The sequence below is a fragment of the Triticum aestivum genome, chromosome 2B (assembly GCF_018294505.1).
Source record: "Triticum aestivum cultivar Chinese Spring chromosome 2B, IWGSC CS RefSeq v2.1, whole genome shotgun sequence".
Lineage (NCBI taxonomy): Eukaryota > Viridiplantae > Streptophyta > Magnoliopsida > Poales > Poaceae > Triticum > Triticum aestivum.
The window spans coordinates 618,960,334-619,032,422 of NC_057798.1; the positions used below are offsets into that span (position 1 = coordinate 618,960,334).

Below are 72,089 nucleotides of genomic sequence, written 5' to 3' on the forward strand. Positions count from 1 at the left end.
CGATCATCACTCGGACTAACATGGCTGTATGACCGGTCACACCAATGCATCGGGTCAGGCGAACCACTTGATTTTGGTCGCGAGTGGCCATCTGAAAGCACAATCATAATGCAAAGGCATTAGAATTTCTAGCAAAATTTCGACAGCATAATGGCTGTAAATGCTCAAGAAAGGTATGAGACATTTATCAAAAAATTGCATAGACACTCAACCATATCATATCAAGGTTCTGAGTTCAACTTATCAGCATAACAAGGTAGTAGAACTGAACTAGGCTTGTAGTCATCAAACCTATAAGGTACTACTGATTCGTAACACATGAACCTGATAGAGAGAGAAGATCCTAATCCTTAATCCCCGGTAGAAGAATGGACTAACTCAGATCAGAATGCCATGAGGTAAAGAAGTAAAAAGAGCCTTACGTACCATCCCACAATCAATTCCCCTACATATAACTAAAGCATTTCTAGACTCAACATCGACCAGTTTGGCTTGGAGAACCTACAGGCAGTCCGGCTCTGATGCCAACGCTGTCAGGACCCCGACTCAATGTCACATCGATCTAGCCTGTAACACCTCATATCACTTTGCGGCCTCACGCACGGTATTCCCACGGGTGTCGCCTTACCTTTGCCCGGGACCGTTTGCGCCTTTTGGCTCACGTACATGATGATGTCGCTAGCATCCATATGATAAGGAGCTCGGGCTGACATGACTAGTCGTAAACCCAAAGTGGCACAGACTTACAGGGACAGGCATCCATGACCCAGCATTGAACGTGTCGGTCATCAGCAAGTGGGTCCGGGCTGTAGCACTGGGCTAGCAGGACTCCGGTAAACCGGGCTGTAGCGGGCTAACAGGGCTCCGGTACTCAATGTGTGACATTTCCCCGAAGGGACAGACACAGGAACGAAGAAGGACACATGCCGGCCAGCCTAAGTGTTCCGGAGCAGTAGCAAGCTACCATGCCTCAATGGAAACACTAGGAGACATTTCCCGGTAAGAGAGGCTACTAAAGATAAACAACTAGATAGTCAGATCCCACACATACCAAGCATACCAACGCTGTCAGGACCCCGACTCAATGTCACATCGATCTAGCCTGTAACACCTCATATCACTTTGCGGCCTCACGCACGGTATTCCCACGGGTGTCGCCTTACCTTTGCCTGGGACCATTTGCGCCTTTTGGCTCACGTACATGATGATGTCGCTAGCATCCATATGATAAGGAGCCCGGGCTGACATGACTAGTCGTAAACCCAAAGTGGCACAGACTTACAGGGACAGGCATCCATGACCCAACATCGAACGTGTCGGTCATCAGCAAGTGGGTCCGGGCTGTAGCACTGGGCTAGCAGGACTCCGGTAAACCGGGCTGTAGCGGGCTAACAGGGCTCCGGTACTCAATGCGTGACATTTCCCCGAAGGGACAGACACAGGAACGAAGAAGGACACATGCCGGCCAGCCTAAGTGTTCCGAAGCAGTAGCAAGCTACCATGGCTCAATGGAAACACTAGGAGACATTTCCCGGTAAGAGAGGCTACTAAAGATAAACAACTAGATAGTCAGATCCCACACATACCAAGCATTTCAATCATACACACAATATGCTCGATATGTGAAAATACAACAAGGCATCACAACATGACTCTACGACACAAGTACTTTATTTAAAGGCTCAGAGAGCCATACATAACATACATACAAGTACGGGTATCACGACCCACATTCAAGTCATACAGTCATACAAACCAGCAGCGAAAGTAACTTGTCCGAGTACAGACAACTAGTAAAATAAAAGAGGCTTGGAAAGCCTAGCTATACTACGTGGACCATCACAAGCTCAGAATTACCACCTGGGCCTTAGCCTACCCATCGATGTCAACGTCTACGAAGAACCCATCAGAAGGGGTTGCAGCGTCTTCTGTAAAATGTAAATTATAGCAACATGAGTACAAAGGTACCCAGCAAGACTTACGTCAGATCCTACATACATGCACATTATCAAGAAGGGTTGGTGGAGTTATTGCAGCAAGCCAGCTTTGACCTTTGGCTAAGCTATCCTACGATACACCAACTTGAAATGGTTTTTGCGCACACGAGTCCACTACTCACCACTTCAATACACTACCGAGAATCCACCTCCGTCTTCCTACGGAGGGGCCATCCTCGGCACTCACGCTTATCTTGAAGCTTTTAGTAGTTTCCAGTTTACTTGTCTATGAACTGTATAAGCAACCAAGTAGTCCTTCACCATGGACGCGGCTATTCGAATAGATTAGGTTAACCCTGCAGGGGTGTACTTCTTCATACACGCTCTCACCACTTACCGCCGTTTACACGACATGTACTCGGCAACCTTCAAGCGGAAGCCCAACGTGGGTGTCGGCCACGACCTACCTAATCACCTAAGTCTCCAATCCAGGTTTATCGCCTATCCAGGTTCCATCCGCAGGGAGTCCGGCCGAGGTTTCCCATACGGCCCCGAACGATGTGTACAGGGTTCCCGAGATACCTAACGGGTATTCGGTACACCGTGCCACGTACATACCGCATCACAGCCCACCCCTACGGTCAGTGCTGTCCATGGCCTCCAGTAGGCTACAAACACCAGAAACTACTTGCAACTCCTGGACAGAGAACTAGGGTGAATAAGAAGCCGAGAGGGTCCATTGGTTTTGGGCCCAATGCATGGTAGTAGCTGATTCTTAAATCACACATACAGATCTCAGTGCTTAAGGTCGGCTTCAATGAAACAACCCACCATGTACTCCTACATGGCCTCTCATCGATACCTTTACCAAATCGTGTTCACCACATCACTCTCAATACCGGCATGATCATTTCACTCTAGCCCATCACCCAGATGAACCAGACCTGACACAACTCTAAGCATAGCAGGCATAGCAAGGTAGGAACAACACATACATATGGCTCAATCAACTCCTACACATGCTAGTGGGTTTCATCTAGTTACTGTGGCAATGACAGGTCATGCAGAGGAAATGGGTTCAACTACCGTAGCACACAGCAGTTTGAAATGCGTTGTCTTAATGCAGTAAAAGAGAGCAGAAGCGAGAACATGGGATTGTATCGATATGATCAACTAGTTGGTTGCTTGCCTGATGGGTCGGTGCACTGATATTGCTCTTCATTAGGGTAATCACGATACTCCTCGGGGGCAGAACCTGCCGCAAAGAACACCGATACACAACGTCACCAAACAATATGCAACAATATGATGCATGCATGAGACATGGCAGTATGAGTGTGTTGGGCTAATGCAACTAAGACCAGATGGGTTTGAGCCAATTTGAACCAAAGATTCAAATTCCAAACACATTTGTGATCTTAAATAGTGCTTTATCATGTTTTGCACTAAACAGCAAGTTAACTTGTTTAAACATGCATGAAAACAGTACAGATGGATAGATTGGATTTTTCTGATCATTTTTCATATATAACTTGTTTGATTTGGAGCTACGATTGAATTTATATGAATTTTTGAAGTTTGCAACAATTTCTGGAATTTATAAATCATTTTAGATTTATTTTAATTTCAGAAAAGGTTTACTGCGTCAGCATGAGGTCATGCTGACCTCAGCAAGTCAACAGACCCGGTCCAGGTCAAACCTGACGCGTGGGTCCAGGGTGTCAGTGGCTAATTAACTAATTTAATTTAGTTTAAACTAATCTGGATAATTAGCAGAAGGGGGCCCCACCTGTCATTGACTCAACAGAGTCAACCAGGGCCCACCCGTGGTCAAAGTTAACACGGCTGCACCGGCATTTAGCCGCCGGCGAGCCCGACGCGGTGGCGGAAGTGGTTTTGGCCATTCCGGCCACCAAATGGGGCGCGGAAGGCATCTACGTGGAGCTGAGGACGAGCCGCGGCTCTTGGTGGAGTCAGTTGGGGTCGGGGTGGCCGGAGTTGGTGCCAGCGACGACCTAGGCGGCCACCGGAGTTCGGTTGGGGACGAACTCGAGGCTAGGGTATGCGGTGAGGTGCGGGGAGTGCACGGTTGGACCCAACGCAGCATGGTGAGTGCGATGGACACCGAGAGGTGGCCGGAGGATGGCCGGGAGCACGTCGGCGACGAGATCCACGGCGGTGCATGCGGGTGATCTTCGTGCGGTGGCTACATGGCTCGGGGGCGAGAGAGGAAGAGTAGGAGAGGTAGCTAGGCTCACAGAGCACCCGTAGAGGCCACCGGCGGGGTCGGGGACGAGCTGATGCGGTGACGGTGTTGAAAGGGATCTCCGGCGACGGCGAACTCGGGCGAGGTCGGTGCGGTGGACTCGGGCCTCACGAGCACGCGGGGCTCGGTTAGCTCGACGAAGTGGACGGCGGTGGAGCTCCTGGACACGACGAGACGACGCACAGGCGGCGGGGAGCGCGGCTACGATGATGGAGCGGCGGCGGTGGCGTCGGCCATGGCTGGGGAGCGCGAGGGGGAGGAGCTGGAGAGGAGAGGGGACGTCTGGGGGTTCGGGGGAGAGAGAGGGGTCGATCCACGGCGTTAGCCGGGCGAGTGGAGCGGCGAGGCGGCGAGCAGGTGCGTGGCACCCATGCGGTGCTCGCCGTCGAGCACCTGCCTGCCTGCCTGGTCGGGCAAGCAGCTCGCTGGCGCGGCGCTGGGCTGGGCCGGCAGGTGGGCCGGTTAGCGGGCGCCAGGTAAGTCTTTCTGTTATTTTCCTTTTTCTATTTTTCTGCAACTTTGTTGAATTTTTAAAAATACCTATAAAGTTCCAAAATTCACCAAACTGCTCCTGGTTCAAAGTTGGAATATTTCCAACATGAAACATTTCAGTTTAGGAATATTTGAGCATTTGAAATATTTTATATAATTTTAAATGCCCAAATTCAAATACTTATCATTTAATCCAAAGACCCTAAGATGACCTAGAAAATTGTGTAACACTTTTGGCAAAGGTTCTGAACCAGGACAAAAATGATGGACATTTTAGAAGGGCATTTCAGGTTCATTGAAATTATTTTTAGTAAACCCTAGTTGTTTTCAGAGGGGGCTGGGGGTTCTGGCATCCCCATTTCAAGTTTCTGATGAAAGAGTAGACATGATGCAACACTCTAATGCATGAACTAGCTAGGGTGTGACACCCCCTATGAAGAAAATCTGGGTTCCCAAAAGGTGCCTTGAAAATCTTCAGGTGAATGTCATCATGACACCACCTATGAAGAAAAGGAACCCCAGATCAAATTCTTCATATGGACCAAATTCTTCATCTGGATCAAATTCCTCACGTGGATCAAAATCCTCATATGAACATCATCGTGCTAATACTTCTATTTCACAGGGAAAGTCTAAAAGGCTATGAATATGTGAATTATTCATTATGTTCATAAGTCCTCGAAGAATTTCTCTGCTTATTCATATGCTTATCCTAACCACTCTTCTGTGAAACGAAGTGCACTGGCTTCAATGCCATCTTTTTCTTATGGAGCTCGCAGAATGATGAACTCTTTGCCACCCCTCCAAATGTGGGTGGTGAAGAAAAAGAACTAATCTCTTATGCAGGGTCAGGTCTCCAGACGAACTTAATCATCTGAAGAATTTGCTAGAGACCTGAATGTGCTTGAATGGACGCAAGCTAATCATGAAGAAATGAATTACTCATTTCTCATGTCCTCATATTGCTATATCTGTTACTGTTGATGAAGTTGATATCATATTCTGAAGTATATGGGTTCATAATCTGCACTAATTCATCTATAGGATGAACAACCTAAAGCTACTGAGTGGGTCCTCGATAGTGGATGTACAAATCACATGGCCGGTGACAAGAACTTGTTGATGGACACTGATTTGTCACCATCTCATCTGAAGCATACCACCTACACTGACAAAGGCAAAAGTAAGGTATTGGGTCTAGGTAAGGTTGCAATCTCCAAGGATAGACACATGGACATAGTCATGCTTGTCGAGTCCTTAGGATTCAACCTCATGTCTATCTCAATGCTTTGTGATCTTGATATGGTTGTCGTCTTTGGCAAATATCGTTGCATTGTGCTAAAGGAAACTAACAATTCCAAAGTATTCGAAGGCTTTAGGAAAGGAGACTTGTATATTGTTAATTTCTCTGCAGGACCACAACCTGCCACATGTCTACTTGCAAAAGCTTCAGAATGCTGGCTATGGCATCGACGACTTGGTCATGCTGGGATGAGGAACTTGCATACACTCGCAAAGAAGAAGCATGTCATTGGCATCGAGGGTGTCAAATTCCTCAAAGATCATCTTTGTGGGGCTTGTGAGGCTGGAAAGATCACCGGAGCCAAGCATCCCTCGAAGACTATCATGACCACTTCTCGTCCCTTTGAATTACTTCATATGGATCTCTTTGGCCCAGTTGATGATTATTCTCGTTATATATGGGTGCATATCATCACTTACAAAAATGAAGTGCATGAAGTCTTCAGACGATTTTCCTCAAGAGCTTCTACTAACTTCAGTGTGAAGATCAAGGATATTAGGAGTGATAATGGAACTGAGTTCAAGAACACTGGCCTCGATGAATATCTTGATATACTTGGTGTTACTCACGAGTTATTTGCTCCCTATACTCCTCAGCAGAATGGCATCATGGAGCTCAAGAACAGAACTCTTGTTGAGATGGCTTGCACCATGCTTGATGAATACAAGACACCACAACGCTTTTGGCCTGAAGCTATTGATACTGCATGCCACATCATCAATAGAGTATATCTTCACAAATTCTTCAAAAAGACCTCATATGAACTCCTCACTGACAAGAAACCCAATGTAAGTTATTTCAAAGTCTTTGGTGCTAAATGCTAGATTAGAGATCCTCACCATCGCTCTAAATTTGCACCAAAAGCACATGAGGGTTTTATGCTTGGTTACAGAAAGGACTCGCACACCTATAGAGTCTTCAACATCAATCATCACAAGATTGTTGAAACTGTAGATGTGCGGTTCGATGAAATTAATGGCTCGCAAAGAGAGCACTACCTCCTGTGCTAGATGAAATGTCACCTGAGGAATCCATCAAGTTCAAAGCTACTGAGGATATCATCCCTACCAAAGATTCTGCTGAAGAAGTCATTCTGGATCATGAAGAAAATCACACTGGTGCTGCTGAAGAAAATGGTCCTGAAGAAATTGTTGGGCCTAAGCAAAGTCGTCAACCTGCACATCCTCGCGTTGCAAACAAAGTGCAGATCAAGAAAATCATCAGCAACATCAACGCACCAGGTCCTCTCACGCGCTCAAAAGCTTCACACTTGTCTAACTTTTGTGGGCATTTTGTGTTTGTCTCTATCATAGAGCCCACTAAGGTTGATGAAGCATTCATGGAATCTGATTGGATTCAAGCCATGCAAGATGAATTGCATCAATTCGAGCTCAACAGCGTGTGGGGGCTTGTAAAGTGACCAGACCCACGCAAGCACAACATCATCGGTATATGGATCTACCGCAACAAACAGGATGAAAATGGTCTTGTGGTGAGGAATAAGGCCCATCTTGTAGCTCAAGGCTACACACAGGTTGAAGGAATTGATTTGGATGAAACTTTTGCACCTGTTGCTAGACTTGAAGCTATTCACATATTGCTTGCTTACGCTAACCATCATAATATCATCTTACATCAAATGGATGTGAAAAGTGTATTCCTCAATGGTAAGCTTGAGGAAGAAGTATATGTTGCTCAACCACCAGGTTCTGAGGATCTAAAATTTCCAGATCACGTCTACACACTCAACAAGGCTCTCTATGGCCTCAAGCAAGCACCTCGGGCGTGGTATGACACACTTAAGGAATTCCTCATAAGAAAGGCTTCAAACCCGGTTCACTTGACCCAACTCTTTTCACCAAAGCATATGATGATGAATTATTCGTGTGCCAAATATATGTTGATGATATTATCTTTGGTTGTACTAACCAACGTTATAGTGACGAATTTGCCTATATGATAAGTGAGGAATATCAAATGTCTATGATGGAAGAGTTGAAATTCTTCTTAGGTCTTCAAATTCGTCAGCTACACAATGGCATATTCATATCCCAGGAGAAATACCTCAAGGATGTGTTGAGGAAATTCGGCATGCAAGATTGCAAAGGCGTCAAAATCCTATGACCACAAATGGCCATCTATGCACCGATGAAAATGGTAAAGACTTTGATCAAAAGGTATACCGCTCCATGCTTGGCTCTTTATTGTACCTATGTGCATCTACGCCGGATATTATGCTTAGTGTTTGCATGTGTGCCCGATTTCAAGCTACACCGAAGGAATCACACCATAAGGTTGTGAAGCATATTCTTCGATATCTAGCTCACACTCCAACACTTGGATTATGGTATCCCAAGGGCTCTTCCTTTGATCTCATTGGATATTCTGACTCTGACTATGCTGGTGATCGGGTGGACCGCAAGTCAACATCAGGCACATGTCATTTCCTTGGACGATCCTTAGTATGTTGGTCCTCGAAGAAGCAGAACTACGTATCATCACTCTCTACTGCTGAAGCTGAGTACAGTGCTGCTGGATCTTGATGTGCTCAATTGCTATGGATGAAACAAACCCTCAAGGACTATGGCATCAATGTGAAGAATGTGCCACTCTAATGCAACAATGAGAGTGCTATCAAGATTGCTCACAACCAAGTTCAGCACTCGAAGACAAAGCACATCCAGATTCGTCATCATTTTCTTCGTGACCACGTGTTGAAGGGCGACATCTCCATCGACCATGCAAATACTGAAGACCAGCTGGCCGATATCTTCACAAAGCTGGATCAGAAGAGATTTAACAAGTTGCAGTGTGAGCTAAATATCTTAGAATCTTCGAATGTTCTTTGAAAAGGACACACATCCTAACACTTATGCAAACTTGATGACTTAGATGTGCAACACACGAAGTAACATTTTTCTTCAATCAATGAATACTAACCCTCTAAGTGTGAAGAAATTAATGAAGAATTTGATTCTCAGAACCCTACGACAATTGTACGCGGTGTCTGAAATCATCATTCTTATACGGTGGGTTACGCCACCAACCAAAGTTGAAAATCTTCAATTTGAGTTTTTCTTCATTTTTGAAATCCCTCAGTTGTTCAATTTCTTCAACTTTGCATTGTCTTCACTCTTTCCATCGTTGTTCTTCATTGACTATATATACTTGAGTTTTTTTGTCCTCTACAGCATTCACTTATTGCTAATTTTTCAAGTTGCTTTTTTCTGCTAAGTGAATGTGATCGGACCCTTTCCCCCTCTATGCTAAACTCAACTCAGTCTGTTCACAAATTCTTCATGTGCGTTCTATTTGAAACCCGTTCAAAATCTTCACTGTGTCCTTGTCAGCTAAAAAATTGCGAATGAAACATTAAAATATTCTTATCTGAATTTTAGGCTTTTGCCGCTCAAACCGTTCCACATCCCACGATATGATTTATCTATTCACCCACGATCTCACATGATCTCCATCACATTGTACGTGGGTGACACATGTCGCTAGGATGAGAAGGGTCAGGGGCACGTTCGTCCATTTTCCTCGGGCGAGCGGTTTTTCACCTCGGCTATAAATACCCCTCACCCTCCTCAGACTGTATTTACCCCACTCGATCTCACTTCCCTCGCTCGAGCTCTCAAGCCCTAGCGCCGCCGCTACCTTCATCATCGCCGGTGAGGAAGATCTTAACTTCCTCGACCTCGTCGTCGTCGTACTCGCGCTGGCCGTGGATATCTTCACTATGTCGCCGCTGTAGCCGTCTTCCTCTGCCAAGTTAGGGCGTGGAAGATCTGGACTGACGAACTTCCAATCTAACACTCCCAGTTCATCGCGTTCTTCGTCAAGGGTAATTAAAAGTTACTTTTACTGCCTTTATTGATTCTGATGATTTCCATAAAATCTTCAAAAGGTGTTTATTCTTCAACTTCCACACTCTAAACACCTCACACAATCATCTGTTCTTGATCTATTTCTCTAAGTGACGTTTTTCCTAAAGATTCCTCAATTGTGTGAATTTCATAATCCATACAACTCTGGAACCTAAGTCAAAGAACGCTTAGTGAAATTCTTCAAGACATAGCTGGTCAATTTCCTCAAACTTGTTCTGTTTTGCAAAAACTTCTGAGAACGCATATGACCTCTCCAAATTCTTCGCACCTATACTCTGTTCACAGGTACACATGTCTGCTACTGAATCACTGGGTTCTCATCAACTTAACTCATTTGCAACGTTCCTCGAAGAAAAGCTGCATACTTCTTTAGAGAACTCAATAGTTCAAAATTCTCAGGTGAAGAAAATGGCAGATGGCAAGAAACCTCATAAGGGAGGGAAGAAACTGGAAGTCAACACTACTTTTGAAATCCCCGATGACATATATGCAGGGTATTGCACACCAGATGAGGCAACTCATGGAAAGGAAACGGAGAATGAGCGCAAGGTGCGCATTCAGAAAATTGAACGAAGATGGGCACGGGAATGGAGGGAATACATATATGTTACTCCAAAGTACATGAAGAAATTCGCTCTAAACCCTCCTTGCCCAAGACCTCCGTTGGCACCTGGCAAAACTTTTGATCCCACTAGCATCAAGCATGGTGAGGACTATGCTGATGAATGGGCCAAGCGGCAAGCCAAGTTGGCCAAACAGGCCAAAGAAGCAGTGAGGAAATTCGACGAAGACTCAGTTGCTGCTGCTGCTGAGGCCTCTACTAGCAAGAAGGCTATGCCGAAGAAGCCTGCTTGGAAACCACATTCCTCGGCAATGCCCTTACGACCAAGCTCATCTGTGCCCTCACGGCCTATTCCTCAAGCTGCTCCAGTTCCTCAGGTTGCAAAACCCTCAGCTCCTCCAACAAAGTCCTCGGCACTTGTGCATCTCGCCTCTTGCCAAAGGACCACAAGCATCTCAATTGCCTCAGGAGCATCTGCAAGTTCTTCAGCTCCTCCTCAGTCTTCAACAGGCCCCACTTTGCTGAAGACTAAGGCTACTACTGGACGGGGCACCAGACCAAGTCCTCACAAGAAGCAAGTTGCCTTCCAAGTACCGTCAGATGATGACAAAGCTGATGATGAAGAATTAGCCAAAATCATCAGAGACAGATAGCAAAGGGCTACTAGAGCCAAGTGCAGTGCTATGCCACTCATGCTGGATCCAAAGAAGATCCTAGACTTCATTGATCTCTAGCACATGGACCCAAACACTCCCTTGCTAGAGTTAAACCTCACACCTGGCCAAAGTCATATGTTGACGACCTTCATTTCTGAAGAAAAATGGGAATTTGAGAAAGCCAGGTCTGTGAAGAAAGCCCGGTACAAGAAACAACGCTTTCTGAAGGACAACGTTCTAATGCTAAAGAACTGGTCGCTCTACAATCTGAGATCAAGAAACTCGGTGATGAATTTGACGCGTACAAGGCAGAATGGTTGGGAGCCAAAGTCAGATTCGTCAAACTGGCGAAGGGATTTACACCCAATGTTGCTGCTCCAACACACATTGAAATTCCTCAGGCTGAAGCATATGCATAGCCTACTGAAGAACATGCCAGCACCGCTGATGAAAATCAGGCTGCTGATGAAACTCAAAGCACCAGGGATGATGAAGTTATTCCATCTGCTCAAGAAATTGCCAGGGCAACGACTAGTGTTGTGCCTGAAGAACAAGTCAGGCCATCTGAAGCATCTGACGCTGTGCCTGAGGAAACTAAACAAGCCAGGACAACTGCATCAGTTGTGCCTGAAGAAACTGCACCAATTTCCTCTGCTCCTCCTGCGCCAACACCAAGTCCTATTCTTCCTTCTGCATTAGAAGTGAAGAAAACCAAGGCTGCAGAGCGAGCTGCACTGAATAAAAGGAAAGCATCTGCTTCCTCAGAGTCATCTACTCCCAAGAAGGCGAAGACTTTGACCAGTTCATTTTCAAATCCAATTGATGATGTTCCTATTTCAAGCATGCCATCAAAGGAATTCATTCCTTTTGGTGAAGATTACAAGATTCCAAGTGAATCTGATGAAGAAAATCCTTCTGTTGCTTGGACAGAGCAGATGGATGAAGAAATTGAAGTGGACAATGTCACTCAACCCCTCTGGTATCATCGAACATGCCTCAGTTCATGGCTGAAGAGGCAGGCGTTGAAGAAATGGATGAAGAAGAAGAAGACGTGGACATTGGGTGCACCACTCCAGTGTTGAATGATGACTATTGGGAAAGTCATCACCCCAATTCCCCCATGTTCACCCCACTGCAACAGATTCCTCAGTTCCCAGTCTAGACTGAAGAAATTCACACGGGCTCTGATGAACCTCAAGCACCTCTTCTTACCATGCTTGAAGAAATTCCAGCCACTAGTGCTGATGATAAAGCTGCTGAAGAAAAGGAGACCCAGGCTGCTACTGAAGCAGAAACTGAAATTCCTCAGCCTGCGGCTCCTGAGACTGTGATTCCTGAGACTATGACACCTCAGCCCAAGCCGAAGAATCCGTTCTCGAAGACGCCGAAGTTCAAAGCTGATGACTTCTTCCACGAGCATGTGTTCTTCATAGAATACAACCCATATGACTCTACTCGTCTTCGAAGGAAGCGTTTCTGGACCGCCAGCCAAGCAAACTTCTATTCTTCACTGCTTTTTGATAAGGACAATGTCTTTGACCATGAGCATATTCCTCATGTGGACATGGAATCACTGCCATGCTTCACACCAATCCTCAGTGTTCTTCATGATGCTGGACTGCTTAACTTCTGCACTGATATATGTGATTGGAATGAAGAACTATTTCTTCAGTTCTATGCAATGTTGTATATCATAGGAAATTATGATGATATAAATTCTTGGGTGTTGGACTGGATGATAAGAACACTCACTTCAAAGCACCGGCCTCTGAATTGCTTCATGGCCTGCCTGTTAGTCCTCCCCTTAAAGGCGCACGTCTTATGTATCATGAACCTGAACTCACAGATCACTACATGCAAGTGTTGATGAAGCCGCTGAAGCCCGGTCAAGCCCCTAAGACCAAATTCCTCGTGAAGGAATTGCTATATGTGCCACGGACCATCTATCGCATCCTGACTAAGACATTAAGTCCAATTAAAGGCCACGACTTGAATGAAGAAGAAGTCGTTGGCATCATGAATAATCTGCTATTCAATATCATGCATGGTATTCCAATAAACTACCATGACTTCTTCATGAGGACTCTGGCAAATGTTGCACTGTCTCCTTTTGAATTGAAGCCTTACGCTCCATGGATTATGAGATTCCTCAGAACAAGGTCTTCAATCAATTACAAGGCTGACACACTCAACCACGGCAGCTACTTGCCCCCCATTCAAGTCCTCAAGCGGATGTTTTCCTCAGCTGATGAAAAGGGCAAGGTCACTGCTATTATTGATGAAGGCATTCGTCCATTAGATGGACAGTTCCGCAAAGCTGCATCTTACTCCACAAATGACGACTCTACCACTCATGACTCTGCCGCCAATGCTTCAAAGCAAAATCCTCAAGGCACAGCTCCAAGGGTGATGACAGATCATGAGCTTATCCTCAATATTCATCAGAAGGTCGACCGCAACCACAAATGGGTCAAGCGTCAGTTTGGTTCAATTCTTCACAACATGACTGCTACACACAATTTAATGAAGAAGAACCATTACTACCTCCATGAAGTATTTGATCGCACCTGGGCTGTTCTGACTCATCTCTACGGTGAAGAAGATCTTAAGCAGATGGGCTTCAACCAGGACTTCAACTGGTCTAAGCGACCGACGTATAAATTCAATAAAGTCAAAGTTCCTTCTTTGGTAGCCAGCTCATTTTCTTCATCACGTGACACTGATGAAAATGAAGATTTGGACGACACCGCGATAGGCCCTACTCCAACAACCGACCCCAACAACGCTGGCGCTCCTCCATCAACTTCGTGATGATATTCTTCAGGGGCGTCAGTCCTCACTTTTCGTCCCTTTTGGTCATTTGATGACAAAGGGGGAGAAATTTGAGTTAGTCTTCAAGCGGGTCTATCTATATGGGCGTTTTTTTTGTTAAGTTGCAACTCTCGCTCTTCTGAAGTGTTTGTTGGATCGAGTTGTAAACTTAAGTCCGATGGTAACCTAATACTTTTGCTTTGTTTTTCTGCATGCTATTTCCTCATCTATGTTATCCACATATGCTGAATTACATCAGTCACCATATTTCATCATGCATTTCAAATTCTTCATTCGATATGTTAAATGTGTGTATGAATTACAAGATATAGGGGGAGATCTCCATGATTCTACTCTTCAAATGTGCATTGCTTCAAAAGAAAATTCCTCACTATGCACATCTTTAGGGGGAGTTCTTCTATATCTTGCAATCAAATTCCTCAATATGAGTATTTACACTTCATATGTTTATCCCCGTTGAAAACTTAACCTATATTGTTATCAATCACCAAAAAGGGGGAGATTGTAAGTGCATCTAGTGCCCCTTAGTGATTTTGGTGTATTGAAGACTTATAGGTTAAGGGACTAATATGTTTGTGAGTGTACACATACTCTATAAGTCGATGAGGAGTTTGATATTTACAGTGAATATCGACCCCTAAAAATGAATGTCTTCAGCTGAAGACTTTGGTTCTCCTGAAGACTTTGAAAGTGAAGAAATTGGTGTGACCTTGAAGACTTGGATATTCATGCGAGGATTATGAAGCGTGAAGAATTTTGTTTTCATAGTTTCATTTTCTCTTTCTTGAGTCATAGGAAACACTACCCAATCCTACACCTACCCAATCATTTCGAGTGAAGCCATTGGAAATCTCATATCAGTTCAGTCAATTTCTTCAGTGACAGAGACGAAGATCTTCTGGTCTCTGAGGAATTTGTTATGACTGAGGAGTTAGGAATTCGCCAGTGCGGATTGCCTACACAGTGAGGAACATGATAGCCCTGAGGAATTCAAACCTCAAATCCAACCGTTGCTGTGCTACACGCCAGCTGTCCAAAATATCTTACCACCTAACGGTTATATCATTGAAGGGCATTTATGACTTATCATGTCGGGCTGCTCCCAAGGCTATAAATAGCCGCCCCTACAACCACTAGCTGGTTGGCTGATCCAAGAGAAACTGACACTTGTCAATTGAGAGCATCCCATCCTCCGAGGACTTTGAGAAAAAATTATCAAATGAGGAAACCCAAAACCCAAACCCAAACACCTACAAACACAAAGTGATTGAGCATCACTGAAGAGATTGTTCCTGTGTGGAACCGATGCTTGTTACCTTTGAGGACTGTGTATCCTCTAGACGGTTAGGCGTCATGGTCTGAGCATCCAAGAGGAATTGTGGATCGCCGAGTGACCAAGTCTATGAAGGTTTGGAAGTCACCTGTGTAGACTTACCACAAGTGTTAGGCGAGGCCTGTGTGATCTTAGCTCAAAGAGAATACGGTGAGGACTGTGTGTCCGGGACTATGTGTCCTCGAGTTTAAATACTCAGCCGCTCCAACCAGACATACAATTGTCACAGCAGTTGGAACTGGTCTACCAAATCATTGTCTTCACCAAGCCTACTGGTTCTATTTCGTCAACCCTTTCATTTCCTCATTCATGTGTTGATGAACCTGATCATTAATGTTTGAAGACTTTGACTGAAGACTTCCTCTATTTCCTCAATCCAATTTCTTCAGTCGCATTGTCTTCAGCCTTCTTATCCTGTGTTTACGCTTTCTGTACTCTGTGTTTGTTCTCATTTCATCATGATAACTCTGCTATTGCTCTGTTATGCTTATACCTAAGTACTTATTCCACTGCTAGTTGTTTGTGACTTAGGAATTTCCTCACCTTGAAATTCCTCAGTGACGAATTTGTAAAAATCACCGATTCACCCCCCATCTAGTCGACTTAACGCACTTTGATTCAAATTCATATCGATATGCACATACTTAAGTGGTTTTACCCTATGAGTTCTAGTTATGCTAACTACTTCTGACCCAATAAGTTTGGGGACCATATTGTACTCAAAATGCTTTAGGTACATTTGAGAAGCATTGGGTGCTTGGCTTATTCATGAAGGTGGTGGCACTATGAGGAAATTAGAGCCAAGGTTGGACATTTTATTGATCTACGACTTCATACCAATGCTTTCTCATAACAAGTATTTACTTCATGCATATATATATAGAAATGGGGTCAACCTTGTGTAGGTTGCATCATGGCATGAATTTCTTGACTCGTTCCAGTGATACTTGTTTCCTTTCTCAAAGCATCCCAACAATGATCTCTCGTTGCTAGTTGTGGTGTCTTTGATGGTTGTGTGTTTGGAGTTCATTAATATACAACAAGATTATATTAAGTCATGTGATATGCTTTCAAGCAAAGATCTCATTGGTATATTTTATGATTCCCGTTTGGATATCTTATTCTTTCCTTTAGTAACTATTTCATGTGTACATCCTCCCTTGTGGACACACACACACACACACACACACACATGAGAGAAGTTACATCTCTAGTTGACATCCATATTCTTTTATGTCCATCGTTTCATTCTCTTTTTATATCTTTGGTGGCTCCGTGGAAGCATTTGTTGTATGAGTGCGTGTCTTACCTCTTTGCATCTTAGTTCACACATGTTTGATGAAGATTATTGTCCTCGTGCTTGTCTTTACAAGTCTATTATTTCATATCTTCATCATGGGTTGTCACAAGCTTTGATTTTTAATTTGCTATTAGTGAGCTTGTGAACCCATTTGCTTGATGTGTGTTGCTATGTCTTGAGCTTGCGTTGGTTTTCCTTGAAGAGGAAAGGGTGATGCAGCAAAGTAGGGTAAGTATTTCCCTCAGTTTTTGAGAACCAAGGTGTCAATCCAGTAGGAGGCTCCTAAAAAGTCCCACACACCTACACAAACAAACAAAGAACTCGCAACCAACGCAATAAAGGGGTTGTCAATCCCTTCAGGGCCACTTGCGAAAGTGAGATCTGATAGAGATAGTATGATAAGATAAATATATTTTTGGTATTTTATAATATAGATGCAAAAAGTAAAGATGCAAATAAAAGTAGATTGAAAGCTAATATGATAAAAGATAGACCCGGGGGCCATAGGTTTCACTAGTGGCTTCTCTCAAGATAGCATAAGTATTACGGTGGGTGAACAAATTACTGTCGAGCAATTGATAGAAAAGCGAATAATTATGAGATTATCTAGGCATGATCATGTATATAGGCATCACGTTCGTGACAAGTAGACCGACTCTTGCCTGCATCTACTACTATTACTCCACACATCGACCGCTATCCAGCATGCATCTAGAGTATTAAGTTCATAAGAACAGAGTAACGCATTAAGAAAGATGACATGATGTAGAGGGATAAACTCAAGCAATATGATATAAACCCCATCTTTTTATCCTCGATGGCAACAATACAATACGTGCCTTGCAACCCTTTCTGTCACTGGGTAAGGACACCGCAAGATTGAACCCAAAGCTAAGCACTTCTCCCATGGCAAGAAAGATCAATCTAGTAGGCCAAACCAAACTGATAATTCGAAGAGACTTGCAAAGATAACTCAATCATACATAAAAGAATTTAGAGAAGATTCAAATATTTCTCATAGATAAACTTGATCATAAACCCACAATTCATCGGATCTCGACAAACACACTGCAAAAAGAGTTTACATCGAATAGATCTCCACAAGAGAGGGGGAGAACATTGTATTGAGATCCAAAAAGAGAGAAGAAGCCATCTAGCTAATAACTATGGACCCGAAGGTCCATGGTAAACTACTCACAACTCATCGGAGGGGCTATGGAGTTGATGTAGAAGCCCTCCATGGTCGATTCCCCCTCCGGCGGAGCGCCGGCGAAGGCTCCAAGATGGGATCTCGTGGATACAGAAGGTTACGGTGGTGGAAATTGTTTTTCGTTGGCTCCCTGGATGTTTTCGGGGTACGTAGGTATATATAGGAGGAAGAAGTATGTCGGTGGCCGCTTGTGGGGCCCAGGAGACAGGGGGCATGCCCAGGAGGGGTGGGCGTGCCCTCCTATCTCCTGGCTGCCTCGATTGCTTCTTGACTTGCAATCCAAGTCCTATGGACCACGTTCGTTCCAGAAATCACGCTCCCGAAGGTTTCATTCCGTTTGGACTCCGTTTGATATTCCTTTTCTTCGAAATACTGAAATAGGCAAAAAAACAGCAATACGGGCTGGGCCTCCGGTTAGTAGGTTAGTCCCAAAAATGATATAAATATGTAAAATAAAGCCCATAAACATCCAAAAGGGGTAATATAATAGTATGAAACAATCAAAAATTATAGATATGTTGGAGACATATCATGTGTGTGACCTTCTTAACTTTGTGTGAGTGGGAAGGACATGTCTTGCACCTTGTATCTCATTTACTCAAGACTATGTTGATGCTTAATTCTCATCCTTATATTAGTCTTCTCAAGTGCTTTGACGTGACTCTCACACACCATTTTGGTTGTGCCTATTCTTAGGTTGCCTCATGTACATGTTGCTCAACCATATGTTTGTTGCAAATGCTAGGCTTCTTTTCTTATCTATGATTGCTTGCAATTGTTGTGTGTTTCTATTGATTTTGGGGGAGTGATGATCCTACTTTGTGCACTTGTATCCAAATAATAAAAAAAATCTAAATAGTGCACAAATCATGGGGAGCTTCTCTATTTTCCTTAGAACACTCCTATGCCCAAATCATAATATTCTTTTATCTTTCTGGCTCGTCGGATCTTTTGATTGCTTGTGTCACTTTGTGTTATGCAAACGATATCAATCTGTGCCATGTGATTTGTGCCACGTGCCTTGCTATTATGCTAGGCTCAAAGTTGTATAATAGTGGATTCACTTGTGGATGTCATGTTCTTATCAATTACAACCTTTTTTTGTGTATACGAGTTTCTTTGTGGATACATATCATGATTATTATTAGCCACTTAGAAATTTGTATACATAAGAAAGTTCATATCTTTACTTGATATCATTTATTCCTTGCTGGCCACTTTGTGTGTTCCTTTTATTCATATAGTGGCTTCGGTAAGAGGTTGTGTCGTGAGTGCTTGTATGCATTGCATATATCCTTGCACACTCATGTGTTTTGGATGTATTTTGGACCCATACTTGACATGATGATAACATTGGGTATTCCTATTTTATCTTGTCCAAAATATGTTCTTTGGATCTTTTGAATGTTTTCCTCCCATGTTTAATCTTATTTTCATATCATATTATCTTGTTGCATTCTAGATCTTAAATATGGGTTGAGCTCCTCAAAATTTTCATCATTGAATATGTGCATTTGATTTCACTCACATTTTCGCGATATGCACACATTAAGGAGGAACTCATACTATATTAGTCTTCTAGATTTTTCCATCCATTTTGGCATTTGTTGCCAATGGGGGAGAAGTTTAGAGGGTTTAAGATAAGTATTTTTGTAGTGCTTGTTGTCACTCATGCATATCTACCCTTGTTATATATTCTTGTTGCATGGATGAGTATTGTATATAGAGAAATCTTCTCCTAGTTTATGTCAACCAATATATGCAATGCCATTCAAAGTTCATTCACACATGCATGTATTGTGGGGGAGTTTGCTCTATATACTATGGGTGTACTATCCACAAATGCTTGTGTAGTGTCTTGATGATAGTACAACCGTCCCAAGTATACAGTTTATCCTCAATAAATTGCATGATTGTTTAAAAATTCATTATATAAACCCTCTTGTTGAGATTGTCATTAATTACCAAAATGGGGGAGATTGAAAGTACATGCATTCCCCATGTGTGGTTTTGGTAATTAACTGATGACAATCCTTCTGGACTAATGTTTGCATTGAGATATGAATTTGAAGGTTAGTCCCATTGGAAAATGATTGAAGAATAATGGAAGACAACTCCTTTGAACCAACAATTACATCGAGGTGATCAAAATGAAGTTCATTGGAGTATCTTAAGGGTTGCCATGCTTAGGGCTATGATTTGAGCCATAATGGATCAAGATCTTAAAAGGATGACTTGAATGATGAATTCTAGGAGTGGCTCAAAGATATGATCATAATGGACTCATGTGTTGAGTCATGATTGATCAAGTATTCAAGCAAGCTATTCAAGTGAAGAATTCAATATACCCTTCAAGACGTCAAGATTGAACATGGAGTAGAGATATCGGTTGTCCAAGATGAAGCTCGAAGATCGAACTCTAAACGGTCAACGCATGAGTGCAAATGATGCACCACATAAGATCTTGTGGTATGATAAGAAATTATCAATTGCACTCTGTGGACTAACCCATACTATGTTTTGTCTATGTTTTTGAGGGTTAGGTGATTCTCATAGGTTTGCATCGAGAGAGAGATTTCAAGTGTCTATGAGAGGATGACATCAAGTGTTGGTGATCATGGTTGATAACGGCAAGTTCAAGATAACCATCACGAGGGATTACATGCTTGAAGCTTGTGGATGATCACATGATGGACAAGTGAAGATGAATACAAAGCAAGGCTTCCCATATTGTGTATGGGGGAGCTACTTGAAGACTTCACCAATGTCTTGCCTTCAACTTTAGCCAAGAAGAAACATCAACATCAAGCTCAAGTGAAAGGCTTGAGTTAGAGGCATTAGTTCCTTTGGTGTTAGTGTTGTGGAGGGATGACCACCGAAGAAACATATACACTCAAGATCGGATTCTCGATAGCTATGTAGTATAGCTCTTTTATGTTTCTTGAGTTATAGGGATCCCGCACTATTAAGAGGGGATCAAAGGGGTTAGTGATAGATTTTCTCAAGTCAACATCTTCTATTTCTACTTCCTCACATCGTATTCCAACATATGCGGATTTCACTCCTATCTAATACAAATACAATATGCCTATACATCTACCAAAGTAAACCCATAGCCAAATAGGTTCCCCAAAGTATATAATCTTATCTTTCCATACTTTGCACCCTCCATTTTGGTTTATCTTGGGTGGTTCTCTATGTGAGGACATGGAGCTTTTCCATAGCTTCAAAACGAGCCCAAAATCATCAAAGTCGAAGTCCGGATGAGAAAGTTATGCATGTTTTACTTTTGGAGCAGCTGCAGTTTTTGTGTTGGCCGGATGTCCGGGCTTCTCCACGGATGTCCGGCCACTGCTATCCAGAGGGCGTCTGATTTGTGTGAAATCGCCGGATGTCCGGCCCCTGGCCCGGATGTTCGGCCGTAGATGTCCAGAAACCTTACCGAAATGTTGTTTGTATACGCCGGATGTCCGGGCCCCCAAGTTTGGCTAGATGCCCGGGCCCTGTAACCTGTTTTTCTGCATACGTGTCTGCACACTTCACAACGGCCGGATGTCCGGCCCCAGGCCCGGATGTCCGGCCCGGCACAGCCACTTACACTCCAATGACCATATTTGCACTACCACTATATATATCCCTCTACCGATCTGGTAGAGGGTTGACCACTCCATTCTAAATATCCCGAGAACCCTAAGTGGCTCCCTCTCACTCTTCCACCCCAAATCCTAGATCCCGAAAGCATTTGTGAGAGTTCTTGAGAGGTGTTCCAATCAAAAGATAGATCCACTCCCTCTCCCTCTTGTGACCAAAGCAATTTGTGATTTGAGCAAGTTTTGAGCATTTCCCCTTTGTTCTTGTTACTCTTCGAGGTTGGAAGCTCCTAGGAGGTAGGAGTGCTCCGGTGATGAATCAACTTGTGATTTGTCCCCCGAAAAGTTTGTGAAGGTTTGGAGTCCGCCTCAAGGTCTACCACTAGTGGTTGGGAATTGCCTTCATGGTGATATCTCAAGGGGAGAATAGGGCGAGCCTTCGTGGCGTTGGTGTGCCTTCGTGGTAACATCCATCCCTCCAACGGTGACTAGCTTCCCTCAAAGGAAGTGAACATCGAGATACATCCTCGTCTCCGTGTCTTCGGTTAATTCTAACTCTAGCCACTACTTGTGGTTTACTTTGGTCTCTTGACCTTGCATTCACTATATCTTGTTGTCCTCATTATATTGTGTTGGTTACCATATCGTAGAGATTATTTAGGCTAACACTTTATAGTCCGCAATTCATACGTGCTACTATTGTTCTATCTTGTGCTTAGTGTGAATTGCTAGCTTGTAACATTCATTTCCATATCTTGTGACATAACTTGTGTAAGCTTGTAGTGCTTACTTGAGTTTGATTGTATCATTCAATTCCATATATTGTGATACAATTTGTGTAAGCTTGTATTGCTTACTTGTGGTTGTGTGTATTATTCCTTTACATATCTTGTGATATACATTGAGTAAGTTTGTGTAACTTACTTGTGCTTACTCATATCCTCATTGTTCTCATCTTATTTATCCTAAGTTGTTGGTGCACTTAGTGAGCCTAGTATATTTAGGATTTGTGCTTGAAAAATATCCGCTTAGTTTATTTCCGCATTAGGATATAGCCAAATCCGTAAAAGATTTTAAAACGCCTATTCACCCCCCTCTAGGCGACATCGTGATCCTTTCAGTTGGGTGGTAGATGATGAGGTGGTCGCTAGGTTTTATGGGCAGTTGTGGTCGGTTCCTCCCACTCCCCATCGTTGTCTTCGTCCCACCTCTTTCTCTTGCGCCATCTACCATAGTCTGGATTATGATTTGCAACATCAAGGGCATTCGATAGGACGATAAACTGCTACAAGGAGTGTTACAGGATTCCAGAGTAAACAATGAGTCACCACACATGTTACACGATCTGCATTACCCGCTGAACATAACATTTACATTGATCTTCATCATGCCCCACGATGGCTTATACAACCGATATCTTCTAGCTATCGAGGATCTTCAGTCGGCTCCGAGTTTGCCGATGATGCTCTTTCTTGATCTTGTTTTACACAGTGGACATGCATAGGTTTGATATGAATTGGCCTTTACTTTTCACTATAGGTGCCAACTCCCAATAATGTACATCTCTGATAACAAACACGACCAACCAAGGGAGCTATATGAGCATTTCCCACCAGATTCAACTCTTGCCATACTCGAACACACACTAGACAATGTGACAGGAATCCACATATATATGTCCGCTATCTTTCAATAATATGGCATGCATAGCTGCGATGCAATGGCCTGTGCCTTTCGAGAAGTTCCCATATTCCATACACATTTCCAGACCAGGTTGACGGACCACCGACCTTCCCCATTCGATCTCCTACGTCCTTTTCCTAACGGATAGTTTTTGTCCGTATGGTACGCGGATTTCACCGAAAACACTTTCACCTTCACTCGGCACCGTACGCAGTCAGCCCTGAGTACGCGGATTTCACCGAGAACACATCCATTTTGCGCCCCAGTGCGCCATGCCAATCAACCCTCTCGGCAAAAAAGGGGCAGAGCAGTTTTCAGTACCCGATTGATTGGCAAATTATCAGCCACTGCAGCAACTCACCTCGAATTTAAAACTTTCCCAAAGCCACGGGTCAACCGGATCCCAACTCCGTTTCAACACCAAAGTTCCCCGGACGAGCGAATAGCCTTGCAGTTTGCGGTTGGAAGGCAGAGGGGATCCAGCAGAGATCCCGGCAGGCGAGCCGCGCCGCGCCGATCGCTCGGCGGTTGCCGCTTTGCCAGCGAGTGAAATCGGAGACTCCAGTTCAGTTCTGGCTTCGCTTCCTTCCCAGTTTCCTTCCAGTGCTGTGTGTGCAGTGTGATAGACTGACCGTCCCGTGGTCGTACTCCGGCGTACACGGGGCGTCGCAACGTTCGACTGAGGGTGGACTTGTCCTCTGCCCCTTCAAGTGTGCCAGTGCTGGGTGCGGAGCCGGAAAAAAAAAATACTCCTAGAAGAGAGAAGCATCGTCCATCTCTTTCCCTTACCTTTGTTCCCTCTTCCTCCCTCCTCCTGCCGACCTGACCCGACCTACCAACCCGCCTCCCCCACCGCGGCAGCTCGGAATCTCCCCTCGCCGTCCGCCCGCCCCACGGCTGCCGCCGCGCCGTGCGTCGCCGCCGCTGCCTCCGCCAAGCACCCCCGGCCGGGCCCCTCACGGCGCGTCGCCGCCGTCCCCCCCTTTCGCTCGTCGGGGCGTCGCGTTCCTGCTGCCTCCGCCCCGTCCGCGGTCCCCGGCCGCCGGTTTCCGAGGTACGAGCTTGTTTCCGCCCATTGATTAGCTGAGCCCCGCCGAGCCTCCGCGATTTCCGGGCGTGCCGGTGCGCGCCATCTAGATCCGCCCCTAAACTGTCAGTTGTCACCCCGACAGCTTCTCACCTAAACGAGGTGGGAACCCGTGTTTCCCCCGCTTTCCATATAGCATTCTGCCGATCGATCGCTCGAAGCGTGCGCACTCACTCTTGTTCCACTTCAAGCGGGGTATTCATGGCAAATGAGGTCACATGCTTGAGCAAGTGTCCGTCCGATGCTGGCAACTAATTAAGAACTTGGTTGGTCCGAAGTAAATGAAAATCAACCGCACATGATGCTGTAGCTCACCATATTCTTGTTCTGCTGTTGAATCACGCAAGCCAACCTAGGAAAACCTGAATGAGATGCAACATATTTTTATCTTGACAAATTTTCTTTTCATCCTTCACTTGCCCTAAGGACTGCTATTGGCACATGGTTAATACTGTTTCGAACTGAATTGCTGGTTTCTTAATACCTGGATATGTGTTAGACTTTAATGTGTATGGAAATGGAAGGAAGTGCTAGCTGGAATCTTACTCCATCTTGGGCTCTTGGTTTTGCAGATATCGTTCCATTGTCGGTCCATCGTGAAAGTCCAGGGTGTTGCATGCCATAACGAGAAAAGCCCGTGCTTACGCTCTCATCTGACTGGCAGAATATGGTAATCGATCAGTTTTGGTAACATTGTGGTGAGTGCGCTGCTGGTTAGATATACCACAGATCCTTCCATATTCGATATGCCATCATGGTGGGGGAAGTCTTCCTCCAAAGATGCAAAGAAAACCACCAAAGAGAACCTCATGGATACATTTCATCGGTTTATAAGTCCAAATGAGCAAAAAGGAAGCACAAAATCAAAACGGAGGTATAGACGTGGCGATGATACAGCTGTTGAAAAGGTCTGCCAGTCTACCACAGTATCGCGCGCAACTTCACCCTCAAAAGAAGTTTCTCGCTGTCAAAGCTTTTCAGCTGATAGGCTACATTCCCAACCACTTCCTGTTCCTGGATCACGTCCTGCAGTCACACGCACTGCTTCTGATGTCACTGAATCAAGGCCCATATTAGAAAAACGTGGCAAACCACCACTGCTTCTGCCACTTCCTAAACCTAACAGGCCTCAGAGAAGGTCAGAAATAGTGATTGCTTCCCTCTCTAGCAACTGCTCTGTTGATAGTGATGACCATGGAGATTCTCAGCTTCCGAGCCCTGTTGGAAATGATGCTGAAAACACAACAAATACTACTTCCAAGAGCAAGTCAAGGTATGCTCCTTATTGTAGTGCATTAATTTTGTGCCTCTTCGTTCAAACTTGCTCTTACATATATTTTTATTCTGCTTGAACCTGAAGTAATGTGCGCAAAGAGCGTCCTGGTGCTATCACCACCAAGAATACCAAGGAGACGGCAAAGACAGCTAATCAATTCCTCAGTAACCATACATTGTCCACATCGCCGAGAGGTATTGCAGCTGATAATCACCAACCTAATCCACAAAATCCTCGGCCGGTAGTCTTGGAGAGTGCTCCGAATAGTTTGATGTCAAGTCCATCTAGAAGTCCGAGAAGAATATGTCCGGATCATATTCCAACTTCAGCCTTTTGGGCAGTGAAGCCTCATACAGATGTTACTTTCCTTGGCTCTGGTCAGTGCTCCAGTCCAGGTTCAGGGCAAACATCTGGGCACAACTCCGTGGGTGGTGATATGCTAGCCCAGCTTTTCTGGCAGCCCAGCAGAGGTAGTCCAGAGTGTTCACCGATTCCTAGCCCAAGAATGACAAGTCCTGGCCCTAGTTCCAGGGTGCACAGTGGAAGTGTTTCTCCGTTGCATCCGAGGTCTGGAGGGATGGCACCTGAATCTCCGACAGGTCGGAATGATGGTGGGAAGAAGAAGCAAACCCACAGATTGCCTCTTCCACCACTGAGCATCTCTAATAATTCATTTTTTCCAAACAAGTCCACGCCAGCTAGTCCTATTTCAGTGCCTCGTAGTCCTGGTCGACCAGAGAATCCACCGAGTCCTGGATCACGATGGAAGAAGGGGAAGCTGATTGGTCGTGGGACATTTGGCCATGTATATGTCGGCTTTAACAGGTATATGTTTTCCTACATATGGAACTTCAAAATTTCATTGTATGACTTACTGTACATATACTTTAAGCATGTTTTAGAGTTTTTCTATGGTGCTTGCGTAACTTGGTTCTATTCTGGTCATCTTGATTTTCAGCAAGTTTTTCGTGTGTATGGACTCTCACAATATCTTGTTTCATTTCATATTGTCTCGTACAATTTTCTGTTATTTCAGAGGTATAGTCATATTTTATGTGGCAGTCACTGCAGCAGCTTGCTATCTTTTCACTTTAAAGACTAGATGTCTAGGGCGTTTACATAAGTTTATGGTGTGACATGCACTGTTTCCAGCGAGGAGCTAAATAATACTACTTCTGTTTGTCAAAGGAGGGCATGACATTTGTTCCGCTAAGACCAAGGAGGGCTTGGGGAAGCAGTTTTGGACCCTTTTACCCATGGTAAAGCACACATTTGAGCAGTTATTAGCCCACAACACGAACACCCTTAATCGTCTCTCTAGCCATGCCACAGTTACTCGGTTTCCTCACGCCCTTGCACTTGCTGCTCCGCGCATGCTCACCCGCCCACGCACTTTGCATACAGAATGTGTGAGCCATTGTGAACCGTGCATTCGCTTCGCTTGGCACATGCAAGGCCATGGAATTTTCCATTTATGCATACATGCGGATTTACTATGAGAGAAGCAAACCGCAATAAACGCAGGCACAGAAGCCGGAGAATTCAGCCGCAGCTTATTTAATTTGGCGTGTCAATAAAGGAGCACGGGCGTGTGACTTGGGGGTATTTTTGGCAGGTTTAACGCTAAATTAGTCTTTCAGGGAATTTTGGCGAATAAAACTCAATGCCTACCTTAAAGGAACGGAGGTAGTAGTAAACAAAATTCATTCAAATCATAACCATATCTACCTTGCCTAAAGTCCGCGCCTAGTGGATATGATTCTTAGGATTGGACATCCCTAGCACTGAAAGTTACCGTTTGCAGAAGAGCAGATGATATTGCTATCTTATGTTAATGGTAGACTCGCTTGTATTCAGACTCATAAGTCATTGAATTCTAGTTACCATATTAACGTGTTAAAGCACGATATGGTAAGGATAAGAGAAGTTAATATTCTTTTTGGGTTACTGAACATAATTGTGACAATTATATAGTTTATGTGGCTTAAATCTTCATCTCTACTGCTATAAAGAAATCAGTTGGTGGGTGATGGTCCTTTCAACTTGGGGTTGTACCAAGTACTACCAACGGTCCAATTTGCCATTCTATGAGTCGCTTCCTTTTTGCGTATGGCACCCCTACTCCCTTTGGCAGCATCTACTAATTCAGAACTTAATTTGAAAGCCATATTTCGACCTGGATGCTTTTGGGATGCTTCTAATAACCAATGAATGGCAAGTGCTCTTCCTTGTTTAGATCCTATTTCAATCGGAACTTTCCGCGTCGATCCTTTTTTATTACGTCTTGTTTTTACTCCTGCTACCAAAGCGTAAGATTAAAATGGAATCGCTCACCACCCACTTAAGTCTGTTTTACAGAAACACCTCGATCTACAATGAATTTCATAGATACTGGAAGGAACGCCCCACCTTAATAAATCAACTAGCCTCACAAACATGTTGTACGCCTTTTTTTATTCACTGGCATCACATAGTTTCCTTGCTAGTACTATATGATGATTGTTTGATTATTTTCAAATCATGCCTTGATTCCTCACAGTCCTTTCCCCCTGTTTTGGTTTCACAATCTATACCAGTGATAGCGGTGAAATGTGTGCTATGAAAGAGGTGACCCTATTCTCGGATGATCCTAAATCAAAGGAAAGTGCAAAGCAGTTGGGGCAGGTATGGTTTTTAAAATGTGCTTCCACCTATACTATGTTACTACCACAGCAGCAAAAAAGATCAGTTTATTTATTATTATTTTCCATTCAGTGTGTCATTTATTCTTTCTTTCTCAGGAAATATCGCTCTTGAGCCGCTTACAACACCCAAATATCGTACGATACTATGGCACAGAAACGGTATAAACTGTTGCCTTCAATTGTTATTTACTTGGTATTCTTTGATTTCTGGTTGGACTGCTATCTTTTCCTGTAAGTTCAGAGGATTATACCTGTAACTGTGTTGTTATCATGTTTGTACCTTTCTCCCTTTTTCATGGGTGGCAAGAGAGTTTATGATAGCTTCTTGGGATTTCATTGAAAGGCTCCTTTATGCAACACTTTTCATTTTTGGGCATGACTTTATACATTATTTATGCCCCAAAACAGGTTGATGACAAACTGTATATATATTTGGAGTTTGTGTCTGGTGGATCTATCCATAAACTTCTACAAGAGTATGGACAGCTTGGTGAACCAGCAATACGCAGCTACACTCAGCAGATACTCTCAGGCTTAGCTTATTTGCATGCGAAGAATACAGTCCATAGGTAGCATTCAGTTTGTTTTGGTTGCATCTATGCATTAGTGGAATTTTGGTGTACTGAAGTCATGCTTACGCAACATGCAGGGATATCAAAGGTGCAAACATACTAGTAGATCCTAGCGGTCGTGTTAAGCTTGCAGACTTTGGAATGGCTAAACATGTAAGTTTTCTGGTCACAAATGGCCTCTCTTATATGGTAATAAATGTATTTTACTAATTATGTTGTATTGATGGTATCTTATTGTTCACCTTTTTGGGGTACCTTCTGCCAGATCAATGGGCAGCAATGTCCTTTCTCATTTAAGGGTAGCCCATATTGGATGGCTCCAGAGGTACTCTTGAAAATATTATGCTCCTACGTTACTTTGTATATTTTCATTTCAGAGTATCTTATTTTCTTTTCTTTTGGTTACAAATTTATACTTAACATGCATGCAGGTTATAAAGAGTTCGAATGGTGGTTGCAATCTTGCGGTTGACATATGGAGTTTAGGATGCACTGTCCTGGAGATGGCTACCGCAAAACCCCCATGGAGCCAGTACGAAGGGGTCAGTATTCTACCACAAAGATGCACTTTATATTTGTTCTATAATATCAGATGGCCAATGTGTGTCGCAAGCTGCATTTCTTACTTCATCTGTGTTCTACACAGGCTGTTAAACTTCAAGAATACCTTTCAAGTTGATTAAACTATGAGTTCAGCTTAAGATTGACTTTCTGCTTCCTGCTATTTGTTTCGGATGACTGCTATTTTGGATTTTTTGAATTTGACGGTGTCCTCGAAGCATTTTTTTTTCAATTTACCTTAGAATGAGCAAGCTGTCTGGAGTGATGTGCATACATGTCAGTGAAATAACCTTTCTCACATAAACTACCAAATACTAGTTCTGTGACAGGTGTAGTATGTTAACCATTTCCTGCACATATTGTCTGGTTTTCGCACCTTCTGCCAGATAACAAGCCATTTCTGTAAAATTATATAGAAAGCATGGAAAATTTGCTGCAGACTGCTTCCTTCCTGAAACTCTGCCAGTTACCTACACAAGTGAACCAGCTACCCGTTTCTGTTACACTGATACTAGGAGATAGGCAAAGAGCTCAGCCTTCAGAGTTTTACCCAACATAACTAATCCTTTAAACTGGGAACATATGACAAAAGATGCTGAAAAAGAAAATAAACTTGGAAAAAAAATATATTTTTGTCCACAACAGATGAATGGATATGACACCTTTATTTTCCTGGGTTGTTTAAGAACTTATGACTGTCTTGACGTGGAAACTCCAAAAACACATTTACTTGCATGTAATTTTATGAAACATTGAGATGATAAGGCTTCCATTTTTGGTTGGTCATGATAAGTAAGTAATCATCAAATATTTCCCCGCTTTTCTCACCAACAGATTGCTGCAATGTTCAAGATTGGAAATAGCAAGGAACTTCCACCAATACCAGATCACCTATCAGAGCAGTGCAAGGACTTCATCAGGAAGTGTCTGCAACGTGATCCTTCTCAACGGCCGACAGCAATGGAGCTTTTGCAACACCCGTTCATACAATATAAAGTCCGACTTGAGAAATCCGTTATGTCTGATCCTTTGGACCATTTGCCCGTGATATCTTGTAGACCGAATTCTAAGGTAACAATACTTCTTTGTAACTGACATATCGGGGAGGACTCGGTGTCTACTTTTGTCATTCTCGTGGTCTTCTCACTTTGCTAGGCTTCTACTGATCTTTTAGGTGGCTGGACATACAACAAATATTTCGTCATTGGGATTGGAGGGTCAGACAATTTACCAGAGAAGGGGTGCAAAATATTCTTCGAAGCATAGGTACACCATTTCCCAAGTTCTGCTTATTTACTTCAGAAACACACACTGTCGTCCAAACGTTTTTGCAGCAAGCCAGTAACCCATAACTAAAGCGTTAGCTATGCAAATTAAAGCCATCCTACCTGGAACTTCTTTGCAGCACCAGACATCATACAGTTTTCTACTGCCAATATCCTAAAAGGCTATAGGTGGCAGGGTCGCACCCTAAATGTCAAAAAAACCACTTCGGTGCACGTGCTCCAGTGAGCACTATATTTTGAATAGTTCCAAAATGGTATTTTGATTAAAAAAACCTGAAAAAAGTTTTACATGTTCATATGGATGTACACTACACATGTGCAAATTTATGTGATTAAATAAGTAACCATGCGAGCCACACAAAAATGACAATTGCGATTTTGGAAAGATGAACAGGGCATATACTGTTCACTATTTAGAAATCACCATTTTCACATTTTGTGTATACATGCTTACTTATTTCATCACCAAAATTTACACATATGTAATATACATCCATATGAACATGCAGATTGTTTTTGGAAAATTTTGAAACTTTAAAATGTAATTTTTGAACTATTCAAAATAAAGTGCTCCAATGCACCCGTCCTCCAAAAATCCGCTTTCCCTAAATGTGGACTATTCATTAAGCAGGCACCTAGGTGCGCTGGACAGACAGGAGGGGAGCCTAGCGCCCTCCTTTTAGCGCAGTGTCTACAGCTAGCCTCATGCTTACTAGGAAATTGATTTATGGTGGACTTTATTTATCTTTGCATGGCACCTCATATTGTTGTTTACTTTGCAGCGATATCCATATACGGAGCAATATATCATGTCCAGTTTCTCCATGTGGAAGTCCTCTGCTAAGGTCAAGGTCTCCCCAACATACAAATGGCCGAATGTCACCCTCTCCAATTTCAAGCCCCAGAACCCTTTCAGGCACCTCTACTCCCCCGTCTGGTGGAAATGGTGCTATTCCCTTTAATCATTCGAAGCAACCAACCTACAGCAATGAAGGATTTGCAATCGCATCAAGAGGCCCAGATGATCACTTCCCCAACCGGCCTACAGATCGTAACCTTGGGCAATTTGGTCGAGTGCATCAAGTCTCACAGGTGAGTCAGGAGAGGATAGTAACTGAAGCTAACATTCTGAGCCCTCAATTTGGAAAGAGGCTTGGAAACGTTTTTGATCTGCGAGATAGACTGTCGCCTTCTGAACATTTCAGTCGTCCTACCTTGGTGGATCATGTGAAGCCAAATCCTTCACTAGACTTAACAACTTGTTCTCCCCACCTTGGACACAAGCGTGATAACTAATTATCAAGGATAGGCCAAGTGATTTCTTTTGGAGCTTGGTAGGGTAACTGAGTGGTTTTCAGCTGCTTTGGCCATTCAGTCGCTGGAATTGTATCATAATATGACTATGGGAAATATCATTGGTTTATTTTGAAGCCAACAACTGTAGATGGATGGAGTCTTTGTTGTCATCCCCACAGATAGACAAAGGTATGTCACAAATCTTACAGTTTTTAGTTGATCGCCTGCGTTCAATTTCTTGAAGCCAGGATCTTTTGCACCTTCAATGTTGTGTGCCACCTTTTCTAGCACTCAACTAAATGCACAACTGGTTTTATTACCATGCTAGCGGCTAAGTGAACATGGCTCAAAATGTTCTCCTGAACTTGTAGAACTATAGAGTTTAATGCACGAAGACGTAAATAAAACCACAATTCCTTTACGTTTTCAAGCATCGCACTTGCTTTCGGGAAACTGAAGCTTGTCTTGACCACAGTTCTTACTAATTTTGCTCTGTACATCGCAGCCCATCCATCCATCACTGTCAGGCGGAACAACTGGGTGTTTGCATACTACTACTACTGGCGTGCTAACAACATGCGTCGAAACGACAAGACTGTATACTAGGAGACTGAAGAAGCCAGAGCAGTTGGCCACCTCCCTGCCTCTACATGTTAATTGCCTTTCTTGGCGTCCTGATGCCATTTGTACAGAAGTAATCTCAAGTAAAAGCCAACCAATATTTTGCACAGGAGAAACAGTTGAGCCAAATTATTTTTAACAGCTACCCGAGGCTGAAGCGGCGGCTGCAAGTCACCATGGAAACTCGTACAAAGAGCATGGTCCCTAATTAAATTAGCTCTCCCGACATGTATAATTTCTCATTCAGATGTACCATGCCCGTCCAGTTGTTCATATTGAATCCGTATATATACAACTTGTCTGCGTTACTGCCGGTAGCTGTATTCCTCCAGGTTCCATATGCGCTCTGCACGTGTTTCGCGGCAAGATGGTGAACGGCCCTGGCATGGAGCCAAGCAGTAAGCCATATGTTCTGCAAACGATGATGGTGCGCTCCGTGTAAAGGTTGTGTGCATCGTCGTGTCTGCTCCTAGTCAGCTCAGTTTGGCACTATGCTACTATGCATTATTATGTCTTGGCATGCCATCCTTCCAGGTCCAGTTGCCTTCCTACCACGGTGACAGAGGCCACGGTTTGTCCTGCCGATCTACCAGCGTCGCTCAGCTCCCAGATCGGGCCGACAGCGTGAGCCCCCTTGGAGCTGGCGCGGTGGCCACCAGGGCTCACAGAGCCGCCGCACACGCACCGGTTGTTTTCAGAATTCACCCTTGCCTGTACGATTTCCTCGCATTCATTGCCTTTGCTTCGTGTGCCCGCATCTTCCACTTGCACCGGTTGGCATTGGCAACCCGCCGTGTACCGTTCGCGGCTAGACGGCAGAGAAACAAACGGCCGGAGCAAGGCGTCTGCCACGGTGTACAGCTTGTCTGCTTGCAGTGTAGCGTTACCATTCTACTTGCTACAGGACCAGAGCGGCAGGCCACGCCACGCCACGCCACGCCCCCACGCCGCTAGTTGCCAACCGGCGGTGGCTCCGCTCATCATTGTCCTTTGCCCCCATCACTCTAGCCTGTGACCAAGGGCCTGCCATTGCTTCAGCACGGCCTGACAGGTGGTATAGGCTCCATGCATGGGCGTAGCACGCAGCTGAGCAACGGCTCGAATGAAGAGAGACTTCTCTTTACTCGCGGTGAATGGCAGAAAGACGGGGCACACACATGAATAAACTTGATTGGATTGGATTTGCACACACAACTGAGTACTGGTGAGATTACATACAAGTCTGGGTCCAGGTTCAGGTGAATACAGAGCAAGACTAGTACATCAAACTTGGAAGACAAATTGGAATTCCACGGTAGTAACACGGATGATGATGGGAAGAGATAGCCGCCCCATCAGAAATTCAGAACACGCAGCCTGCTCTTCGGTTTGGGCTGGCATCTTCTTTGCAGCAGCAGGAGCGGCTTAGGACTTGGTCTTGAACGGGATCGCTCTGATGACCACCTGGTGGTACACGGCGGCCAGCGCGGCGCCGATGAAGGGGCCGACCCAGAAGATCCACTGCAAACACGAAATATTTGAGGAAATAGTTAGCACTTATAAGCAGAACAATGCTAAATTATTTCCTAGATAATATTAATCTATAATGGACATTCAAGTCACTGTCCTACTAAGAAGGCAGTGGTTGCGTGCTACGCTGAGGCAAGTCTCTATGCATTTCCCTTGAGATCAGGGTAGACTTCCCATATTTGAATAGGAGTAACTAGCAGATGATATAGTACTACCATCAGCTATAACTGCTCAATTATTGCAGCTACTGTCACATCGGTTCACCAGATTAATAAACTTCCCAATTTCACATCGGTTAATTAGGTGTGCAATAGAGAGTAGTTATGCGTCACATCGGTTCACCAGATTAAACTTCTCAATTTCACATACATCAGTTAATTAGGTGTGCGATAGAGAGTAGCTATCCGTCTGCATCAACTTTTCAGTTACTGAATACTACTGCTACCACATGCCTGCAGTTACTACCACTGCAGAAAACAAGCTAGTGCCATGCTTTCAAGTTCAGACAGAGGAAAGGAGGGGTGTTTGGTTTCGGTTCACTCACGTGGTCTGACCAGGCGTGCTCCCTGTTGTAGATGATGGCCGCGCCGAGGCTCCTCGCCGGGTTGATGCCGGTGCCGGTGATGGGGATGGTGGCCAGGTGGACCAGGAACACGGCGAACCCGATGGGCAGCGGGGCGAGGATCTGTCGACGTTCCACAGGCAATAAGTAGTCATTAACTTAGCACAGTAAGGAAATTTGAACATCTTTTTTTACTACTGGCTGTCGACGGGGGAAAGAAGTAGAACGGCGGTGATGGCACTCACGGGAACGTGGGAGTCCCTGGCGTTCCTCTTGGCGTCGGTGGCGGAGAAGACGGTGTAGACGAGGACAAAGGTGCCGATGATCTCGGCGCCGAGGCCGGAGCCCTTGGTGTAGCCGGGCGCCACCACGTTGGCGCCGCCGCCGTTGCCCATGTACAGGCCCTGCTGGAACCCCTTCACCACGCCGGCGCCGCAGATGGCGCCCAGGCACTGCATGATGATGTAGAACACCGCCCTGGTCAGCGACAGCTTCCTCGCCAGGAACAGCCCGAAGGTCACCGCCGGGTTGATGTGCCCGCCTGCATCCATCCATCCCTTACCAGTTAGCAGCTAGCACCACACACAAAAAAGAAGAACATACTGTAGGAAGCAACCAGAAGCAAGCAGAGAGCAAGGAACGGTACCGGAGATGCCGGCGGTGCAGTAGACGAGGGCGAAGATCATGCCGCCGAAGGACCAGGCGATGCCCTGGATGCCGACGGTGGCGCACTTGGAGGTGGCGCCGCTGTAGCCCATCACGGTGAGGATGGTGACGTAGAGGAAGAGGAAGGTGGCCATGAACTCGGCGATGCCGGCGCGGTAGAAGGACCAGGACTTGAGCTCGCCGGGCTCGAACAGCGGCGCCGGCGGGGGCTCCTTGTAGTCCTTGTCCTCGGACCCCTGCGCCGCCGTGCCGATGGGCTGCCGCTCCGAGTACTTGTTCGCTCCGAGCCGCACGTCCTCCTCCTTGCCCTCCATCGCTGCTACCCTCGCCGGAAGGTGGTCGCTGCTCGCCTGAGCTGGAATGGAACAAGATGGCTTTTGTGAGCTTGTGGTGAGGGCCGCACTGGGACTGAAGAGTCTTATAGGGCCAACCGGCGGTTCTGGAAGGAAGGGGTGGAGGACGACGGGTGACGAGGACGGCGGGTGGTGGTGGCCCGGCGTGACAGCGAGGATGAGCGGGCTGGCTTGCTGTTTAGCCTGTTTGTTGCCTAGCTCGCCGCTGCTGCAGCGCTGGTGTTTGTTTGTTTATCCGCTTGTGTTTAACGTTTGAACAAATAAATATTCTTTTCTGAAGCTAAGAAGGAATTATTATTATTTCAGGCTCAGAGAATTGGTGCAACTCCTGCGTGATCAATCAGTGGCCTGCAAATTGCAATTGCTATTGCACCAACTCTCTCAGAACATCAATTAGGCATCAGGTAGACAAATGCTTCTTATATTCAGCATTTTGCTAATCGCAATTCAGTTTCAAGCTAGTGGTGTCTTTCTTTTTGTTTTCGAAAAGGGTTAAGGCTATATATTAAAATTCGCAAGACCTTACAAACACATCCATATAGAAAACAAAACTACAATCAAAGCCTTCGGGCTGCTGAAGTCTTTGGGGCTGAAGTATTCTTCCTCCTGCATCCGTCGATGACGTGTCGTGAGCATACCTCGATGCCCCTCGAGGCCTTCCCTTGTTGGAGCAAACTTTTGGAAACCCAGAAGAGGCCATAAAGTCGTCGATGCGGAATGGGAGACGTCGGCGGCCGCTACCTGTTAGAGAAGAGAGCCGTTGGTGTCAAAAAAAAATATCATCTCGCTCCCGGGAACCCCCTTCCCCCTCCCTCCGCGCTTTTCACGATAGCGCTTGCTCAACAATCGGTCCTCCCCTCCTCCCCATCTCCTTCCCTTCGTCGTCGTCATCGTAGGGTGTCCGCCGGGCAAAGTTCGTGTGACATTGGCAGTGGCGTGGCTCTGGCCTCGCTCCCCTGCTGGAGATTTAGGCGGCGTGGGAAAGCTGCTCGTGGGGGCATGGGCTTCTGTGGGGCTCCTGGCGACGGGCGCGCATCGATCCGGCGGTTGTTGGGCTGGGAGGCGGCGGTGGCTTGGTCAAGCTTGCTCGAATCTAGATCCCGACGTGTTGTGGATTGCGCAGCCGTTGGTGCTTGTCGATGAGGTGTTCCTGCGACGCGCTGCAGGTGCTAGGGTGTGGCGGTGGCGGTGACTGCGCCCCGACGTCAAGGGACTGGTCTAGGCCGCGGTGATTTTCCAGATCATGGCCGACCGTGTAGGCTTGTCTCACGTAGGTGGCAGTGGCGGTGACTGCGCCCCGACGTCAAGGGACTGGCCTAGGCCGCGGTGATTTTCCAGATCATGGCCGGCCTGGTAGGCTTGTCTTACGTAGGTGGCGGTGGTCTGGTCCCGACGACCGTAGGACCCGGGTGGTGTGCTGCTGGTGGAAGGTGCGGTGTGGCTGGAAGTCACACGCGTCCCATTGGTCGGCAATTGCGAAGTGTGAGCTTCGGGTGCTCCAGCAGGTGGTGTAGGGTTGTGGTAGCAATCCTTCTTTTCCTGGGTCCGGGCACCGGCGGTGGCTTGGACATAGGGCTTGGGCTTGAGCGGGTCAAATCTTGGCCCATGGCGGGTCGAGGCTGTCGCTCTGGGTAGGAGTTATTGGGCATGGTTCAGGTGGTGTCCGTGGGTGGTGAGGTTTCTCTTCTCGTAGGTGTGGTGGCCGATGGTGGAGGTTGTGACAGCGCTATGCCGACAAACGGATCTACACCATTGGACATGGAAGTGGCGTGAAGCTAGGTCGTCTTGGCCAAGGCCATAGGCCTGCGGTTGGGGCTTGCCCGACAGTGGTCGTCGACAGTTACTGGGTTGTGTCCCACCAGTCCACTGAGACTGACTGGGGATGCAGGCGTGGGCGCCTCCTACCATGGACGCGTTGACTCGGACTCAGTGGATGATGTCGGGCAAGGAGTAGTTGGTGGTGCCATTGCTCTTCCTACCGTGGTTGGGGTGTTGTGAAGTGGGAAGGTGGTGATGTCTCAGACCATGGACGCTAGGGCGATGGTCCCGGATGGCGGTCCGCATGGTTGGCTCTCTGGCGGGCGCCATGGCTATGGTGGTGGCTATACCTCTTGGTTGCATGGGTGGCGAGAGGTGTAGTGGCGAGTAGCCCGGGCTCGTTCGCTGCCGTTGGCGGTGGCGATGCCCAATTCTGGATCTGGAGGCTTGTGCTCGCCGCAATTGTCCTAGGTGCCTCGTGTTGACACATGCGAGCCGTTGAGTGAAAACTCCATGCCTTGGCGCCGATGACAGTGACACCCGCGGGTGCCGCTCTCCTCTTGAGGACATTGTTGTGATTCTTCTCTCTGTGTCAGGGTTCCAGGTAAAGACCCTTGTTCGTTTTGAACTCGGCAACGGCGACGCTCAGCGTTGTTTCCCCTCCCGAAGGCGTTATCATGGAACTTAGGTGTCTTAACTTGTAGTGACGATGTATTCAAGCCGTCCCCTGTTTTCCTTTGGTAGCATAGTCGTGTGCGTTTATATTTTTTGTTTGGTTATTCCGGATTTTTCTTTATTAAAATGCTTCTTTACTATCTTGTATGTGTACTTTAATACGTGTTTTTATATATAAAGCGAGGCAATACCCTGTTTGAAGAGAACTGCCAGTGGCCTAACGGTGAAAACAGTTTTGTTACCGTATAAGAAAAGGTTATTTTGTTACAAGACGATTTAACAGCGGAGTAGACGGATGATTAGACATGTATAAACTGAGCGGGTAATTCTTGTGTCGTCGTCGTTGTTGTTGTTTCTGAAAGGCAAGTGAAAGCCTCAGCTTTGTCTGTTGATAGATTTCGTGATCCTGACGATTGCCGTCTCTCACTGTTCTTTTGTTGATGGACGCATGATTCCCTTGTACTATAATTTCACTCGTGTTGTTTTCAACCCAGCGGTGGTGAGTAGTCATGCGATGTGATGCAGCTGCGCACGCCGCGGCACGGCACGGCATCTCCATCCCTGTCGCCAACGGTCGGCCAAACTGGCCGTATCTTCTCGTATCTCCCGCCACCACCGGCCATCTCATCCGTGCCACAAGTTGCACAATTTTCACGAAATAATTCACAAACCTGTCCCTCCATGCCGCCCTCCTCCTCTCTCTCACCAGAAATTCCAACGCCATGATGGTTCACGTACTACCAGACGTACCAGCCAACCTTTCCAGGGACGGCGCGCGCGTCCTACGTGTGTGGCGGGCGCCGTCCGGGCTGCCGCCGTTCTGCGCCCCGGCCGTTCCCAGCGTCACGAGTTAATCAATCAATAGTTGTAGTGTTTGATTAAGCTCGTGGTTTGGACGTACCTCGAGCTTAATGATTAGTACTAGAACTGAACTGGTGGTTCCAGCGACAGGGAGGACCTGACGTGATTAAGACTGGAGACCGTAAATAAACAAATTTAAGCCATGACGATCATCGCTCACAACCACCGCCTGTTCGGAACCTCGAGCGAGCTTGCCTTGCTTTCGCTGTACTCGTTGTGGCAGATGATTATTGTGCTGGAGAGGGCAGCGTCTGCATACGTACTCCAGCATGATGGGTTCAAATAGTACTAATGTACTAGCTCGTGGAAGGAATGTTATGTTCCGCTGCATATATCCAACCAAATCGATCTGGACGCAGGCGTCATTTCATCTCGTCATGGCCTCGTCCGCGCAGCAGCCTAGCGTGAACCATGGGAGTTGGTTCGTCCTCTGGAATCCAACGGTTCGAACGCTCTGGAAAGACTGGAATGCATGTACGTGAAGGTGAGCGCGTACTACACGCAACCCTTTCCAGAAAGTACGTACACGTAAACAAGCGTGCTGGCCATGCCAGGACGGCTCGACCGAGACAACATGGAGAGCAGAAAGGTGGTGGGCCGCCGGCATAGATAATCCGCGCGCGCGCGCCATAACACGGAACAAAAATGTGGAATCAAGTTGGTGCAGGGAGTATCGGCAGCCTGATTACATGTCGCGGGTCGTCCTTATCCGGATGGGATGGTACGAACGGCGAGGCATGTGAGGACAGCTCAGCTCACCGCTGCCACACTTCTCTCTCTCTCTCTCTCTCTCTCTCTGCCTGCTTGTCACACACGACACGACACGGGAGACACGAGCGACGAGCCCCACGGTCCCAACCACCGGTCAGATCGGGGCCGGGCTCCGGCGCGCGCGACGGACCGAGTTTTCCGGATCGGCGGGTTCGGGCACCGGATCGCCGTGTCGCGCTGGCCTTTTGCCTGCTGTGCGCCTGCATGATTTTTTTTTGAGGGATGGACGGAGGGTCAAGACGATCCCTTGTGCATGATCCGCCCGCGATTTCTTTCTCGCTCGCAAGTTGCAACGACAGCCCGTCGGCAATCTGCTATTCTACTGTGCCGAGCTACTGTTCGGTGAGCCTGATCATGCACTGCCCCGGCGTCATGCGTGGGCGTAACGTAGCATCGATGCAAAGTGCCATGTCGCAGCCATCCATTCACCAACAGGTCTAGTACGGCCTTGCTAGTAGTAATTAACAAGGGTACTACCATCACTGTTGGTTAATGTTGTCTCTTTCTGTTCTCGAGTGCCGCCGATGGCGACGCGCGCGCACGCCCAGCGGCACCAGCCGCCAGCCTTAACTTGGGCGGCGTCTGATCTGATCTGGAGGAACGCGACCGCTCAAGGCCAAGGTGGTCACACGGCTCCGACGCCTACGGAAATACCAGTAATAAAAAAGGCAAACCATCTTCCCGCCGAGGCGCCGACCGGTGGATCGGTTCCTCACGTTTTGCCTGCCTGCGCATTGATCTCGATTCTCCCTCCAACTTGCACCTCTTCCCCGGCCGGAGCAATTATCAATTGTGTCATGTGCGAAACGAGAGGTGCATGCGGGCATGGGCATGCTCGTATGCACAGTTGATTTGCAGGATTTGGGATGCGGTGGCGAGCGGTAGACCATGCGTAACACACACGCAGGTGACTGCTGAGGTTGAGGATTAGCCACGCGTCGTCCTTGTCGTTTCAGTTTTATTACCCCTCCCTTGTCCGATTCGTATTATTCGTTGCTAGTATTGTAAAAATAATAATAATCTTACATTATGAAACGAAGAGAGTAATTTATAACTTTGTGAATCAAAGACAATTAATATGGATGGAATGCTGCACCGCCTCTTTCTACAGTGCTTGCCCGGGAGGAATGATAAGGTCAACCCAAAGGTTGTGCATCAAAATGCCTTCAAATGTCCGGAGCGTGCGGTTCATATATGTTTGTCATCCAATGTCATCTATCACTAGCAAGGTGTCCGTGCATTGCACGAAATATCAAGATGCATTTTTTACAAAACATCTGTTGTGATTGACTCATGCCGGAGTAAACTCATGTGTAAAAACCTAATGATATCTCGAGAACTTTATAAAAAAATGATATCTCGAGAATTTCATCGAAAGAAATGATATCTCGAGAAAGATGAGCGATAAGGTGAAGAGGAGTGGGGCGCGGTGGTGATTGGTGGTCGGACTTAGCGGAGGCATGGGGATGGATGACGCCGGCAGCGGCCACCATGCCAGATTATTCCATAACCTTCCTTTTTTGGTTACACAACAATGAAGTTGTGGGAGACTAACAAGATGCCCGTGCATTGCACGGAACATCAAGATGCATTTTTTTTACAAAACACGTATTGTGATTGACTCATGCAGGAGTAATCCCATATGTAAAAACTAATTATATCTTGAGACTTTTATCGGAAAAATGGTATCTCGAGAATTTTATCAAAAAAAATGATATCTCGAGAAAGATGATAAATAAGGTGAGGAGGAGCGAGGCACACCATTATCACTAACTCGATCTTTTATAAGAGTAGAGATAAGGATAAACGAGAGAGGTGTGGGTATCCTTTTGCAAAATTACCATAGTTTTCTTTCTATCCGTTAGATATAGATCAGACGGTCTATATTGCAAGATGACAGACACACCATCATCACCAACTCAATTTTTTATAAGAGTAGAGAAACGTCCATGGACAGATTCGTATGTTTAAATTTTTTCAAACCAGAAGCAAAGCAGAGGGAAATTTACGGGTATGCAGAGCCCCGCCACATAGGCGTCCAACAATTAGGACCCACACAAAACTCTCTGTCACGTTATGCCTCAACCGACATTCCGCTTATGTCACATTGTTGTCAGTCCAGAGCGAATATGACTGTCAGTGCCGCATGCCAACTCGATATTCACACTGGTGTAGCGGCCAAGAAACCTGCTCTGCCCCGGTCTCTGCGCCACATTATTGCCGGTTCATAGCGGATGTGTCCGGACAGGATGATGGGACGACTTCGTACCTCATTCAAGCGAGCTGCTGATGGCCTGCAAGACACACAAGATTATTTAGCAAAAATCGTGTAAATATCCAATTAGTTATCGTTCCCAATGGGGAGTGGATGAATGTATTAATCTTGTCGTTTCTATCACAGTTATTGTGCAAATTAACTGTTTGAATACCTGCTGAGATTAGTATTGTTTCGAAAGCATGAATGTACCATATGGGTATGGAAATTGGTTGCACACGAAAGAAAGTAAGGAACACAAAAGTAATAACATAAAAAGTAAAAGACTAAAAGTAAACGTTTTGTTTCAATAGCCTAAAGAGGTAAGGCGCAATGAAACTTCGGATCATGGTATACATCAAGTGTGTCAGTGCATTGGTAACACCAGCTACCTTTTCACATGATTCTACTTCATCGACTATATGTTCGATAGGTGGTTCACCCTTAAATGGTCGAACTCCTCCATATAGAGGCAGTTATCCTTTATTTTCCTACATCGACGTTTCCAAGTGAATGTCGTTTCAACAATCAAGGTCGTGAGACCGGACCGACGCTTTATGTGTCATGGATTCCCGCTATCCTCGTATCGTCTTCACTCCTCATAAATACCAACACCTGTCATCTGAAGGTCATGGGTTCGTTGGACGATTTGTGTTACTTGTGCTGGATCATGTTGCCTGGACCCTTAAATTGGACAACATGCATTGCACTTGTCACAGATAAACAACTTAATAATCAATCATAGGAGTAGTTTCAGAAATAATGACATATAAAATGAGCATAAAATGAATCTCACCATTCCCCTACATCTCCCAGGCCTATGAAGAACTACTCACGCATGAGAGGAGAACAACCAATAACTACAGAGATTAAACAGAGAGAAATCATATTGATAATATCGCAAAAGATCCACAATAGTATAAATGACCAATCGGATCTCAATCTTTGAATAAATATGAATAGAGCTACAAACCCTAGCCTTACAAATTGGATTAACTCTCCCAATGGTAGTGTTGTCGATGAAATGAAGGAGGTGAAGATCTGAGACCCGGGATGGATCTAAATGAAGTTCTTCTCTCCCGGATCGCTTCTCTCTTCTTCACGACAGTTGTTTTAATTTATAAGTGGGAGGTGGCGGTGGCTGGTACGAGTGTCCACACTCGTACCAGGCGTCATCTTCTTCTCTGCTGCACCAAATTGAAATATGCCAAAAAGGGAAGTTTCTTATGCTCCAATGATATGGGTATTGATTGTTTTCCTTCAAAAGTGCATGGTCTGCACATCAAGTAGGAAAACAAGGTTTCTTTGTTCTCGAAGGATTATCGTTAATAAAAATAACAAGAACCGGCAAAAACTTCGGAAAACCAAATAAATACTCATGTGAAAGTGTCAAAATATTGAGGCATCAACTCCCCAAAGCTTAAAGTGTTGTTCGTCCTCGAGAAACTAAGAGATAAAAAGAATGGAGCGGGCCTTGACAAATGGGTAAAAAGGGTTTACCAACTCGCGAAGATAAAATATATTCATTCTCACAAATCCTGCAAATTTAATTAAGAGAATACTTGCATTTGAATGGTTGCCTTTAAGTTTGCTACCTAGCCACGAATAGTTTGGTAACACTAATCCTAGTTCTCGAAGATATTCTTGATAATTAACTAGGTGCGAGGCAAGATTAAGTTTACTGCCTAGCCACAAACATTTTCTATGACGCTACAAATCGTCGCAGAATATGGACATACGTAGTGGCAGCCAAATGCATCGCCTAAAACAAGGCCAAAACGTCACCGATGCACCCAAGGGGGCTGTTCTGGGGGAAATAGCTTGTGAAACCGTCATAGAAAAAGTTCTTAGGTGACGGTTTGTTGTTCGTCACCAGGGTTTTCGTCACAAAGTAACACATACTTTGTAGCGGGTAGACTTGAGAGGAACAATGCATAGGAGTATACTCACACAGTCGTATGCTTTGAATTTGTGGCCATCTTTGCACATTCAAAAGGATGTGTAATCTAGGAGTGTCCTTGTTTCCTCCATAAATTTTTGTTTTTTTCCATTTTATGCTTCACTGAACCAAATGCAAAAGGAGTTGAGCAGTTTTCTTGTCTTATGCATAAGCCAAATGCAAAGCTGTTCCAAGTCCATTGATCCTGAGAGTTGAACCAAAAACACTCATAGATATTTTACAGTCTATTATTCAGGCACAGTAGGTTATGTATCAATAGCATGGCCATTATTTAGCCTAGCTTGCATTTGTTTCGCTACATGTATTGTTGCTAACTCAGCAATCCATGCCAAGAAATTCTGGAGAACAAAATGTACATCTTAGTTTCAGTTATTTGGCAGCTGTCCCGTAAGCAAAGCAAAATGAGTTCGCCAAAATTTAACAGAACTGCACCACTTGTATAGCAAGCTAACTGAGTTTGCCAAAATTTAACAGAACTGCACCACTGATCTGAGGTGCACCGTGCACCTTGCCGACAGATGCTATAAAATGCATTCAACAAAAAAATTTGACAACATATTTGCTTTTTTTTTATAAAAGAGAGCGCTCTCTCCGATTTCCATTAACAGAAATCACCAAGTCTTGTTACAGAACAAAGGAAAAAAAGAAACACAATAACCCCCAACATAAGACTCCACTCTTCTAGCCGATCCATCCCACTGCCATATTGGGAAAGGAGGAGAAGCCATCCCTTCCCCTCTCCGAAAACCCAAAGACAGCGGGAAGGATCCTGCAAGAGTGTTCCAAGGTCTAGAAACATGATAATCTAGCCCCAGAGCGACAACACACTCTGTTATAAGAACAGAGGCTACAAGGAGAACAACCAGTTATAATAGCAGACTCAATATTACAGGAACATCAACTTAGTCCAGACATCAGCAAAATGAAGCAAAATCGGCGTGCGAAGGCAGGAGCCAAAACATCCATCGCAGCAAGGAGGGCAAGCTACCCTTCGATCCTCCCAGTCTTCAGGCGCCACCCATGCGCTGCCTTGAATATTTCTTCTGCCACCTCACTTACTAGCTTCACTCCAACCTCCATCAGCTTACTTCTTGTGAGATTTGTCTGCAAAATATTCCAATCATTTAGGATTTTAATAAACAAGGAAACAGGAACACATGGATCATTCACCCTATTGTTGTCAAATATCACACTATTCCTAAGTTTCCAGATAGTCCAGCAGATCGCTGAAACTCCTATCATGACCAAACTTTTTTCATCTTTCCCAAAGGTATTTACCCAAGTTCTCATAACACCATCTAGTGTGTCTGGAATGTCCTTAAGATTGAAGGCACATTTTAATATGTTCCATAATAATCTAGCAACCGAACAGGTCAAAAAAGATGGTTTATGTCCTCTTTTTCCCCACAAAAAGGGCATTTATCATCTCCCTTCCATCCCCTATGAATTAAATTATCTTTTGTGAGAATACTTTCCCTAAGGGCCAACCACATGAACACCTTAATTCTAGGTGGCATTTTTGTTGGGGAACGTAGTAATTTCAAAATTTTCCTACGCACACGCAAGATCATGGTGATGCATAGCAACGAGAGGGGAGAGTGTTGTCTACGTACCCTCGTAGACCGAAGCGGAAGCGTTGACGCAATGTAGAGGAAGTAGTCGTACGTCTTCCTGGTCCAACCGATCCAAGCACCGTTACTCTGGCACCTCCGAGTTCTTGACACACGTACAGCTCGATGACGCACCCCGAACTCCGATCCAGCAGAGCTTCGGGGAAGGAGTTCCGTCAGCACGACGGCGTGGTGACGATCTTGATGTTCAACCGTCGCAGGGCTTCGCCTAAGCACCGCTACAATATGACCGAGGTGTAATATCATGGAGGCGGGCACCGCACACGGCTAAGCAACGATCACGAAGATCAACTTGTGTATCTATGGGGTGCCCCCGCCCCCGTATATAAAGGAGGAGAGGAGGAGGGGGCCGGCCAAGAGGGAGGCGCGCCCTAGGGGGGCAAACCTACTCCAAGTAGGTTTGGCCCCCCTTTTCTATTAGGAGTAGGAGAGGGAAGGAAGAGAGGGGAGGGAAGAAGGAAAGGGGGGGGCCCTTCCCAATTCGGATTGGGCTTGGGGGGGGGGGGGCGCCCCCTCCTTTGCTCCTTCTCCCTCCCTTCCACTAAGGCCCAATAAGGCCCATATACTTACCGGGGGTTCCGGTAACCTCCCGGAACTCCGGTATAATCCCAATCTCATCCGGAACCTTTCCGGTGTCCAAATATATCCGTCCAATATATCAATCTTTATGTCTCGACCATTTCGAGACTCCTCGTCATGTCCGTGATCACATCCGGGACTCCGAACAACCTTCGGTACATCAAAATACATAAACTCATAATAAAACTGTCATCGAAACCTTAAGCGTGCGGACCCTACAGTTCGAGAACAATGCAGACATGACCGAGACACGTCTCCGGTCAATAACCAATAGCGGGACCTGGATGCCCATATTGGTTCCTACATATTCTGCGAAGATCTTTATCGGCCAGACCGCATAACAACATACGTTGTTCCCTTTGTCATCGGTATGTTACTTGCCCGAGATTCGATCGTCGGTATCCAATACCTAGTTCAATCTCGTTACCGGCAAGTCTCTTTACTCGTTCCGTAATACATCATCTCGCAACTAACTCATTAGTTGTAATGCTTGCAAGGCTTAAGTGATGTGCATTACCGAGAGGGCCCAGAGATACCTCTCCGACATTCGGAGTGACAAATCCTAATCTCGAAATACGCCAACCCAACAAGTACCTTTGGAGACACCTGTAGAGCACCTTTATAATCACCCAGTTACGTTGTGACGTTTGGTAGCACACAAAGTGTTCCTCCGGTAAACGGGAGTTGCATAATCTCATAGTCATAGGAACATGTATAAGTCATGAAGAAAGCAATAGCAACATACTAAATGATCGGGTGCTAAGCTAACTGAATGGGTCATGTCAATCACATCATTCTCCTAATGATGTGATCCCATTAATCAAATGACAACCCATGTCTATGGCTAGGAAACATAACCATCTTTGATTAACGACCTAGTCAAGTAGAGGCATACTAGTGACACTCTGTTTGTCTATGTATTCACACATGTATCATGTTTCCGGTTAATACAATTCTAGCATGAATAATAAACAATTATCATGAAATAAGGAAATAAATAATAACTTTATTATTGCCTCTAGGGCATATTTCCTTCAGTCTCCCACTTGCACTAGAGTCAATAATCTAGATCACAACACCATGTGATTAACATCGATAGTTCACATCATCATGTGATTAACACCCATAGTTCACATCGCCATGTGACCAACACCCAAAGGGTTTACTAGATTCAGTAATCTAGTTCATATCGCTATGTGATTAACACCCAAAGAGTACTAAGGTGTGATCATGTTTTGCTTGTGAGAGAATCTTAGTCAACGGGTCTTTCACATTCAGATCCGTTATGTATTTTGCAATTTTCTATGTCTACAATGCTTTGCACGGAGCTACTCTAGCTAATTGCTCCCACTTTCAATATGTATCTAGATTGAGACTTAGAGTCATCCAGATCGGTGTCAAAACTTGCATCGACGTAACCCTTTACGACGAACCTTTTGTCACTTCCATAATCGAGAAACATATCCTTATTCCACTAAGGATAATTTTGACCGCTGTCCAGTGATCTACTCCTAGATCACTATTGTACTCCCTTGCCAAACTCAGTGCAGGGTATACAATAGATCTGGTACACAGCATGGCATACTTTATAGAACTTATGGCCAAGGCATAGGGAATGACTTTCATTCTCTTTCTATCTTCTGTCGTGGTCGGGTTTTGAGTCTTACTCAATTTCACACCTTGTAACACAGGCAAGAACTCTTTCTTTGACTGTTCCATTTTGAACTACTTCAAAATCTTGTCAAGCTATGTACTCATTGAAAAAACTTATCAAGCGTCTTGATCTATCTCTATAGATCTTGATGCTCAATATGTAAGCAACTTCACCGAGGTCTTTCTTTGAAAAACTCCTTTCAAACACTCCTTTATGCTTTGCAGAATAATTCTACATTATTTCCGATCTACAATATGGCATTCACATATACTTATCAGAAATGCTGTAGTGCTCCCACTCACTTTCTAGTAAATACAGGCTTCACCGCAAGTCTGTATAGAACTATATGCTTTGATCAACTCATCAAAGCGTATATTCCAACTCCGAGATGCTTGCACCAGTCCATAGATGGATCGCTGGAGTTTGCACATTTTGTTAACACCTTTAGGATTGACAAAACCTTCTGGTTGCATCGTATACAACTCTTCTTGGAGAAAACCTTTAAGGAATGCAGTTTTGACATCCATTTGCCAGATTTCATAAATTGTGGCAATTGCTAACATGATTCGGATAGACTTAAGCATAGATACGAGTGAGAAACTCTCATTGTAGTCAACACTTTGACCTTGTCAAAAACCTTTTGCGACAATTCTAGCTTTGTAGATAGTAACACTACTATCAGCGTCCGTCTTCCTCTTGAAGATCCATTTATTCTTAATGACTCACCGATCATCGGGCAAGTCAATCAAAGTCTACACTTTGTTCTCATACATGGATCATATCTCAGATTTCATGGCCTCAAGCCATTTCGCGGAATCTGGGCTCATCAATGCTTCCTCATAGTTCGTAGGTTTGTCATGGTCAAGTAACATGTCCTCCAGAACAGGATTACCGTACTAATCTGGTGCGGATCTCACTCTGTTTTACCTACGAGGTTCGGTAGTAACTTGATCTGAAGTTACATGATCATCATCATTAGCTTCCTCACTAATTGGTGTAGTAGTCACAGAAAAAGATTTCTGTGATGAACTACTTTCCAATTCGGGAGAAGGTACAAATTACCTTATCAAGCTCTACTTTCCTCCCACTCACTTCTTTCGAGAGAAACTCCTTCTCTAGAAAGGATCCATTTTTAGCAACAAATATCTTGCCTTCGGTTCTGTGATAGAAGGTGTACCCAACAATTTCCTTTGGGTATTCTATGAAGACGCACTTCTCCGATATGGGTTTGAGCTTATTAGGATGAAACTTTTAACATAAGCATCGCAGCCCCAAACTTTAAGAAACGTCAACTTTGGTTTCTTGCTAAACCATAGTTCATATAGTGTCGTCTCAACGGATTTAGATGGTGCCCTATTTAACGTGAATGCAGTTGTCTCTAATGCATGATCCCAAAACGATATTGGTAAATCGGTAAGAAACATCATAGATTGTACTATATCCAATAAAGTATGGTTATGACGTTCGGACACACCATTATGATGTGGTGTTCCAGGTGGCATGAATTTGTGAAACTATTCCACATTGTTTTAATTGAAGACCAAACTCGTAACTCAAATATTTGTCTCCGCGATCAGATCGTAGAAACTTTATTTTTCTTGTTACGATGATTTTTCCACTTCACTCTAAAATTCTTTGAACCTTTCAACTATTTCAGACTTATGTTTCATCAAGTAGATATACCCATATCTGCTCAAATCATCTTGTGAAGGTCAGAAAATAACGATACTTGCCACGAGCATCAACACTCATTGGATCGCATACATCGGTATGTATTATTTCCAATAAGTCAGTAGCTTGTTCCATTGTTCCGGAGAACGGAGTTTTAGTCATCTTGCACAAAAGGCACGGTTCGCAAGCATCAAATGATTCATAACTAAGTGATTCCGCAAATCCATCTTTATGGAGTTTCTTCATGCGCTTTACACCGATATGACCAAAACGGCAATGCCACAAATAAGTTGCACTATCATTATTAACTTTGCATCTTTTGGCATCAATATTATGAATATGTGCATCACTACGATCGAGAGCCAACAAACTATTTTCGTTGGGTGTATGACCATTGAAGGTTTTATTCATTTAAATAGAACAACAATTATTCTCTGATTTTAAATGAATAACTGTATTGCAATAAACATGATCAAATCATATTCATGCTCAACGCAAATGCCAAATAACATTTATTTAGGTTTAACACTAATCCCGAAAGTATAGGGAGTGTGCGATGATGATCATATCAATCTTGGAACTACTTCCAACACTCATCGTCACTTCCCCTTCAACTAGTCTTTGTTTATTCTGTAACTCCTGTTTCGAGTTACTAATCTTAGCAACCGAACAAGTATCAAATACTCAGGGGCTACTATAAACACTAGTAAAGCACACATCAATAACCTGTATATCAAATATACCCTTGTTCACTTTGCCATCCTTCTTATCCACCAAATATTTAGGGCATTTCTGCTTCCAGTGACCATTCCCTTTGCAGTAGAAGCACTTAGTCTCAGGCTTAGGTCCAGACTTGGGCTTCTTCACTTGAGCAGCAACTTGCTTGCCGTTCTTTTGAAGTTCCCTTCTATCCCTTTGCCCTTTTCTTGAAACTAGTGGTCTTGTTAACCATCAACACTTGATGTTCTTTCTTGATTTCTACCTTCATCGATTTCATCATCATGAAAAACTCGGGAATCATTTTCATCATCCCTTGCATACTATAGTTCATCACGAAGTTCTACTAACTTGGTGATGGTGACTAGAGAATTCTGTCAATCACTATCTTATCTGGAAGATTAACTCCCACTTGATTCAAGCGATTGTAGTACCCAGACAATCTGAGCACATGCTCACTAGTTGAGCGATTCTCCTCCATCTTTTAGCTATAGAACTTGTTGGAGACTTCATATCTCTCAACTCGGGTATTTGCTTGAAATATTAACTTCAATTCCTGGAACATCTCATATGGTCCATGATGTTCAAAACATCTTTGAAGTCCCGATTCTAAGCCATAAAGCATAGTGCACAAAACTATCAAGTAGTCATCATATTGAGCTAGCCAAACGTTCATAACGTCTGCTTCTGCTCCTGCAATAGGTCTGTCACCTAGCGGTGCATTAAGGACATAATTCTTCTGTGCAGCAATGAGGATAAACCTCAGATCACGGATCCAATCCGCATCATTGCTACTAACATTTTTCAACACAATTTTCTCTAGGAACATATCAAAATAAACATATGAAAGCAACAACGCAAGGTATTGATCTTACAACATAATTTGCAAAATACTACCAGGACTAAGTTCATGATAAATTTAAGTTCAATTAATCATATTACTTAAGAACTCCCACTTAGACAGACATCTCTCTAGTCATCTAAGTGATCACGTGATCCAAATCAACTAAACCATAACCGATCATCACGTGAGATGGAGTAGTTTTCAATGGTGAACATGACTATGTTGATCATATCTACTATATGATTCACGCTCGACCTTTTGGTCTTCGTGCTTCGAGGCCATATCTGCATATGCTAGGCTCGTCAAGTTTAACCTGAGTATTCCGCGTGTGCAAAACTGGCTTGCACCCGTTGTAGATGGACGTAGAGCTTATCACACCCGATCATCACGTGGTGTCTGGGCATGACGAACTTTGGCAACGGTGCATACTCAGGGAGAACACTTCTTGATAATTAGTGAGAGATCATCTTAAAATGCTACCGTCAATCAAAGCAAGAATAAGATGTATAATAGATAAACATCATATGCAATCAAAATATGTGACATGATATGGCCATGATCATCTTGCGCCTTTGATCTCCATCTCCAAAGTACTGTCATGATCTCTATCGTCACCGGCACGACACCATGATCTTCATCATCTTGATCTATATCAATGTGTCATCACATGGTTGTCTCACCAACTATTGCTCTTGCAACTACTGCTATCGTATAGCGATAAAGTAAAGCAATTATTTGGCACTTGCATCTTATGCAACAAAGAGACATCCATAGGGCTTCTGCCAGTTGCCGATAACTTCAACAAAACATGATCATCTCATACAACAACTTATATCTTATCACGTCTTGACCATATCACATCACAACATGCCCTGCAAAAACAAGTTAGACGTCCTCTACTTTGTTGTTGCAAATTTTACGTGGCTGCTACGGACTGAGCAAGAACCGTTCTTACCTACGCATCAAAACCGCAACGATAGTTCATCAAGTTAGTGCTGTTTTAACCTTCACAAGGACCGGGCGTAGCCACACTCGGTTCAACTAAAGTTGGAGAAACTGACACCCGCTAGCCACCTGTGTGCAAAGCACGGCGGTAGAACCAGTCTCGCGTAAGCGTACGCGTAATGTCGGTCCGGGCCGCTTCATCCAACAATACCGCCGAACCAAAGTATGACATGCTGGTAAGCAGTATGACTTATATCGCCCACAACTCACTTGTGTTCTACTCATGCATATAACATTAAACCATAAAACCTGGCTCGGATGCCATTGTTGGGGAACGTAGTAATTTCAAAAATTTCCTACGCACACGCAAGATCATGGTGATGCATAGCAACGAGAGGGGAGAGTGTTGTCTATGTACCCTCGTAGACCGAAGCGGAAGCGTTGACGCAACGTAGAGGAAGTAGTCATACGTCTTCCCGGTCCAACCGATCCAAGCACCGTTACTCCGGCACCTCCGAGTTCTTGACACACGTACAGCTCGATGACGCACCCCCGAACTCCGATCCAGCAGAGGTACGGGGAGGAGTTCCGTCAGCACGACGGCGTGGTGACGATCTTGATGTTCAACCGTCGCAGGGCTTCGCCTAAGCACCGCTACAATATGACCGAGGTGTAATATCGTGGAGGGGGGCACCGCACACGGCTAAGCAACGATCACGAAGATCAACTTGTGTATCTATGGGGTGCCCCCGCCCCCGTATATAAAGGAGGAGAGGAGGAGGGGGCCGGCCAAGAGGGGAGGCGCGCCCTAGGGGGGCAAACCTACTCCAAGTAGGTTTGGCCCCCCTTTCCTATTAGGAGTAGGAGAGGGAAGGAAGAGAGGGGAGGGAAGAAGGAAAGGGGGGCCGGCCCCCTTCCCAATTCGGATTGGGCTTGGGGGGGGCGCCCCCTCCTTTGCTCCTTCTCCCTCCCTTCCACTAAGGCCCAATAAGGCCCATATACTTACCGGGGGGTTCCGGTAACCTCCCGAAACTCCGGTATAATCCCAATCTCATCCGGAACCTTTCCGGTGTCCAAATATATCCGTCCAATATATCAATCTTTATGTCTCAACCATTTCGAGACTCCTCGTCATGTCCGTGATCACATCCGGGACTCCGAACAACCTTCGGTACATCAAAATACATAAACTCATAATAAAACTGTCATCGAAACCTTAAGCGTGCGGACCCTACAGTTCGAGAACAATGCAGACATGACCGAGACACGTCTCCGGTCAATAACCAATAGCGGGACCTGGATGCCCATATTGGTTCCTACATATTCTGCGAAGATCTTTATCGGTCAGACCGCATAACAACATACGTTGTTCCCTTTGTCATCGGTATGTTACTTGCCCGAGATTCGATCATCGGTATCCAATACCTAGTTCAATCTCGTTACCGGCAAGTCTCTTTACTCGTTCCGTAATACATCATCTCGCAACTAACTCATTAGTTGTAATGCTTGCAAGGCTTAAGTGATGTGCATTACCGAGAGGGCCTAGAGATACCTCTCCGACATTCGGAGTGACAAATCCTAATCTCGAAATACGCCAACCCAACAAGTACCTTTGGAGACACCTGTAGAGCACCTTTATAATCACCCAGTTACGTTGTGACGTTTGGTAGCACACAAAGTGTTCCTCCGGTAAACGGGAGTTGCATAATCTCATAGTCATAGGAACATGTATAAGTCATGAAGAAAGCAATAGCAACATACTAAACGATCGGGTGCTAAGCTAACTGAATGGGTCATGTCAATCACATCATTCTCCTAATGATGTGATCCCGTTAATCAAATGACAACCCATGTCTATGGCTAGGAAACATAACCATCTTTGATTAACGAGCTAGTCAAGTAGAGGCATACTAGTGACACTCTGTTTGTCTATGTATTCACACATGTATCATGTTTCCGGTTAATACAATTCTAGCATGAATAATAAACAATTATCATGAAATAAGGAAATAAATAATAACTTTATTATTGCCTCTAGGGCATATTTCCTTCAATTTTAATCTTCCACATGTATAAGTGTGGATACTTGACACCATTTTCAAGCAGGTGTCTATAAAAGGACTTTACAGTATAAACTCCCTTCTTATCAAGAGTCCATTTAATCTCATCCCTCTCCTCATTCAAAGTCACCACATCACAAGCCTCTTTAATATGCCCCCACAATTCTCTTGCATCTCCTAGTAGGGTTCTCCTAAACTGGACATTGTCTAATCCATTATCTAAAACTTCTTTAACTGTTTTCCTTTTGTGAAAGCATAGATCATATAGTCTAGGGAAGTTCTTTTTTAATGGAGCATTGCCAATCCACCAATCTTCCCAGAAATGAGCTCTTCTGTCGTTTACAATTTTAAACTTACACAGAGAGACAAAATGATCTCTGTGTTTTAGTATCCCCCTCCAAAACTATGAATCACCCTGTTTGACCATAACATTGCCCATACTTTTATTCTTAACATACTTTTCTAAAACTATATCTTGCCACAATCCCTTAGTTGTATATAATTTCCACCACCACTTACACAGCAAAGCCTTGTTCATACAGGCTAAATTTTGTATCCCCAGGCCCCCCATGTCCTTTGGCCTGCAAACCTCAGACCATTTCACCAAATGGTACTTCCTCTTCTGATCATCTTCTTGCCATAATAATCTAGCTCTAAAGAAATCCATGCGCTTCTCAACCCCCACCGGGAGCCCATAGAAGGACATCATAAAGTAGGGTATGCCTGTAAGGGCAGATTGGATCAAAGTAACTCTCCCTGCACTAGCTAACAGTCTACCTTGCCAAGTTTCACATTTTTTTTCCATCTTAGTCTCAGGAGGCTTCCAATGTTTATTTCTGATTCTATTTTTATCAACAGGTAACCCTAAGTATTTCATAGGTAGAGCACCCACCGGGAAAGTAAATATTTTTGCATATTCATCTTTCTTATCAATTGCCGCACCAAATAAGAAAAGTTCACTTTTATGAAAATTAATCTTCAGACCAGACATTTGTTCAAACAAACATAGGATATATTTCAATTTTTGTGCACTGTCCATATCATCTTGCAGCAGGAATATAGTGTCATCTGCATATTGCAACATGTTGACCCCATTTGTTGTATAATCACTCAAGACCCCTTTAACTAATCCATTCTCTCTAGCCTTATTTAACATAATTGCTAGAGCATCAGCAGCCAGATCAAAATTTAGAGGAGATAAAGAATCCCCTTGTCTCAGGCCTTTATAAGAACAGAAATATTTTCCTAAATTCTCATTAACCTTGACACAAACCTTTCCCCCTCTAATTGTTTCCATAACCCAGTCAATCCATTTGTCTGGAAATCCTTTCAGCTTAAGCATTTGAAACAAAAAGGACCATTTGATTTTATCATAAGCCTTTTCAAAGTCAATTTTCAAAAGAATAGCACTTTGCTTATTCTTTTTGATTATATTTAAAGCCTCATGTAAGATCAGGACCCCCTCCATGATATATCTGCCCTTAACAAAGGCAGTTTGTACAGGGGAGATGACCCTGGCAGCTACCAAATTAAGTCTATTCATCAAGACTTTGGTGATAATTTTAAAGCAAACATTTAACAGACAGATAGGCCTGAACTTCTGAATTTGATTAGCACCAATCCCTTTTGGGACCAGGGTTATGATTCCATAGTTCAGTCTACTAATGTCAATTTTCCTACTGGCAAAATCATCTAGAAGAGCTTTCAAATCAAATTTCACCAACTCCCAATAGTGTTGGTAAAATTCAGCCGTGAAGCCATCTGGCCCAGGAGATTTATTGTGTGCCATTTTAAAGACAACCTTTTTGATCTCTTCTAAAGAGAATTCTTCCACTAACAGATTAGCATATTCCATTGGAATCCTAGCAGGATTATCAATATTTAGAGAAACAGAGGAGTTATCTGGTGGGCCAAATAAGTTTTTGTAGAAAGAAGTGATATATTCCATCAAATTCTTATCTCCTTCTATCACCCCCTCCTCTTGTTCTAACCTAGAGATTTTTATTCCTCCTAAGTCTCCCATTTGCTTTGGCATGAAAGAATTTGGTATTGCTATCTCCCTCCAGCAGTTCATCAATTTTGGCTCTCTGTTTCCATTTAGCCTCTTCTTGTTTGAGCAATCTATCAAGCTGGGCCCTCAACTCAATCTGTTCCTTTCTATCAGCAGCTGTAAGGCCATTAACCTCACAATTTTTATCAATGATATCTAATTTGAGTAGAATATCTTTCTTTAGCTCCACATACCAAGCATTCATATTTCTGTTCCACCCTTTAAGTTTGGGTCTTAACATTCTAAACTTCCCCAGCAACCTGTCTATGCTGTCTCCTTTGATGGAAGAATCACTCCAAAATTTCTGAACAATTTCATCAATCCCCTCCCTCATAAACCAAGCATTTTCAAATCTGAAGATTGGTTCTATTTTTTGGAAATCCCCAGAATCCAAATAAAGAGGAGTATGATCTGATTTCTCCCTAGTTAGGGCTGTTACTTGGGTTAAGGGGTAGACCTTTTCCCAATCAGTGCTACATAGAATTCTATCTAGTTTCTCAAACGTGGGATTCAGCATACAATTACCCCAAGTAAATTTCCTCCAATTCATATCCAATTCTCTCACCCCAGCCTGTTCCAAAATGGCATTGAAGAGAAAACTCTAATGTCTAGGGGATCGTGGTTTATTTTTCTCACTGGCTTTCCTGATAATATTAAAGTCCCCTCCAATCAAAATAGGGTTGATAGAATTTTGGAAAACTCTGGACAGCTCAGCCAGGAACAAAGCTTTCCTCTCTGGTTGTGCCTCACCATATATCACCACTAGGTCCCAAATGAACCTTTTTTCAATATCTTGGACTGTCATTTTAATATGATAACCCCCCTCATCCTGAGAAATTATATCTAGTGTGGTATAATTCACACCCAGTAGAAGGCCACCAGATTTCCCCCTAGCTGGGGTGAAATGCCAATGGAAATCCCTCCCTGCACAAACTTGCTGTAGATCATTTCTGGAAAATCGTTGTCTCATGGTGTCCTGCAGACCCAGAAAGTCAACTTTCATATCCATAATCATCTCTCTTAAAAATCTTTTCTTAATATCACCCCCAAAACCTCTCATATTCCAAAAAATGCCCCTCATCTTTTTTCTTTTTCTTCCCATCTGAGAGTTCTAAATTTCTGACAACTGAGGCAATTTTAACTCCAGAACCTCTAGTAGTTTTGCCTTTTTTCTTTTCTCTTTTGGATGAGAAAAGTCCCTTCACTAATTCCCACTCCTCATTCTCCTCTTCCTCTTTTTCAATTTCTTCATCTTCTGACATATCTAATAGAGAATATTCTCCAGTGTCAAGAAAGTCATGCTCCTCAGGCATGTGGTTTTGCTTCTGTTTATTATTATAATCAGTTAGCCACATATCAATTCTAGCCTGTTCAGCCATTTTAATCAATTCCATATTGTGATTGACAATATCAGGTTTAGATCCTAAGCTAACCCCAACCCCCTCAGCAATCTGCTGTAAAATATCAATAGGCCTAGATATGACATCAGAAGGAGAATACTCACCATAGTTGTTCTTCTGTGCCACTCTCTCTTTAGCCAGTTCAGTGATCTTTTTGTCTTCCTTGCCTTTCAACCTAATGCATCTTCTCAATTCTTCCTCATCCTGGGATTCCAACCCTCCTATGCCAGCCTTTTTGATTTTGGTCTCAAAGGATTCAGTTTCCTGACTGGCAGTATAGTCCACAGGCTCCATATATCCCAGGCCCACTGCCTGTTCCATTAGTTCCAGCTCTGACATACCTTCCCCACTATCTTTATTATCTTCTGCTACTGCTCCCTCTCCTGAATTCTCCCTCTCATCTTCACTCCCAAGCTGCTTTTCCCCTGATTGAGATCCTCTCACATCTTCACTGACCTTCAGGTTTATCTGCAGAAGTTCATGCTATCTCTTAACTTCCCTTTCTAGTGATTTCCTAATAATATTCATTTCCTTTCTCTTTTTTTCCTCCAACATCAGTTGGGCAGTCTGCCTTGCTGCCAACTCCTCTGCTTTCTGCAATCTAACTTTTAAACTTTTTCTTCTCCTTGTCTTTCTCCAGCAGTCCCCACCTCTGCCTTGTCCTTGAGCAACTCATCTTTCTGAGGTACATCCCCTGTCTTCAGAACCACTTGCTCATACTGCTTTAGTCCCAAACTTCGTAAACTAACCAATGACTTTGCAGGTTCAGATTGTTTACTTTTTTTCTGCACCTCCTTCTTCCTCTGTGCATCATGGCTCTCTAAGTCCAGATAATCAAAGGTTTTCCTTTTATTTCCCTCCTCAAACTTGTACCAACCTTGTTCAGCAACTGAATCAAACTCAAAACCTATATCATACAACAACAAGTCCTTGGTAGTGATTTCTGTGCCAGCAGGAACCTTATGCAAGTCCCTTACTCCCACTTTCACTCTTATCTCCTCCCTAGAGTGAATATGATCTACATCCACTTCAACCACTGGCCCCAAAGCTGAACCAATCTCACAAACTCCCAAGTAATGTCTCAGATTATCAGGGACCCCCCACATCTTAATCCAGATTGAGTGTAGCTTCCCTTTAGCCCTGTCATCTGGACTCCAAAAATCAACCTCAACCATGGCACCAGTGCCCAGCAAAGTGAATTTGCCAAAGTTTTTCAGCTCCACCAATTTGGCTTTACTAGGAAATCTCATAAGAAAGGTTGTAGGACTCTGGAACTTGGCTCTCCATGTCCATCCCCAGTCAAACATCTTGCTGAAGCCATAGGCCACTGTGGTATCATTCAGCTGTCCCTCATGAACAGTCACCTGGGCCATAGGATTGATGTGCTCAGCAGCTACAATTTCCTTAGTGTTCTGCACCAAAAGACACCCCAAACCCCTGGCTCCATATCCCACATATTTAGCAACTGGCTTAGGCTGCTTTAGAATGGTGCATTCTTCAGTGTTATGAGATGGTCTTTGGCACACCACATAGAAAACCTTATTTTTGCAATCACTCTTCACATGCCCCTGTTCCTTGCACTTCACACAAAAGAGCTCTTTTGGATTTCCAATCTCCTTCTTCTTGGCTGTTTCCTTTTGTCCTTCCACTCTGGTATTTGCTTGTTGCAGTAAGGTCTCTTGTTTTGGCATGTTGGACAGTAGGAATTGATACTGCTGTACCAATTGTTCCTGAGGCACAAGACCAAACTGTCCCAGTCCCATCCCCACTGGCACAAGCTGAGGAAAATTACTGTTGCTCATCACAGGGAAGCCACCTGCCAACTGGACTGGCCCCCCTGAATTCCCAAATTTGCAGCAATCCCAGAACCACTTTCTTGTCTGTTTTCATTCCCCCCAACCTGGAATCTCTTCTGTTGATTTCCCCCTCTTTCAGAAGCAAATCTGCCAAACTTATTGTCTCCTTCTCTTCCACTTCCAGCAGAATTTCCATCCCCACCAGAGCCACTGCTATTCGTCCCAGATCCTCCTCTGAAACCCCCCTCTCTGTTTCTCCAACCATAACCATCCACCTCTCTCTCATCCTGTCTGTTGAAACCTCTCCCAAAATGCTCAGATCGACCGTGGAAATTACCTCTCCCTCCTTGATAGTTTCCCCTTCCAGGCCTTGGCCTCCAACTCTCCTGCCTGCCAGCCATGTCTTCTTCTTCTCCCCAGGATAGTCCTCCTTCCACCACCTCTTCTTCTTCACTGGTCGCCGCCAAGATCCCTCTAGGGTTTGGGAGGTGGAGGAAATCGGGATCAGGGACGAAAGTTGGGATCCCTCCTTTATGTAGGCCCCCGTCTCCACTGTCAGTATCTGGGCTTCTTTGGGGCCATCCATTATTGGGCCACCCTTGACCCAGGCCCATCTGATCCACTTTCTCTCCCCTCACACTAGTCCCCCCTGTTGCCTGCTCCCCCCAGCACCTGATCCTTCTTCAGCAAAGCAAGCTTGAAATTCTGCCATAGCTTCTTCTAAACTGACATTCACTGGAATAGTATCTATTTTCATATCATTATCAGGTGAAAAGGTAACACACCCAGACATGCCCCTCTCAATATCCTTATTGTTATCAATCTCAACAACCTCACACATATTATCAATATCTGACAGATATTCAGGGAATCTAGGAAGATCCCAAACCTTGGGTATCTTATCCCTAATTCTAATAAGTGCCATATCCATTTTCTGTTTATGAAAATCCCCCCAATTAGGTGAGTCGATATGAATCAACCCACTCTGAACTGTCTCATTCCTATTTTTTCCATCTCTAAGCAAAAGACTCTGGACATAATTATCCATCCTTTTCCTCAATCTACGATTAACACGTCTAATTCGACGTTGGATATCAATTTCCCCCTGACCATCCCCATCATCACAGGTGTAAGCCAGGTACATGGAAGAAGTTCGATGGGTCATACCTGAACTGTCTGATTCCTCGTCAGAAACATCGTCTGAATCCTCACTAGCTAGCACCCAGAACCGGTTGCCAGCTAGTGAGGAATTCAGGCTCTGTTTCCGGCGAGGTGTGCTGAGCGACGAGGCGCTAGATCCTCCGAGGTTGATGAAGCCACAGCTAGGCGAGCGGAGCGACGCCGCACCCCCGCCGTCTCCTGCGGCGCCTGATCCACCGGGTCTTCGCGAATCTCGATCGGAGCCATAGCCGTCCCCGGAACAGGAAGGGCTAGCACCCCCTCCCGCGGGCGAAGCGCCGATTCCCTCATGGCGGGGGCAAGGTTTGCGGTCGCGAAGATGGTGAAGGCCACCCACTTCCTCGCCACCGCCCTCACCGGCGAATCCGCCTGATCCGCCGCCCACAGCAGCACCTGCAGCGGGTGCTTGCGTCCACCTCGCCCAAACAGAGATCTCTCCTCCGTCTCCGTCAGGTTCTCCACGATTGCTTCCGCCTCCGCGTACATCTCGCGTTTGCTCAAGTACCACGCCCCGATCTCCCTCAAGCGGATCCGCATGCGCGCGTTCCTGCCCGCAAATCTGCACATCTTCTCCTCGCTGATCTCCACCATCTCCGTCATGCGCTCGAACGACCAGGGAGGAAGTTGGGGCAGGCAGGAGAGGAGGGTGGAATGCGGAAACGTCTGACCAGATCTCGATCTGAATCTTCTCTCCACCTTAACTGCACCCCCACCAGCCACAATTTCTCCGTCGCCGTCTCCCGATGCAACCCCCCCGCCGGTGATGTTCTCCTCGATGCGCGCAACGTGGCAGGGGAACGCGACTGTGGCCCCCGGGCTCAAAACGAACCCGCCTCCCGACCGCTTGTCCACCGTGCACCCGCGCTCGTCAACCAGGAATATCGTCGCGGTGTGTGGGTGCACCACCACCACGCCACGGTGGATTTTAGGCCGCGCCACCGATTTGAGATCGGCGGCGAACTGCACCGACCACCGCGCCGCAGCGGCATCTCGCAGCGTGTCGAAGCGTGTCGAAGCGGCATCCTCCAAGATCTCCAATTTAGTGCAAAAATGAGAAAACGAGATCTAAAAAGGAAATGCATATATATAGTATTGGGTTGATGATCTTTCAAATCGTGTAAAAAGTTTTAATAAAATTTACATTTGTGATAGAAAATAAAAACTATTCGCTCCAGTCTGTCCCAGCGCACAGATCACAACAAGAATAGGAGGGCGGGATAGAGCGTGTACCTGAGCTGGGATACAACTTTCCCGAGCTTGAAAATAATGATCTGATTGTCGTCTGAATCAGAAAAATCATAAGCTACATTTCACTAGAACCTATTAGGACGATAGAAGACAGTAGCGAGGGACCCAGTGGAACCCTAGCGCTGCTTCAGGATCAGACGCCGGCTTTGTTCGATAACTCGGTTTTAATCATGTTAGGGAAGGACTAATGGCGTAATCAACATAGCAAATGAACCCCGGGCTGGAGAGATTGCAGTTCAGACCAGAGCAACCTCGACAGAACATATGCAAGAAGAAACACAACGGTTGGGGTACCAACTGCATGCAGAGTTCTACACAACTTAGCACCCAATACCAATAAGCTTAACTTTCACAAACAAGGTATAATTGCATAGTGCCAAAGTTCATTAGCAACTGCTAATATGCTCATTAGCTGAACTGACGGAGAGTAACACCACATATCAGCGAACACAATTAATCAACTAGGATAGGCATGTAGAGTGTACCATAACTTTCACAATACATAAATGAATTGTTCAACAGCTGGCTAATCAAGGATATTTTGCAGAAGAAGAGTAGACCAACAAACTGTAACCTCCATCTTGCAGAAAATAAGGTCACACATGTCAGTACTTCTTCCTGACGCTTGCATCTCAAATTCGACTGTACATTGTGCAGAAAACCCATCCCGAGAGGCCTCCACGGAAACAATCAGTTTCCCCTCTGGGTAATCTACAGAGACAACACGCCTCACAAGCTCAACCACACCATCAGACTTGGTAGGCAGTTTTCCATCTTGAAAATCAAGCAGCACCACTTGCCCTCCTTTTACACTCTCGGTATTGCAAGCAACCAGCCCCGCACACTGATCAGGCCATGACCCATCGACAACTCGGACACCCACAGTGGCCTCAACTGACGAAGGCAGCATTGCCAAATCAAGCTCAAGCGTGCAGCGCTTGCAGGGAATAGGTCTTCGTATCACATGTTTAGAAGGATCAAAAGGAAAAAGTTGATGGAAATCCGAAAATTTGTAAGTCAGCACTTCATCTTCAGACTCTTTTTTGCACTTTACCTTTAACTGAACATCAATGAAAACCATGTCAAGTAACCAAATGGCACGAGACGGGCCTGTTAAGCGCAAAAATGGATCCTGCAATGCAAGCATCACAATAAAAATTAATTAGTTGCCTGCCATACTATTAAAAAGAAGTTGAATCAGGACGCACAAAGTGATTGTAGGTCTAAATAGCACTAGGCTACTAGCAGGCAGCAAGAGAATTAAGTTAACAGAAATAGACACACAAAGAGTTGTAGCCACGCTCATTCACCTTCTGAGTGAGGGTTTGGCAGTTATCCCTGGTGCATCTGAAGAGATAATTTACTTTAGGTTCTACCGAGTTCCTGAAAGCAACAGAGCCATAAACCTGCAGTGGCCAGATAAGACCATATTTTAGGTCGGTGACTTTGATGGAGAAGATCTGCAAGGATTTCCTGGGAAGACCATATTGAGAATCTGCAAGGAAAAAGCTAAGTTAAGAAAATTGAAAAAAGGGAAATTAAACTAAGTGATAGATGGACTAGTGGATGCTCCATCGTCCCTATTTACATGGCACACGCGTATTTTGTGATTCAACTTTAATAACCAATAACGTGTGAGCTAGGTGTTATACCATTTGATGAGTAATAATATGTAGTTTCCAACGGTATAATTTCCATGACATATAGTAATTGATTATATTATTGATTGATGAAATTGATGGTCAATGTTTAATCATGGAAACGAGGGTGCCATATAGATAGGGACAGAGGGAGTAACAAACTAGCTTGTTACCAGGGAAAACAATTCAATATACTCTCATCCAGGGTAAGAAGATAGGATATCGATGCATCCAGGGTCTTTAATCTAATGCTAGAGTATCCTGTTCCTAGTTCGATATGCAAAGCAAAGTCGGTTTCTCTACTCTCTGGTCTCTAATATAATGTTATGGACTGGATTTGTGGCCCTTCTTCCAGGGGAATGGGTTCTAAAACTAAATCTCAATTGAAACAGAAAAACACAATATTAGCTTGTTATTACTCCCTCCGTCAAGTCCCTAAAACGACTTATATTTGTTTACAGAGGTAGTAGTAATTAGTAAACAACAGCATACTCCCATCCATGGTAACTAGATCAGATATTGAGGCATCCATCTATGCAATTGCAAGGCAAGGAAGGTCTAGACTATAATGGTATAAATTGGGATGTAAAATAAATCTAGTTTCAGAGATATCTCAATTAAAGCATACTAGTACAATAAAAAAAGGTCACTTTTCATTATGTTCCTACATCGATCTTCAAGAAATCACAAAGGCAAGCCGATTTCCTGCATCGATCTCAAGAAATCACAAAGCCAACCCGATTTCCTGCATCGATCTCAGGAATCCACAAAGCCAAGGCCGATCTACTTCGTACATCTCAACTATCGGAGCTAGCTTTGTTCGTAGATTCATTCAGTGGAAGAAAATTTGGAGTCAGGAATTTCTTACCTGCCGCGACGGGGGAAGGCGAAAGTAAGGAACAAAAGGACCTGCTGCCTTCACGGTGTTCCTCGATTTCCTGCTCCCCATATGTCCGCTTGTCCTTGATCTCGCAGTCTTTACGAAGTTGCTCCTCCTTCTTCTCCATCAACTCAATGTACTCTCTGTAGCTCTTCACCCCCGCCAGCTCGCTGTCGCTGAGCTCCATCTCCGGCGCGCCGCTCGACCAATCAGGGTTTCTTGCTTAGGGTTTCCTCTCTGCTGCTATTGCGTCCGCTTGATCGATCTGTTATGTATTTTTTCTTCCCTCTTTCCTCCGATTTGGATCACGCCCCAGTCCGCCCCGTCAATGTAGGGATCGCCAAAAAATTGGCCAAGGAATCTGCCGCCACGGTGGGCGCGAAAACTGAAGGAAGCTGCCGGAAATTTGGCGTCACGAAAACGTTGGTTTCAATCCAAACGGCCGCACGAGGCAATTGACGCTTATATTATCCCAAACAGATCCAAGGTGCTTGTCCGACTCCAACTTGTACACGTTATCTCTATCTTCTCTACTACCTAAAAAACACATAAGGTTCCCTCTCCCTTCTTACGTCGTCCCACCCTTCGTCCTCCCTCCCCTTACGATATCCCCACACCGATTTTCCTCTCCTTTTCTGGTTTTCTATTTACAATCGGTTTTCATCTGGCCGGACATACCAGGATCAATCTTTGGTAACACCAATCAATTCTCGAATGGTATGGTAATCAGTCTCTTATATTCGGTAACGCATATAACATATGGTATGGTAATCAATCTCTTATTCGGTAACGCAAATAACACAATCAATTCACATCAATCACGGACTGTATTCTTCTCTTCCTTGTCTTCTGTTCTCTTATCTTTATTAGTAACGCAGAACACAATCAATTCACATCATTCTTTTGGTAACACAAATAAATCATATCATACGGTAGTCAATTTCTTGCCTTTTTCTGTCTATTTATCTTTTTGCCCATAAAATCTCTTCCTTCTTGATGTCTGGACCAACAATGGAGGACACTTGAGGCCCAGACCCACATCATATCATATGAAGAGGCTGGAGCACCTTGACAAGGAAGATCGCGGTGCCTCAAGTCTGCACCAACAATGGAGGATACTTGAGGCCCAGACCCACGTCGCCTCTGCCATCCTATGTTGACTGCCGCCGTCGAGCCTTTTCCTGATGTGTCGCCCTAAGCATCGCCGTTGAACCCTCCCCATCTGCGTCTTCCACCAGTTCATGATTGGACAGCCGGATTCAGACTCGTGCCCTACTCCATCCAGGCATAGAACCACACCCAAACCCTTTTCATCACCGAGTCACTGGGAGATGGGATGCAAAAAGAAGACGTCGCGCAGTTTTCCGAAAGGATCGAGGTTGGCTAGACCGCAGACTCCTACGCAAACGACCGTCTGAACGCCAAGTTCCAGATTCTAGGTAGAAGGATGTGGCAGCGAGCGGCGCGGTAGAGGTAATCAGTGTTGCTGCGAGGCTTGGTCTGTTAAATCCTTTCAAGATTTATAAATGCTTTTCTGTTCGTAATTTTCAGTTAATTTTCTTGTCTGCTTGATTGCCATATTTGATTTACTTTTTCCATGGAATTGTTACGAGGATCTTCTACAGGAAATGCCTCCATGGGGAGCTAGCGTACATGGTCCAGTCATGTACTTCTATATTGCTTTTTCTTCATTGCTGTAATGTTCCTCTTCCTCTCTGTCAGGGTCATCCCACAAATGTATTTTTTTCATATTTCTCGGGAAAATCAGGCGCTCAATACACATGTGCCATATTTATTTTGTGATCTTGACCTTCACTCCACATTAACATAACCTGATTGTGAATTATTTTGTTGGATTGTATATCATCCCCTGATTTCGCTGGATTATATTACAGTACCTGGTTACATATACACTTTGGTAATGGCCTACTATTCAGCTGCAAGTGAACTTACATATTTTACAAATCTCAACTTTATCGTGAAGTTTGATTATTCTTCTATTTGAATGGGAAATATTTTGATTTCTGTTCATTGACGGGAAATTTTGCATGTAATGAAAATTAAGAGAACCGACACAGGAAATATACAGATACTATGCAACCATCAAGAGAACAAACTATCGTTATATGGATCCAGTTCACACAAACTTCTCAATGGTCCGCAGAAGATTGATTGAATGTTATCTTTCTGATTATCACACATCATCTTTATGTGGTGATGGACATTTTCTCTACCATGTGAATGAGAGTTGGTTATTTGTTTTCACGAGTTTCTTATTTTCAACTTGTCATCCAATGCCACTGTCCATTGCTTTCTTCTTAAATGATTGTGTATTTGAATGATTGTGTCCAGTACAAGGGTTAGTTTATTGATAAATGAAATAGGCTGGTTTGGTGATTAAGCAAACAACACAATGAGGCCATGTGCATCACCAATAACATTCATTGTCGCCATATATGTGAGTTAGGAAGAATAATATTAGGGACAATATTTGTGGGAGTACAATCAAAGAGAAGGATTGATGACGGAGATTTCATTCATGGCGAGGGACAATATATATTTGTGAGAGTACAATCAGAGAGAAGGATTGATGATGGAGAAGAGACAACATGCATGCATTTTCATGTGTGATAACTCGGAGTTAAGCTTGCACACGTCGTTCGAGCTATACCTATTTTTCCCGTTGCAACGCACGGGCAATTACCTAGTATTATTCCAAACAGACCTAAGGTGCTCGTCCGACTCCTTGGGTCTGTTTGGAATAATATAACCGTCAATTGCCCAAAACGTGGCAGGTCTTTTTTTTATGGAGGTGGCACGGCCCAATAAGGTCCAATTACCCGGCTTGAATACTTTCGGTGCGGATCACGCAGGAATATCCTATTTGACGCTAGCTACATGGGCCTGCCCACTGCTGGTGTATTACCGTGTAACAGGATCCCGGTTTTATGACCTTCTAGAAGGTTCCCAAGCCGGTTTTACTGGTTTTTCGACTTTCTATATTTTTTTCTGTTTCTGGTTCTTTTTTTCTTCTTTCTTCAATTTTCTGTTTTTCTAATTCTATTATTTTTAATTTTTAATTTTTTTATTTCATAAAAAGTTTGAATTTGGAATTTCTAAAATGTTCCTTTTCAATTTTGTTCAAAAAATTAGAAAAAAATACGTTCCAAAAATGTTCATGTTTTCAAAAATGTTCCTGTTTTCTGAAATTTGTTCAAAATTTCAAATTATACTCAGGAGTTTTATAAAAATATTCGTGGTTTGAAATTTTTTAATCCCAAAAAATGTTTCTATTTCTCAAATTTTGTTCATGGGTTAAAAATCATTTGAGAATTACGAAAAATGTTTAGGTTTCAAAATGGTTCACGGGGTTTCCAAATTTTAAAGAAATGATCACTTTTTTTCAAAATTTGTTTGCTTTTATAAAAAAACGGGATTTGAAAATTTGTTCACATTGTTAAATAAATGTTCGCATGTTCAAAAAAGTGGTCACAATTGGAAAATAAGATCGTGATTCAAAAAAGTTAACAGTTTAAAAAATGTTCTTTTTCTAAACAATATTGAATTTCAAAATTTGTTCGTGATGTTCAAAAAATGTTTGTCATGTTCACGTTTTTCTGAAATTTGTTCACATATTCAAAATATGTTCTGGATTTTCCAAAAATATTCATGGTTTGAAATTTTTTGAATCCCAAAAAATCATCCTGTTTTTCAAACAAATCATGGGTTAAAAATCATTCAAAAATTTGAAAAAATGTTCAAGGGGTTTCCAAATTTTCAAGAAATGATCACTTTTTTCAATATTTGTTCGCTTTTATAAAAAAACGAAATTTGACATTTTGTTCATAAATGTTCGCATGTTCAAAAAAGTGTTCATAGTTGGAAAATATGTTCGGGATTCAAAGAATGTTTAAAAAATATTATTTTTCTAAACAATATTGAATTTTCAAATTTTGTTCAGGATGTTCAAACTTTGAAACATTACTTACCTTTTGAAAAATTGTTTATAATTTCCAAGATATGTTCGAATCTCTCCCTAATAATAAAGCACAGATTGACTTTGTCGGATTCATCGTCACAATACGCTTCTTCCTTCGAATTTACGCTTTCAGTTCTTTTTCAACACATCCATATATTGTTTGCAAAATCCAAGGTGGTACTAATATCCGTCCGTCAAAACGGCTGCCTGCCCTTTTTTTACGTACAAAATGTACGTGTCATGTGAAAGTCATGTACTACTACTAGAAAACCAATTAAATAAGAAAACAAAGAAACTCACGATCAGGACTTCCAGTCGAACCTTCCTAACCCTCCCATATATACAATGCCCGGGATCACGTGCTCTCCTATACCTAGGCGAGACGTCGAGACCTCGCATCGAGGAAGAGCAGCGCCGAGTCCGAGGAAGCACGCTGGGCGTCCTTGGTCTTCCTGCCGATCGAGATCGGCCACGGTATTGTTCGAAGTCGTGTGCATGACTTCCTTGATCTCTCATGATGCGTATGTCTGTTACCCTGCTCACGTCCTCCTCGACTCGATCGGCTCCAGAGCTGGATCGTCTCCTGTGATAGATCGCAATGGCGGCAAAGGTCCCAAGAACGCCCGCCGGATTTCGCTCCAGATCGAGCTCTACCAGTACCCGTTCACCCCATGCGATTTGTCCGCCGACCGTCTGCTCCGCTCAGCGCCGCCCCCGCTGGAGTCTCCCGCTCCCGCCTGGCGCGTCCGTCATCCATGATCGGGCTCTTCGCTACCGGCACCGGCCATCAGTAGGTCGGCGCCTCCCAACCTCAAGCATCGATCATCCTCCACTTATTGCTCCCTTCATTGGCAGTTGCAGCCGTATGTTCTCGCTGTTCGTCATGATGCAGTGTTGAAGGTGTTCCGGGAGCCACTGGCTGGCGCGGGAGGAAGCGTCTCGCCGGTGTACCACTCCATTGCCTATCAATGGCACCACCAAGGTACGTTGGTCGAGGTCGAGGTTCACACAACATTCTGAAATCAGAGATAGAGTCGTGTGCTTGGTGTAGTGGAGTGGCCCGTAACTCTGAACGTTGTTCCAGCTTTCCTTTATTTCATATACTTCCCAAGCAGGTAGAGAGCGTGGACCCCAATTTTCATGGTCTAACCTTGCTATGAGCCGTAGAAGAGTGTGAACTACATCCTGGTAAGGTGATGGCTAATCATGCAGGATGCAGCAGACTAGCACTTTGCACGTCTCATGATTCTCCCTGATTGGTGATGACAAATCTTTGGCTGAATATTGCATCAGTAACGTATCAGTTCAGCAATTCTTCTGTTATTGTTGCTGCTCCGGCCTATGAAGATATCTGTCCATACATATCTTCTTGATAAACAGACATAAAATCTTGGATACCCATAAATATCTTAGAAAACACGGGTAGTGGGAATCACCTCCTTTTACTTAACATATATGTACATACAAGTTTTTTTTTGGCTTTTATATGCTTCAGCTGCAGTGCCAACTGGGTGAGACTTCGCGGCGACGTCATGAGCGCAATTGGAGTGTCTGATAAGAAGAAATCCCGAGAATTAACTGCCAGGGTAGATCAAAATATTATAGTATGTCTTTTAAAAATCGTTTCTTGAAATTCAGAATAATTCTTTGAATTATCAATTTTTTGACAACCAAGATATTTTTTCAAAAATGTGAACATTGCTTTAGTTTGTGAATAAATATGAAAAAGAGTACATTTTCTTGCATTTGTAAATAAATTTTAAAAATCATGAGATGAGATGTGAACAAAATGTGGTCATAACCATTGGAGAATACGATATTTTTTTTAAAATGTGGTCATAACCATTTGTTGTAATCTCTCTTTAATCTCTCCCTAATAATAAAGCACGGATTGACTCTCCGGGTTCACCGTCACAATACGCTTTTTCCCGTGAATTTACGCTTTCAGTTCGAATTTAACACATATACGTGAGGTGGTACTAAATTCTGTCTGCCAAAAGCTAGGTCACGTTGCATAATATATGTGCACACGTACGACCAAAGAATAAAAAGGTATATATACGTCAAAAAGATATGAGCGTGCGAGGCTATAGGAGTTTTTTTTAAACGAGACTAGAGGAGTTTGATTGTAGCACGTACATGTAGATTAAAATATGGAAGGAAATAAACTTCTATACAGTTCTACAAGGAAGCGCATAGATAGACATGGCAGGAAATAAACTTCAATCTGATTCTATAAGGAAGCCACAAATAAAGCATCGGACAAGCTGCACATCTGCATCAGATTGGGAAAGAACCCGATCAGCATGCAGACAAGATGCCCCTGAGCCGGCTATGGAAGAAGGCAATCATCCTGACAAAAAAGTGCAGGATCTCCTGTCAGAGGTAGGGCGACCCTGACGCACCTTGCTCTCAGCGATAATAATCTGTTCCAAAGCTTTGACATCGACGCCAAATCTCGCAGCTCGCTGCGGACTGCCATCCCTCGGCGAGACTATGTCTGCGCGCTCTTTGTCATCATTGTCATCGAGCAGCAAGAAGCCAAGAAGCTCCTCCGCTCCTGCTGCAGCTCCACCGGCTCCGATGAGATTGTGGGCGCCATCAGCAATAATAAAGCACGGATTGACTCTCCGGGTTCACTGTCACAATACGCTTTTTCCCGTAAATTTACGCTTTCAGTTCGGATTTAACACATATACGTGAGGTGGTACTAAATTCTGTCTGTCCAGAGCTAGGTCACGTTGCATAATATATGTGCACATGTACGACCAAAGAAACATAAAAAGGTATATATACGTCAAAAAGATATGAGCGTGCGAGGCTATAGGAGTTTTTTTTAAACGAGACTAGAGGAGTTTGATTGTAGCACGTACATGTAGATTAAAATATGGAAGGAAATAAACTTTTATACAGTTCTACAAGGAAGTGCATAGATAGACATGGTAGGAAATAAACTTCAATCTGATTCTACAAGGAAGCCACAAATAAAGCATCGGACAAGCTGCACATCTGCATCAGATTGGGAAAGAACCCGATCAGCATGCAGACAAGATGCCCCTGAGCCGGCTATGGAAGAAGGCAATCATCCTGACAAAAAAGTGCAGGATCTCCTGTCAGAGGTAGGGCGACCCTGACGCACCTTGCTCTCAGCGATAATAATCTGTTCCAAAGCTTTGACATCGACGCCAAATCTCGCAGCTCGCTGCGGACTGCCATCCCTCGGCGAGACTATGTCTGCGCGCTCTTTGTCATCATTGTCATCGAGCAGCAAGAAGCCAAGAAGCTCCTCCGCTCCTGCTGCAGCTCCACCGGCTCCGATGAGATTGTGGGCGCCATCGGCTCAGACAACAATCTCTACCGCAAACACAACAGCTGCCACAAGGAGCATGAAGGCGTTAGAAGCAGGATGGCAGCATGCAAAGAGAAAGAGGACGATGGGACACGCGTGCTCGAGGAGATCACAGGCGGGAAAAGAGGGGCCATTGGTCGTGAAGCTACTGCGGCCACCGTTGACAGGTCGCGAACCGGAGCTGGTGTGACAGTGGATGCGCCGGCATGTGGTGCAACTAGACAAGTAGCAGGTTGCGTATGAGCACCACGAGTACCAGTGGCAGCGGCTGCCTCTCAAGTGGGAGTGGTTCCAGATCAACAAGGAGCGTGCACGTGGAGATGGAAGGCGGAAAGATCGCCCAGATGAAAAGCATGTGCCCCAGCGTCAGCAGAGCCGCCATCTCACCTACGGGTTTACTGGAGGAACTGGAGCCATGGCAAGGCATCACGAGGAGGAAGGAGAGATTGCATGGTATTGCTGAATGAACCATGCATGTGCGACGATATTAACCTTTTCTTCTCACAGTATTCACAGTGATAATATGTCACACAAGTGGAAGAGCTCCTAGGTAAAAGATAGTAATAAAGTTTCAATTGTCAAATCCTTTTATTTGTAGTCCTCAACAAGATTTGTCTTTTGTATCCATGTAAATTTAAATACAAATTTGATGAGATTTTTGCGA

General features: G+C 44.4%; 3 protein-coding genes across 4 annotated transcripts; 1 reads left to right on the top strand and 2 right to left on the bottom strand.

The window, feature by feature from the left end:
• Window positions 1–23,795: 23,795 nt before the first annotated feature.
• On the top strand, window positions 23,796–32,751 carry LOC123046334 (mitogen-activated protein kinase kinase kinase YODA). The gene is made up of 13 exons (XM_044469663.1): window positions 23,796–24,105; window positions 24,711–25,411; window positions 25,499–26,239; window positions 27,991–28,078; window positions 28,195–28,257; window positions 28,507–28,667; window positions 28,748–28,823; window positions 28,936–28,995; window positions 29,102–29,212; window positions 30,066–30,302; window positions 30,406–30,497; window positions 31,300–32,002; window positions 32,319–32,751. Exons 2-12 carry the CDS (start codon window positions 24,885–24,887, stop codon window positions 31,811–31,813), a joined length of 2,670 nt encoding a protein of 889 aa, XP_044325598.1. The 5' UTR covers window positions 23,796–24,105; window positions 24,711–24,884; the 3' UTR covers window positions 31,814–32,002; window positions 32,319–32,751.
• An 841-nt stretch (window positions 32,752–33,592) lies between these two features.
• Window positions 33,593–35,706, bottom strand: LOC100037609 (aquaporin PIP1-3/PIP1-4). Its single transcript, XM_044469664.1, has 4 exons — window positions 35,152–35,706; window positions 34,751–35,046; window positions 34,488–34,628; window positions 33,593–33,934 (listed from the first exon to the last, which is right to left on the bottom strand). The coding sequence occupies exons 1-4, from the start codon at window positions 35,483–35,485 to the stop codon at window positions 33,839–33,841; spliced, it is 867 nt and encodes a 288-aa protein (XP_044325599.1). The 5' UTR covers window positions 35,486–35,706; the 3' UTR covers window positions 33,593–33,838.
• A 26,202-nt stretch (window positions 35,707–61,908) lies between these two features.
• Window positions 61,909–64,649, bottom strand: LOC123041783 (uncharacterized). 2 transcript variants are annotated; one of them, XM_044464344.1, is made up of 4 exons: window positions 64,086–64,649; window positions 62,888–63,072; window positions 62,632–62,709; window positions 62,378–62,530 (listed from the first exon to the last, which is right to left on the bottom strand). In XM_044464344.1, the coding sequence occupies exons 1-4, from the start codon at window positions 64,282–64,284 to the stop codon at window positions 62,501–62,503; spliced, it is 492 nt and encodes a 163-aa protein (XP_044320279.1). In that variant the 5' UTR covers window positions 64,285–64,649; the 3' UTR covers window positions 62,378–62,500. The 2 variants fall into 2 exon arrangements, with proteins under 2 accessions (XP_044320278.1, XP_044320279.1); XM_044464343.1 differs by having other exon boundaries at window positions 61,909–62,709.
• Window positions 64,650–72,089: the final 7,440 nt, after the last annotated feature.

Coding starts and splice junctions, on each gene's coding strand:
- LOC123046334 (XM_044469663.1), top strand. CDS start 24,885: ATGCCATCATGGTGGGGGAAGTCTTCCTCCAAAGATGCAAAGAAAACC. Junction 26,240..27,990: donor GTATATGTCGGCTTTAACAG/GTATATGTTTTC, acceptor AATCTATACCAG/TGATAGCGGTGAAATGTGTG. Junction 30,498..31,299: donor AAATATTCTTCGAAGCATAG/GTACACCATTTC, acceptor TTTACTTTGCAG/CGATATCCATATACGGAGCA.
- LOC100037609 (XM_044469664.1), bottom strand. CDS start 35,485: ATGGAGGGCAAGGAGGAGGACGTGCGGCTCGGAGCGAACAAGTACTCG. Junction 35,047..35,151: donor CTGCACCGCCGGCATCTCCG/GTACCGTTCCTT, acceptor GGATGGATGCAG/GCGGGCACATCAACCCGGCG. Junction 34,629..34,750: donor CCAGGGACTCCCACGTTCCC/GTGAGTGCCATC, acceptor GAACGTCGACAG/ATCCTCGCCCCGCTGCCCAT.
- LOC123041783 (XM_044464343.1), bottom strand. CDS start 64,284: ATGGAGCTCAGCGACAGCGAGCTGGCGGGGGTGAAGAGCTACAGAGAG. Junction 63,073..64,085: donor GCCTTCCCCCGTCGCGGCAG/GTAAGAAATTCC, acceptor TTTTCCTTGCAG/ATTCTCAATATGGTCTTCCC. Junction 62,710..62,887: donor GCCAAACCCTCACTCAGAAG/GTGAATGAGCGT, acceptor CTTGCATTGCAG/GATCCATTTTTGCGCTTAAC.